The sequence below is a fragment of the Gigantopelta aegis genome, chromosome 8 (assembly GCF_016097555.1).
Source record: "Gigantopelta aegis isolate Gae_Host chromosome 8, Gae_host_genome, whole genome shotgun sequence".
NCBI classification, from domain to species: Eukaryota; Metazoa; Mollusca; class Gastropoda; order Neomphalida; family Peltospiridae; genus Gigantopelta; species Gigantopelta aegis.
The window spans coordinates 72,874,140-72,938,145 of record NC_054706.1 but is presented as its reverse complement, the minus strand read 5'-3'; the positions used below and the strand labels follow the sequence as shown (position 1 = coordinate 72,938,145).

The following is a 64,006-nucleotide window of genomic DNA, read 5'->3' as shown; positions in this document are numbered from 1 at the left end:
AATAAACTGTCCTGTACAGATAGAAAAGTGCATGCACATGTATATCATTTTAATGGACGCGTCGTTCAGACCGGTTCAGATATTTATAAAAAGGTGATTGACGTAGTGTATATAACCTTTGATGAAAAGGTTTGTATTGTTTAACGACACCACTAGAACACATTGATTTGACTGTGATGAAATCTGATTAAAATCGGCTCCACTGGTTCATACCTAGACCAGTAGAGCTAATTTCAGTCAGATTGACTGTGATGACATCTGATTAAAATCGGCTCCACTGGTTAATAACTAGACCAGTAGAGCTCATTTCAATCTGATTGGCTGTGATGACATCTGTTGGTTACATTCAACCTGTCAAAAGCAGGTAGCCTGTCAGGTTATGTTTTGACTTATTCACTGGGGAGTCTCTGGTAGTACAGATTACTCCAACAGTTTTCAAAATGGCTTTCATTGAGTGTGATAAATCTTTCACTGAAGCTTATTGTACTGACAAAAAAGATGAGAAACAACATTATTTTTTATTTTTATTTGAAGGAATTTCTTGGAAAACACTTAGCTATATTTAATGCTGTAAATTCATCAGTCTATAATATAACAAAACTAAAATGATAATGTAGTAATTACTTTAATTCTTTACTTTCACAATTTTCATTAAATTAGGCATGCTGACATATTTTTTTTTACGAAACAGAAAGTCAATGATTTTCCAATGAAGTCTGTTCTAATTATCGATTTTACATTATTTGTATTGTATCTACGATGATTTCAAAATTATTTATAACAGATATTTCTATGTACATGTATGTCTTAAATGGTTTAGACATGTGTAGTTGGGTATTGATGCCATACAGACTGTGTTGCCATTATTGCTGGACATCCATGAAAGCAGTTATATCTGGTCGTTTAAATAATTAATAGAAATAAATATTTAACGACACCCCAGCACAAAAAAAATACATCGGCTACCGGGTTACCTCGTAATTCTAAATGATTAAAAAGTCCGAAGAATATTTAGAAAAAATTAAATGGCGCGCACTTATATTGACACCATGACAACATTGATAATACCAGGAGATGTTTGAAAAGTTAATCTCTGTTAGAAAGTAAATCAAATGCTTTTGTATACTTTAAAATTAAAACTTTAAAAATCGAACCGTAGTAAATACTATAATATGCCAACAGTAAGTAGATCAGGTTAGATCTCTTTTGCTATGCTGGACTTGGTACTGCTTCTCATTGTAGAAATATTGAAGAAAACTATGTTTACCGACTAATATAAAAAAAAACCCGGCCCCATACAGAAACTGAGATTGGAATCCATTTTAGTAGTTTACGTAATAACAAGGCTCTCGGACCAGATAGCACACTGAATGAATTTCAGTAACATGTTATATAATGGTATATTTTATACAATGTTCAATTTTAAAATATCGAAATAGTTACAGAAGGATCTCATTGATTGATTCTTTGGTGCGTTGCAAATATAGCAATTGAAGAAAACCAAGCAGGTTTCTTTTTTTTTATCCAAAGATGTTGTTGTGGTTGTTGATAGCTGTGACAGTAGGGTGTAGATTGTTCGTGATGTTGCGTCTTCTGAAGCTTTTGGAGTACTGATCTGCCGTCGGTGAATATTACTGCATGTGATGGTGGGAAGAGTTCTTAGCCTCTAGTGCTTCATGGACTGCTTTTGCTTCAGCTTTAATGTTTGAAGAGAGTGATCCAGTTGGTATAGATCTGGAGATTGTTTTTCCATTTGTTAATTTTATATAGATTCCCCCTCCTCCGTTTGTGATGGCTTCTTCTGCTGATCCATCGGTGTATATATGTGTCCAGATTGTTTTATTGAAGGTTTTTTTTCTATGTATTCGAGAGTCAGGTTTTTCAGCATATCTAGTCATATCTTCTTTCCTAGTGATGCCTGGGATGTCAAGAGAGATGTTGAACTTGACTGGTGGGAGTTGCCATACGTTCACATTTGTCAGTGGTTCACAATGTTCCGGATATTTTGAGATGACGTCAGCATGTTTTCCGGCTAGGTCTTGTGTTATATCTTCTGTACTTTCCCGTTTCAGTCTGTTTTGTGCGCTGGGTGATCCTGGAGTCTTTTTAACTTCTCGTTGTGTATTAGAAGCTCGATTTCTCGTCGCTCTTTTAGGGACTGAAGACAACAGGTCTTTTCCATTCCATTTATTGGTATTGTTTTCATCCCGCCAGTTATGATTCGCAGGCCTGAATTCTGGATTTTATTTAATCTTGACGTGTTGCCCTTTGCTGCTGTTGCCCAGGATGTTAATCCGTATTCCATGATTGGCCCGACTGATTCAGTATAGACTTGTTTTAGAGTTTTGCTGTTACTTCTCCACTTGGTGCCTGCCACTTTTTTCATGATGGAAAGTCTCTGTATGGCTTTAGATTTCATCTTCTGGATTTGGTCTCTCCATGTTAGTCGCTTGTCAAGCTTGACTCCTAGATATGTTGGTGTGTCAGTCTGTGGAAGATCCTTGTCTTCAATATGCAGTCTGTATGTTTCTGTCTTGTTTAAGATTCCAGGTTTTGGACCACTCATTGATGAGGTTAAGGGCATCCTGTACTCGGCACATCGCAACGTTTAGTTTCTCAGCAGAGCTCCAGATGGCAAGAGCATCTGCATGGAGAGCGTGTGATACGTACTTGGAGAAATTTGTTGACACATCATTTATATAGATGTTGAACAGAGTTGGAGATATAATACCTCCTGTGGGACACCTTCGTGGATCTTGATTAGGTTGCTTTTTATCCCATCCATCAAGAATCAAAATGGAAACATATTTTGTTAACTAATTACCGTAAGCTGGAGAATTTAGCTGTTTTTGGTAATGACTCTCCTAAAACTGTAGTTAAGAATATTTCAAATTATTTCTGGAAAGATTGTTCAACTGCTTACAGTAGTTTTGTGGAAAATATTGCAGTCACTGATTTTAAAGACTACCTTTCTGAATCAATTTTCTTTAATAGCAATATAAAAATTGGCTTTAAATCTTTTGTAAAGTATAGTTGGCTAAGAAAAGGTATAGCGCAAATTTGTGATTTGTGTGATGAGAATGTGGAATTTCTCTCTCTGGCAGATTTTAAAGATGTACATGATATTAAGGTATCTTTTATGGACTATTTAGGAGTGGTTAATTCTTGTAAACAATATCTCAGGAAACTCAATCTTTTTTTTTACGTAAACTACTTTCTGCCAAGAAAGGCTCAAAACTGTATTATTTTGTTTTGGAATAATCTGGGATTAATAATAAAGCTAAATCAAAATGGGAACTTAAATTTGGATCAGAACTGAAGTGGTCTAGCATTTTTGTAAAACCATTTAAAACAACTTTGGAAAAAACCCTCAGATGGTTCCAATATAGAATATTAAATCGAATATTAACAACCAATACCTTTTTGTATAGAATAAACTTAAGAAGTGGCGATAAATGTACTTTTCGCTCTGAGCAAAAAGAAACCGTCACATCTATTCTGGGAGTGTAGACTTGTTTCCAAATTTTGGTCTGATTTCATCCATTGGATTACGGCAAGTTGTACCCATGTGAATAATATGAGTCTCTCTGAAGAACTGGTAATTCTTGGCATAAAAAAACAACATACAACAGATCGATGCTGCATTTGACTTTTTATTACTCTTTGCTAAATTTCACATTTACAAATGCAAAGTGCAAAAATCAAATCTCAACTTTAAACATTTCCAAAAGGAAGTTCAACATATATATAAAATTGAACATTCAATCTACCAGGGAAGGAATAATCTGCATCTGTTTAATAAAAAGTGGGTATTATATCAACCACTTTGATAAAATGTCCTCTTTTTTATCTTGTCTTTGTGGCTTTGCTCCCAACAGTTCATACTTGTTTTAGGACTCTTTTATATACATAGTAATTGAACAGGCTGTTTTTAATGGTATTACTTTTTTCTGTGAATGGGAGGCTGAGGGAATATACTAGTATTGTTGATGTATGTGTTGGTGTGTGGATGTGTATCAAGTAAATTAGGTGTGAATGAATGGGGTTTATATATATATATTCACCATTCTATATTCTGTTTTGCTGATATAACTTCCTGGGTCCTGTTGACCACCTGTCCTCTGTATCCACTCTGGATAGAGAGTAGGCTTTTTTGTCACAGGGAAAGTGAATAATAATAATAAGAAGAAGAAGAAGAAGAAGAAGAAGAAGAAGAAGAAGAAGAAGAAAACATTCACAAGTACCAACATTGACTGTTTTTGTCTAGTCGATGTCATCTTGATCTACTGTTATATAATTTATTAATGTTTCTATATCATGTGTCTATAACAACAAGCATGCACAGTGATGATGTCCTATGAAATACTATTCTATGCGACAAAATTATTTAGCGTAGTTTGGGTCAGTGATTGTAATAGTGAATAAAGCTTGTTTTGTAATGTATGCGACACAATCCCACACCGCTAATTTCAAAATGAACATTTAACCTTTAGTTGCTAAATGTGTTAAATTAAGTTGTTGTATCACTTTAGTCAATAACATTATCAGGGCTCATCATGTCCAATGCCAAATTAGCCAATTGCTAATTTTATACAAAGTGGCTACAACATTTAGTCTTTGGCTAATACAATATTCCTTAAATTAACCACATTTTAGTAATTTTCAAGGAAATACTCTATTTATCTGAAAATTGGCTTAAGCAAAATCACTCCTTGAATCCACACCTTTATGAACGTACTACTATCGCCATTTTGTTGTCAAAATCCAAACAAAGCACCCCACCCTTGCGCAAGTGCCGCGAAAGACTATTTCTAGGTGTGCATCTTTATTCACTATTCTTTATGACCAATCTTAGCAGTAGTAGGCAGGCCTGTATGGGGTCATGACCTACTTTCCCGTGATCACGTGACCTTGGTAGGAGACAATGGGCTTTTGTGTAGGAAACAATGGCCTTTGTATAGGGGGGGTGCAGGTGTCTGACCTTGGTAGGAGACAATGGGCTTGGTATAGACAATGGTCTTTTGTGTAGGAAACAATGGCCTTTGTATAGGGGGGTGCAGGTATCTGACCTTGGTAGGAGACAATGGGCTTGGTATAGACAATGGTATTTTGTGTAGGAAACAATGGCCTTTGTATAGGGGGGTGCAGGTGTCTGACCTTGGTAGGAAACAATGGCCTTTGTGTAGGAAACAATGGCCTTTGTATAGGGGGGTGCAGGTGTCTGGTCTCGGTAGAAAACAATGACTTTTGTGTAGGAGACAATGGCACAATGGCCTTTGTGTAGGAAACAATGGTCTTTGTGTATGAGACAATGGCCTGGGTACAGGTGTGCGTCCTTGGACTGAGCTGGGGGTGCCTCCCTCGGGTATAAAAAGGGTACTTTTGGTTTCATTGTCATTCGTTCGCCGAAAAGTCTACAGATCTACGTTCATGTTTGTTGAAAGAAAATAGGCTCGTATTTGGATATAAAAAGGGGTGTGTTGTTAGTAGCGTCATTTGCTTGCCGAAAGTTCTGTGAAGGAGATCTATTTTTGCTTTTGGAGTTTGAAGATATTCTAAAAGAAGACGATGGCATCGGGATATTCGAGCAGTGTTAGTAGCAGCAGCAGTAGCGACGAGGACGACGTCTTGGTCTGCAAATGTTCAGAAAGACATACAATCAAATGTAAAGGAGTGACTACCAAACAAGATGAGAAGAAGACGAGTATTCATTATACGGATCAAACGGATGCTACACGTGAAATTGGGGGTTGGAACTGAAGATGGCGAACTCGTGGATGAACCCACAGATCAGACGGATGCTACCTGTGAAACAAATGCTGCCTGTGAGGAAGACTGCTATTTGAGACGTTACTTGTTCTGTCATCGTCCCGAAATGAGACATTTCTATGCCCGGATGCTGACGTATGCTCGGTGGCCAATACAATTACGTCAAAAACCAAAAGAACTTGCCAAGGCCGGTTTCTACTACACGGGAGACCACGATGCCATCACCTGTTACTGTTGCGGACTTCGCATCTACCGATGGAAGAAGACAGACGACCCAGTGATGGAACATTACAGACACTCTCCAAGATGTCCCTATGTGAACAACATGTTCAGACATTAAATATTTCAGACACTTGTGTGCTATGTTTTCATGTTTTATGTTGTGAATAAAACCGTGAATAACATGTTTTGCTTTCTTAGTTATGTCCTGCGTCCATGAGTGTGTCTCTGGACGTGTCCCTATGGTAGTGACACTGGTAAAGGGTAATATGTTGGTAACGATGTTTTTTGGGGAGCTCGCACGACGAGATTCGTGTTTGGGAGAAGGGGCACTGGTCATACATATCACACACATTCAAACATTCCTGTACCATATCTTTATGCGTCATAAGGTATATAAGTAAAATAGTTTTGGAAAACTCGTCATTTGAGGTAAAACCTTCAGAGGAGCAACATGTCAGACCAGTACAAGTTATATGTACCTGACGTGGATAAGTGGACCCGTTTCTATAAACTGCAGGCAGAAGGTAAACTTCAACCTCATTTTCCAGTGCAACGTGGTGGGAAAAGTCAGATGATGTACAGTGTAGATCGATGTCTAGAACTGTATGACCCTACATGGAAAAAAGAAAAAGAGGAACAGAAGAAGCCCACGGCACCCAAAGTCGTCATGGTCTCCCCAACGCAGCAGGTGGTAGAGCAAGCCAAGGCCGAGCAGAAACGGAAACGTCAAGAGAGTGGCGTGGAACAGAAACGACGAGAGCAGACTGGGCAAAAACGGCACAAGCATTTTTGAGAAGACTATAAAAGGGGGCATGGCAGTTTCAACATCGTCAGTTCACGTCGAACACTTCAATAGTCAACATCATGAATCAGAATTGGTTTATTCCGGAACATGTCATGAACAAAAGATCGTGTCCCGTATGTCCAAAGACTTTTTCAAAACCATCAAATATGCTACGTCATTGGAAGACCTTCCATTCAGCTCAACTCCAGGCTCCTATGGCTCCTATAGCACCTGCTCCGGCTCCTATAGCTCCTGCTCCTCTGGCTCCTATAGCTCCGGCTTCTCTGACTCCTATAGCTCCTGCTCCTCTGGCTCCTATAGCTCCTGCTCCGGCTCCTCTAGCTCGTATAGCTCCTGCTCCGGCTCCTAGGGCTCATATAGCTCCTCTGGCTCCTATAGCTCCTGCTCCTAGGGCTCCTATAGCTCCGGCTCCCCTGGCTCCTATGACTTCTATAGCTCCTGCTCCGGCTCCTATAGCTCCTCTGGCTCATATAGCTCCTGCTCCGGCTCCTAGGGCTCCTATAGCTCCTGCTCCTAGGGCTCCTATAGCTCCTGCTCCTGCGGCTCCTATAGCTCCTGCTCCTAGGGCTCCTCTGGCCCTCTATCTCATATAGCTCCTGCTCCTCTGGCTCCTATAGCTCCTGCTCCTAGGGCTCCTATAGCTCCTGCTCCTGTGGCTCCTATAGCTCCTGCTCCTAGGGCTCCTCTAGCTCCTAGGGCTCCTGCCGCTCCTGCTCCTAGGGCTCCTGCTCCTGTGGCTCCTATAGCTCCTGCTCCTAAGGGCTCCTCTGGCTCCTCTAGCTCCTCTGGCTCCTATAGCTCCTGCTCATAGGGCTACTATAGCTCCTGCTCCGCTGCAGCAGCAGCCCCTAAGATTGTTACATCCGTTAACCATGATCGTGTCGGGACCCACGTCGTGTGGAAAAACATTTTTGTTGTACAAACTGCTAAGGGATGGTAAAATCCACCCGCCTCCTCAGCGCATCATCTGGCTCTACAAACGATGGCAACCTCTCTATGATACGATCAAAATGGTTGCTCGAGTAAAATTTGTTCAAGGTATACCTGCGAATTTGGAAAAGGATCGTTATTTGGATCCAGGAGTCAGAAATCTCATCGTGTTGGACGACCTGATGTCTACAGCTGGAAAAGACCCTCGCATCACCGATCTGTTCACGGAAGGAAGTCACCACAGAAACCTCTCTGTGATTGCCATCAACCAGAACCTCTATAACAGCAAGGACCCGACACAAAGAAGAAACTGTCATTACCTGGCACTGTTCAACAACCCCATCGACAAGCAGCAAGTCCTAACCTTGGCACAGCAGATGTATCCTGGAAATACTCGTCATTTCATGCAGCGGTTTGAGGAAGCTACCCACAGGCATCTCTTGGTGGACTTAAAACCGACCACGCCCGAACATTGGCGCCTTCGACCTAATGGTTTAGCGACGGGGCCATCCGGATGGTATATAAGCACGAGCGTAACGGCGAATGTCTCAGAAGAGTTTCAACTACCGTCGGAGAAGGAGCTCTACGAGCAAATCATGCAAAGAAACGCATTCAAGAGAAAACTACCAGGCATACCCGCCTACGAAAGTGACGACGAAGAAGAAGAAGATGAGGTAGAGCCCTATCTGAAAAAGGTCAAGAGGATGCAGTCTTGCGATACGTGTGGTCTGGTCTTTAAAGATGGGAGTGACTTGCAGCGACACGTGAAAACGTGCGAGGAGGGAAATGAAGAGCCGTCGTCCGATCTGGAAAACGAAGGCGTACGTCTGATGATCGAGCGTGAATTCGACATCAATCGTAACTATTTCGAAAGCAAGAGGAAACGCTACGAAGAAAAAAACATGTCCCAAGATGCCATCGAAAGAAACATGAAGACATTGCAATGGAAGTTATTTAAAGATACGTACTCTCGCTTTCTGACCTATATGCATTACTTTGACAAAGGTCCCAATACCAGGAAAATTCTTCAGTTTGTGAATCCAGACAGAGATCTCAGACCACAGATTCGTTCTAAATTAAATCAGTATCGTTCCTGGATCGGTGAATATTTGGACGAACAAGACGACGACGATACCGACGATGAGGATACTGATGATGAGCACGAAGATGACGAGAAATGAACACTCATATTATTCACATGTCGCCCTTAAGGCCTCTCGATGTAACCCAATGTGTGTCCATTGCATGTGTAGTTGTCTCTAGAGAGACCAGCGATTGTACTTTAGAAAAAAAAAAAAAAACCCCCCAAACCATTGCGGTTTTTTGTGGGTTTTTTTACTCCATGACTTGATTTGTGATTGGATATTTCTACCGCTACTTTATAGTAGCAAGAGTTGTGTGCACAGGACATCACATACCACGGCCTTTGATATACCAGACATAATGCACTGGTTGGCTATAGCCTATTTGGCCATCGATGGGGATCGATCCTAGATTGATCACTGTATTTACCCAGTTGGTAATTAAAAAGTCCTGTACGAAGGCTAGTACTCTAGAGAAATGTTCTGTTTAAAAATGCAGCTATTTCCCTTTGGTTAACACGTATTACTTGTTAAACCCATGGCGGCGCGCGTGTCGCCGACTTACACTAATGGATTAATCACGTGTGACATCTCTCCCTCCCTCCCTCCCTCCCTCCCTCTCCTCTCTCTCTCTCTCTCTCTCTCTCTCTCTCTCTCTCTCTCTTTCTAGCTCTCTTTCTCTGTCTATCTCTGTCTCTCTCTCTCTCTCTCTCTCTCTCTCTCTCTCTCTCTCTCTCTCTCTCTCTCTCTCTCTCTCTCTCTCTCTCTCAACCATTGCGTTTGTTTTTTGTGTATTCTACTCTATAACTAGATTTGTGATTGAATATTTCTGCCGCTACTTTATAGTAGCAAGAGTTGTGTGTACAGGACAGCACATACCACGGCCTTTGATATACCAGACATAATACACTGGTTGTCTATAAAGGCTTGTACTCTTGGGAAATACTCGTGTTTAAAATGTAGTTAAAAGAGCATAGGTTAGGTTGGAGCGTTGAGTTGCAGTCACGCGTTCTTTCTTCATAGGAATGGGCTGTAGTGTTTCACACACACACGCACACACGCACAAAACGTTTGTGTTTAATTATGAAATACTGGCCCCATAAGGGGTATGAGATTGTGTATATAAAAGATCCTTGCTACTCATGGAAAAAATGTAGCGGGTTTCCTCTCTAAAACTGTAAAAATTATGTTTTTCATCCAATAACCGATGATTCATAAATCAATGTCCTCTAGTGATGTCGCTAAACACAAACAAACTTTCACGGTCAGTGTGCATACCATAACAAATTTATTCTGCTACTTAAGACGGGCACGCGTCGGTATGTCTTTTGCAGTTCACCTGGTTTCATAACACTCGGAGAGGTGTAATAAAATGCCTTTGTATGAGGGCTGATGAAGAGGTCTGATAAAGTACTACTCTATTATAAAGCGAATGAATGAATGGCTGAATGAATGGCTGAATGACGGCAACAAAGAAAACGTCGACAATGTGCTAAAGAAATACAAATGAATAAAAATCATCACACACGCATTTTGTCTGGCGACATGAAAGCCTCACTTTAAACCAAACAGTCAGCAAACAGTTACAGTCTTTCCCCACGAGACATATTTTAACGGCTATTGTTTTGGGTTTCTAGAATAAAACACTGTGAAAAAACATTCACGTCTATGTCCACTGTGAATACAAAAATACAACAACACAATAGACGTTATACAATGCAGCCAAAACCAACATCAACGTCACTTACACCTGGCCTATACATATTGTTATTATTAATTGTTGTTGTTTCTTTGCTTTTATTTGTTTGCTGACACCAGTTTGTTTGGTAATATGCAATACATTGAATTGAATACACCATGATCGCACACCTGCACCAAGGTCATTGTCTCCTACACAAAGGCCATTGTTTCCTCCATGGCCATTGTCTCCTATACAAAGGCCATTGTGCCATTGTCTCCTACACAAAGGCCATTGTTTCCTACCGAGGTCAGACACCTGCACCCCCCCCCCCCCCTATACAAAGGCCATTGTTTCCTACACAAAAGACCATTGTCTATACCAAGCCCATTGTCTCCTACCAAGGTCAGACACCTGCACCCCCCTATACAAAGGCCATTGTTTCCTACACAAAAGCCCAGTCTCCTACCAAGGTCACGTGATCACGGGAAAGTAGGTCATGACCCCATACAGGCCTGCCTACTACTCTTAGCAGTTCTCATGACGGAATAGAATAGAATAGATGTTTAACGATACCCCAGCATGAAAAATACGTCGGCAATTGGGTGTCACCGGTGGGGAAGGAAATGCTCACCTTTCGCGAACACCTGCTATCACCACAGTGATTCATTAGTGTATGTCATCACAGTTATATTTACTCCAATGTCCTGTGCTCATTTTGATTTAGTAACCTAGTCTGGAGTGGCAGTCCTTTTTGGGGGGGGGGGGGGGGGGCGGTGCAATGATGTATTGTCGTAGAGAACACTAGACAGAGATTCATGAATCAATCCCTATTTTTCCAAATACCTATTCGATTCTGTATTGTGCAACGATACGGTGTTAATTGTGGATAACGGTTTGTCGTTTAGATTTACATGCCTTCTAAAGAAAACTGAAAGAGCTAAACGTATTAACATAAATAATTAAAGCAGTTATTACATTACCGGACCACTTTTATTACATTATTATCATGTGAATAAGATATGGCAAATTAAAATTCTGTGTAATTTTGTCAATTTTTTAAAGAACAAACACTCGCCGCATGAACTAATTTCTTCAAGTAGGAACAAGGTATGGTCAGAACACAAATTATTCGAGTTACCAAGCAGTCCTCTGTATTGTTCCAGTTGTGGTATCAAAACTCACGCTTGACTGATTACAACACAGTAGGTTCTTGAAGGCCTCTCTGTACAATCTGTTCATCCACGCGTACACGAGAAAGTTAGTACTAGAATTCAGTAAAATAAGCACATAACTGGCAATCAAGAACCACGGCTCCATTTCTCCAAAATAACTAATTACACTGTTTATTATTGTTGGCAGCCAGCAGACGAAGAAGATTCCAAAGACCACCAAGAAGTGTTTGATCAGCTTCCAAGTCTTCTGAGGACCCAAGATGGCGTTCCTCTCGATCGACGAGCTCGAGTGTATGTTGCGAATGTGTCGTCTGGCCACGATCAGAATTCGAGTATACAAAAATATTATAGAAATGGAAATCACCGCAAAGAAAATGATGCCCAAGACGACATAAAGCGTGTTTCTGGTGAGCATGTCGTTGGTGCAACCATTCCGGAAGTCCAGATGAACGCTGCTACAGCAGATTGTCGGAACGACCACCCAGATGGTTCCGATTGCAATTCCCGCCCTTTTTGGCGTCAGGAGATATTCGTACCTCAGAGGGTGCAGAATGAAGATGTATCTGTCGATGGCTATAAGGACCATGCAAAATCCCGAAATAGAAACAAGGATAGGCAGGAAGATCAATATGAATGCACAGAAAACCAGATGATCGTCAAGCACGTTTTGTGACCACAGAAAGACAAAATTCCGGATTGACTGGCCAATCCCGATCATCGTGTCGATCACGGCAAGGGAGACAATGTATATACTGGCGACTGTTCGGAGCTGTTTGGTTCTCCAAACCGCCACGAGAGTCAGGGCATTTCCGAAGCAAATGACTAGCAGCATCACAACGGAAATGACAATAAAAATGGTTTCAAAATGCGTAATCGCGGTGTCTAAAATAGTATCGTTGTCCATCATCATTGCACAGTAATTTGTTAAAATAAATTTATAGTCCACAACTTTGTTTCACTATTCCGTCTTGTATTTCGAATGTTCTTGAATAAACTGCTGATGAAACTGTTTTTTTTTTTTTTTTAAATGCTAACAATAATATCGATCTAATGTTGGTCAATTGAATTTTTTTTTCAATATTCGTTAATTTTTACGTTAGAACATGTACGAAACGTGACTGATCCGACATCTATGAGTTAATGAAATAAAAGTGTCAGATTAACAAAGCCGAGCTACTGCTTCCATGGTTGGAAGAGCACGTCGTATTAAACAGCACTAGAAACAAGAACATAGACTTGCACCAGATGTTTATTATCATTGGCACACGTGATAACTTTACTGAGATTGGGGGTAGGGAGGTCGAAAATAATTTGTTCACAAGGCCACATTTAGGATCTGACCTGGAAAAAATATATACTAAATCCCCTAGTCGTGGAAGGGTTGCAGCCCACTAGGCACTCCCCCATATATCTCATATGCTGACGGTTTTTAGTGTGTTATCAATATCAAAATAATTTCGTAAACTTCGAAATGCAGAAAGGTCACGACAGCTTTAAAGGAAAGTACATAATCTTACTAATTTTAGATGGGATTAAAAAATTTTTTTATTATATTACAAATATAACCTTAAATAAATTTTCAACACACCAGTCTAGTTAGTGCGAACAGAATAAACATGCTTTCGTTTACTTTTCACATTAGTAGATAATTAACGAGTGAATCCCACAAATAAACGACTAATGGACTTGCACACCTTTAGTCTCATTCAATGCTACATTTATCCATTAAATTTAATAGTTATACGATCATTCCTATACAGTGCCACATTTGTCTATTGATATTACTAAATTGTGGCTGTAAATAATATAATAAATAACACAGTTAATAGGCTCATTGTACTTATTTATTTGATCAAAGCATGAAGTTCACAGGCTATTCAGTGTACAGTGGTAAATACAATAATATCCGTGATCGATAAAGAACAGTTAAATGTGAATCCATTAAAGCGTGTTTTCATTTCACTATACACATATATACATATATATATACATAATATATACATAATATATATATATATATATATATATATATATATATATATATATATAATGTCTTTCTTTCAACATCACGATTTTTCTTTTACATATATTTTCATCCGATTTACCGGATTACATGATCTGTTATGCATCTAAATTAACCAGCGTTCGAACAATCCAATATTTTCCTACCAGTAGACAAACGCGCAATTCCATGGGCGGATCCAAGGGGACGCGTCCCCCCCAAAAATTGTTCAAGTGCCCTCAAAATGTCCCAAGTGCCCTTTTTGTTTGTAGATTTTTTTTTTTTTTAAGTAAACAATAATTATATTGTAGATAAATGAAATCAAGATTTTTGTGTACATGCGCAAGCTTGCAGATATGTGTCTGTGTTATTGAGTCTCAATGGGGCCCCATTGAGGTTCTAACGCGAGTGACGCCAATTTACTTCATTATTGCTAGTATATTATGACGTAGAACTATAGGAATTCATATTAATTGTAAATATCAAAACTTGTAGTAAGGTGCCCTTTTGACGAGTCAATGTGCCCTTCTTTTTTGGTCCCCCCCTAAAAATATTTCCTGGATCCGCCCATGAATTCCACACAATGCACTTATTTATACACTAATTAACAAACGCACACAAATTCGTTACTTCAATTCCTTACGGGGGCCTGACGTAGCACAGTGGTAAAGCGCTCGCTTGATGCGCGGTCGATCTGGGATCGATCTCCGTCTATGAACCCATTTGGGCTATTTCTCGTTCCAACCAGTGCATCACGACCGGTATATCAATGATCGTTGTATGTAGTATGATATCCTGTCTGTGCGATGTGCATATAAAAGATTTCTTGCTACTAATGAAAACATTCACCGAGTTTCGTCTCTAAGACCATATGTTAAAATTACCAACTATCTGACATCCAATAGCCGATGATTAATAAATCAATGTGCTCTAGTGGTGTCGTTGAACAAAACAAACTTTCATTGCTTACAGACTCGACCATTTGCAGTTAAATGTCACGAATAAACGTCAACATACAGCAAGGAAAACATAACGGATCCCTTCCACTTGTTGACATCTTTTTCTGGGCTCACACTGGAACAAATTTTGGTTTAGCCATTTTTTTCTTTCTTCTTTTTTTTCATACATATGTACAGTATTTCCTAAAAAAATTATTAAAATGTAGTTCATTTAAAGAATATTTTATTTGGCAAATACTAAATGTTGTAACCATTTTATTTTATAAAAATTATTTGGCAAATTTGGCAATTGACAGGGCGGGTCCTGCTTTTTGTACACATGAGGTGTGTGATTGTGGCACAAGTTAATTCTAAGATGGTTTGAAGCATATCCACGACAATTGCTCCTAGAAATCATGAACTTTAAATAGTCCGACACGTGATTCCTTGCCATCTAAGGCCAACAACGTTTTGCCCATTTTGCAGACATGCCGTATCCGGACCCTTTCTCCTACAATCTAAGCCCTGAACATTCTTACACAAAATCAGACTCCTTAAAGAACCGAAATCTCCCGTATCCTTTCTTCAGAATGTTAGAATCTTCAGCACAATGCTACTATAACGTTCAGCAAACAGTCAGAAGACCCATGTCAAGCCTGAAGGCACTGTGTTGAATGCCGACTTCAAATCTAACCAAAGCCAGTGTTAATGTGTGTACGTCCAGATGACATTTCATTTGATCAACGAGAAACGCTGGTAATGCCAAACAGGATTTACCTGACAGGTTACCTCAGATCGACTATTAGTGAATAAGCCTTAAAGACACGTCTATATATTTTAAACTACAGCTATCACTGGTGTTAAGACTATTTCCCAGAGAAGTGAGCGTCGGTATGCTTTCTACAGCCAAAGAAGACTGGTTATGGTGACAACACAGGAATCCTAAGTTGGGGTAAGGGGCACGAGCCCATTCCAAACTGTCAACATTATGTATCCCCCTCCTGTATGAAAGCTGACTTAATACAAAAACGGGCCACTCCAGTTGCTGCCATCTTCCGATGCCCATGAACAGTTTGTCTACAAAATGAGAAGAAACAAGTAGCATGTTCAGGCTGTGTGCTCGCGAACAGTTTGACTGCTGGTACTATTGTCTTGTATCACATCACATTTTTCTAACGTCAGGTGCAAACACCAGTCTAGCGAGCAACCGCGATCGCTCGCCCTCCTGAACAGACCTCTGTTGTCATGTATAAGGTGATCATATCATTCAACACGGAGGGATCTTTTGTATGTAATTTCCCCAACACAGACAGAACACATCTTTGTCTTGAATATACCAGTCGTGGGCCACTAGTTGAAATGAACCCCACCACCCTAAATGTTCACAAAAGAGTTACTCCAAAAACGTTCACATGGATAGTAAACATCCACATTGTGTTGTTTTAAGGACAGCAAGGATTTTACAAATCTCTCAAAAAGATGACCTGTACTTTCTTCTTCAGTTATTAATCTGAGTTATTATTAGGTAGGAACAAGGGGGAAAAATAACAATAGGCACAAATGTTGAAAAACACTGTAGGGTTTAAAGAGTAGGTTAGTGTGAGTATTTTATTCATTACATTATTGTTAAAATCCAGAATTCCAGAAATTTTATTTCTTTTTCATCTGTGTACTTGTGGTTTTCAGACTAAAACAAATAAGGCCCAACATACTGAATATGTGTATGGCATTGTCAAAACATAGCAGATTTTCTCTCATCTGCTGCAAGATCTGAAATATGTGTATGGCATTGTCAAAACATAGCAGATTTTCTGTCATCTGCTGCAAGATCTGAAATATGTGTATGGCATTGTCAAAACATAGCAGATTTTCTCTCATCTGCTGCAAGATCTGAAATATGTGTATGGCATTGTCAAAACATAGCAGATTTTCTCTCATCTGCTGCAAGATCTGAAATATGTGTATGGCATTGTCAAAACATAGCAGATTTTCTCTCATCTGCTGCAAGATCTGAAATATGTGTATGGCATTGTCAAAACATAGCAAATTTTCTCTCATCTGCTGCAAGATCGGAAATTTGTGTCAGCACACAGATGCATAAGCTAAGAGACAGAGAGGTGGGAGGGGGAGCAACTGCCCCCCTAATTAATGTTGGAGCAAAACCTCAAATTTGGGAAAATAGTTTATACTATATAAAAAGAAAAATGCTGAAAGTATCTAGACGTTAATTAATTTTGTTATTTATAACATTATGGGAAGTCTTGGGATGTAGATATTGCAGTTTTTAGTTATGACAGTACAATGGAAAGAAAGGAAAGAAATGTTTTATTTAACGACACACACTCAACACATTTTATTTACAGTTATATGGCGTCAGATATATGGTTAAGGACCACACAGATAGAGAGAGGAAACCTGCTGTCGCCACTTCATGGGCTACTCTTTTCGATTAGCAGCAAGGGATCTTTTATATACACCACCCCACAGCCAGGGTAGTACATACCATGGCCTTTGATATACCAGTCGTGGTGCACTGGCTGGAACGACCGCGCATCAAGCGAGCACTTTACCACTGGGCTACATCCCCCCCCCCCCGACAGTACAATGGTGTCTACACAGTTTAATCTCTGTGCATTTCTTTTTTTTCTATAAGACAAATTCAAACTACAGACTTATATCCAACTTATATTTCAAATTATAATCTGTCATTACAAAACAAAAAGTCTCAAGGAAATCTAAAAAATTTCAGCATTTGATGTGATCCTCCTCTCAATAAAAAGACTACCTAAGGATCTGTAATCGGATTACTGAAAAACAGCCACCTGTGATCAGTGGACACTTCATCTTAAGTGGCCATTTAATTTCCTCCCAACTGATATTGAGTATTATGTGACCTTATTTTCTTTCTAAAAAATTATGCTGGTTCATAATAACGTGAACAAATGACTAACAAATAAGAAACAAAAGTCATCAAAACACAAAACTATACAGATATTTTGTTTTAATCAGTTTGAAACTGAGTATTTACATATGTACATACATTTAAATAAATTTCATAATGGTGAAGTTCTTTAAGTTTTACAACCTTACTTAAAGAATTGTTATACTAGCTTTAAATTACTGTAATTAAGATTTGACTTCATTCCAAAAGATGAAAGATATATGCTCTGTATTAGAGATGCACCATGCCTGAAAAAATAAAAAATAAAAAATAACATTCAAACTGCCAAGTATGATATAATCAATGAGGAACAAAAGCAAATTACATTCAAATGTGGTGTACTGAATGTGAACAAAACTGTAATTCGGGCTGTTTTTCCAAGTGTGTGGTTTTTCATCTGGCATGGGTATGTTTACCAAACACCGCACCACACATAATGTTAACCACATGATTTTTTTTATGTGTCCGTTTTCCGTGTTCCATGCAGTGCTAAAAACAGTGCACATGAAAAAAGAAACCCAGTGCATAATCAAAGTTTGACAAAAGAAAGAGAATCCACTCGGCATAGGCATATACATAGTTTATGATACTCATCGAAAGGCAACATTTCTAATAAATGTGGTCCGAGAAATTATCACATGAAAATGGCGGGAGGTACTGTAATTATTGTTTTAGGCCTAATGGGTCTGCTGACATGTTTTCTCTGTAAGTTGCAGATTCTAGTTGGAGCCTGTGAAAATGAATATCAAGTTTGGTTAATCTACAAACCTGTACCACATTTGAATAAAATTAAGATACAGTGAACCAACCTACAGATTTTCGTAGTCATCTTAGCACTATGATATTGTAAAACCGTTGTAAGCTATGATATAACAATGGTGAATGCCACATCCTATGATGGTTTACTATATCGTAGTGCTAAGATAGCTTAGAAAACCTGGGCCGCCGAGTCTCTGACATTGAAACAAGGAAATATCACTAAAAATACACTAGAGCCCGTCTCCATAACTGTTACTTCTCAGGGTTACAAGCATTTTTAGAATAATGCAAAATGCATTTTACTTATTAATTGGGCAACTTCTAAATAATTTACATATTAAGGTTCACAGAATAAATTTGTACGGTAGGACGTTTTAAAAAACCTTTGTAACTGATGGATCCAGAGGCTCGTTGTATGCTTACCGGACTGATGTCTGGTGACTGCCCAGTCAGATGATGCCAGTCCAAGAGCTCATCCATCGACAAATTCTTCTACAGAAACAAACCAAACACAACATAATTATAAATATACTTTTCATTTGCTAACACAGGGCTAGCTCTGGCAGTCGCCAAATTCGCCAACTGCGAATTTCAAAATCAATTGGCGAATTTTATTTTAATTTGGCGAAATAATTTCATGAAATAATTAATATTTTGTTAGAAAATATCTGGACTTTCTGCAATTTTTGAATTTCAGTAGATCATTTGGCAAAAAGGTTTGCTGACCCAGAGCCAGCGCTGTAACATTTACACACACGGCACATACCAGGTGTATTTACACACACGGCACACACCAGGTGTATTTACACACACGGCACACACCAGGTGTATTTACACACACGGCACACACCAGGTGTATTTACACACACGGCACACACCAGGTGTATTTACACACACGGCACACACCAGGTGTATTTCTGTTATAGTTACTTCACCTCAGTTATTGGAACAACCATATTTGGTTAATATTAAGGGTGGTATTTAGCTTGGTCTGAGGTGGTTGGGTCATTGGATTAATCTTCATCAGTAGACACACTCCTTTTTTTTTAAGTACCACCCAATGTGCCACGACTGTTAAATCTAGCATTAAAAAAAAAAAAAAAAAAAAAAAACCCACAACAAAAACCCCACAAAAAACCCAACAACAAACAAACAAAAAATAAAACAACGGTCGTCAAACGAAATTGTTAGGACGATAGAAACGAATTTCGAAGCAATTAGTGCCGTTGAGCAGAATATAAAATCAAAGTCAGAAGTAGTGAACCAATTCTCTTTCTATCAAACACGCCATCTACCTGCATAAAAAATACTGACAAAATTAAAGAAGCATATCTGCAGTGTGCACAATGCTTTACACATGATCAATCAGGCATGGGGAAATGTAACGCTGAAAACAATTAAGAACTGTTTCCGACACGCATAGTTTGGTACAACTGATGACCAGCCAGAACCAGACAGTTTAGACAACTCAGACGACAACACCACATTAAGCAGACTGCATATACCAATTGCCACTTGGACGACCATTTGAACACACATGAGACCACGACTGATGACAACATTATTCACACAATAATCTGTGCAAGAACCGTAACACCTGACGACGAAGACAACAATGATGCTACTGATAATAATGACACCATTGACCAAGTGAAACGACCTACTACGGCGGAGACTTTATATGCTCTTGATGTTGTGAGAAACTGGATCTAAATGACAACAAAAACTGACCACCTACTAGCAGGTTTAGCCCAGATCACAAGTTATGTTATGACAGGACTTTAAAGCCACAGTTGCAAAGCAATCAAAGGCCACGTCGAGAAGTGATTGATTTGTATTAGTGTTCTCTTGTATGTTGGTACATTTTGGTAAACTTAATAACTATGTCAGCACGAAAACATTCAAAAAAAAAAAAAAAAGAGGGTTATTTTAAAATACAAAAACGACCATACTGTTTAGTGTTGTTAAGTTTGCAAACATAAATTTAAGTTGGGGATAATTTTCATCAGGAAATTGTTATGTTTATCTCGAGCTACCAATATCTCGAGCATGTTGGTCCAGTCCCTTCAACACTGAGATAACGACATTTGAGTGTATATGAGACGGAAAAATATACCTACTGGGTTTGATCCTATAACCCACTGCACCTCAGGCGATCACTCTTTCACTGAGCTACATTCTTCTGGTGTTTGCATGTGATTTTCTTTACTTTCCTGCACTACATTCTTCTGGTGTTTGCATGTGATTTTCTTTACTTTCCTGCGCTACATTCTTCTGGTGTTTGCATGTGATTTTCTTTACTTTCCTGCGCTACATTCTTCTGGTGTTTGCATGTGATTTTCTTTACTTTCCTGCACTACATTCTTCTGGTGTTTGCATGTGATTTTCTTTACTTTCCTGCACTACATTCTTCTGGTGTTTGCATGTGATTTTCTTTACTTTCCTGCACTACATTCTTCTGGTGTTTGCATGTGATTTTCTTTACTTTCCTGCACTACATTCTTCTGGTGTTTGAATGTGATTTTCTTTACTTTCACTGAGCTACATTCTTCTGGTGTTTGCATGTGATTTTCTTTACTTTCCTGCGCTACATTCTTCTGGTGTTTGCATGTGATTTTCTTCACTTTCACTGAGCTACATTCTTCTGGTGTTTGCATGTGATTTTCTTTACTTTCCTGCGCTACATTCTTCTGGTGTTTGCATGTGATTTTGTTTACTTTCCTGTGTTACATTCTTATAGTGTTTGCATATGATTTTCTTTACTTTCCTGCGCTAAATTCTTCTGGTGTTTGCATGTGATTTTGTTTACTTTCCTGCGCTACATTCTTCTGGTGTTTGCATGTGATTTTCTTTACTTTCACTGAGCTACACTCTTCTGGTGTTTGCATGTGATTTTCTTTACTTTCACTGAGCTACATTCTTCTGGTGTTTGCATGTGATTTTCTTTACTTTCACTGAGCTACATTCTTCTGGTGTTTGCATGTGATTTTCTTTACTTTCCTGCGCTACATTCTTCTGGTGTTTGCATGTGATTTTCTTTACTTTCACTGAGCTACATTCTTCTGGTGTTTGCATGTGATTTTCTTTACTTTCACTGAGCTACATTCTTCTGGTGTTTGCATGTGATTTTCTTTACTTTCCTGCGCTACATTCTTCTGGTGTTGGCATGTGATTTTCTTTACTTTCCTGCGGTACATTCTTCTGGTGTTTGCATGTGATTTTGTTTACTTTCCTGTGTTACATTCTTATAGTGTTTGCATGTGATTTTGTTTACTTTCCTGAGCTAAATTCTTCTGGTGTTTGCATGTGATTTTGTTTACTTTCCTGCGCTACATTCTTCTGGTGTTTGCATGTGATTTTCTTTACTTTCACTGAGCTACACTCTTCTGGTGTTTGCATGTGATTTTCTTTACTTTCACTGAGCTACATTCTTCTGGTGTTTGCATGTGATTTTCTTTACTTTCACTGAGCTACATTCTTCTGGTGTTTGCATGTGATTTTCTTTACTTTCCTGCGCTACATTCTTCTGGTGTTTGCATGTGATTTTCTTTACTTTCACTGAGCTACATTCTTCTGGTGTTTGCATGTGATTTTCTTTACTTTCACTGAGCTACATTCTTCTGGTGTTTGCATGTGATTTTCTTTACTTTCCTGCGCTACATTCTTCTGGTGTTTGCATGTGATTTTCTTTACTTTCACTGAGCTACATTCTTCTGGTGTTTGCATGTGATTTTCTTTACTTTCACTGAGCTACATTCTTCTGGTGTTTGCATGTGATTTTCTTTACTTTCCTGCGCTACATTCTTCTGGTGTTTGCATGTGATTTTTTTTACTTTCACTGAGCTACATTCTTCTGGTGTTTGCATGTGATTTTCTTTACTTTCACTGAGCTACATTCTTCTGGTGTTTGCATGTGATTTTCTTTACTTTCCTGCGCTACATTCTTCTGGTGTTTGCATGTGATTTTCTTTACTTTCACTGAGCTACATTCTTCTGGTGTTTGCATGTGATTTTCTTCACTTTCACTGAGCTACATTCTTCTGGTGTTTGCATGTGATTTTCTTTACTTTCACTGAGCTACATTCTTCTGGTGTTTGCATGTGATTTTCTTTACTTTCCTGTGTTACATTCTTCTGGTGTTTGCATGTGATTTTCTTTACTTTCCTGCGCTACATTCTTCTGGTGTTTGCATGTGATTTTTTTTACTTTCACTGAGCTACATTCTTCTGGTGTTTGCATGTGATTTTCTTTACTTTCACTGAGCTACATTCTTCTGGTGTTTGCATGTGATTTTCTTTACTTTCCTGCGCTACATTCTTCTGGTGTTTGCATGTGATTTTCTTTACTTTCACTGAGCTACATTCTTCTGGTGTTTGCATGTGATTTTCTTCACTTTCACTGAGCTACATTCTTCTGGTGTTTGCATGTGATTTTCTTTACTTTCACTGAGCTACATTCTTCTGGTGTTTGCATGTGATTTTCTTTACTTTCCTGTGTTACATTCTTATAGTGTTTGCATGTGATTTTCTTTACTTTCACTGAGCTACATTCTTCTGGTGTTTGCATGTGATTTTCTTTACTTTCCTGCACTACATTCTTCTGGTGTTTGCATGTGATTTTCTTTACTTTCACTGAGCTACATTCTTCTGGTCTTTGCATGTGATTTTCTTTACTTTCCTGCTTCTCTCCCCAATTGACTTATTAAAATCTCTAAACAAGAATTCCATACAATTAAATGTATTGTGTACCTAAACAATTTTGATGCACTGTGATGAACATTCAAAACTGTAAACCAAGTTTCATTGATCTAAGAACAATAGTTGGTGAGAAACTGATCTAAACATGAAACTTTACCGTTAAACTTTAATCCAAAAGTTGCCACCGTTGAAAAAGTAATACCTATACTTTGCATTTTTACTTTGTAAAGCCGAGACAAAACCACCTTGACAAAAAACAGCCGTGGCAAAAAGCTAATGTTATGAGTTTACCTGTGTGTCAGCCAACATTCCACCAAGCTGACACACTCTCGAAACTGTACGACTGGAGACTGAGGTGTCTCCATCCACATTGTTGCCATGGCAATTACAGTTCAGCAGGGAATGAGTATCACAGTCAGTCATTTCATTCAGGGTAAACAGGTCCTGTCAAAAAACAAACAGTTCAATGCAGATTTGTTTTTGCGGGATAGTCAAATATAACCACCAATAAGAAATGATTCTGATCACATAAATGTTTCTAGAAGTCGAGACTAGATTTTACCTCAAAATAATTTTGTATGTATGACAAACATCGATATCAGGGCCGTAGCTAGCAGTAAAAATAAGAGGAACTTAAAGAAAATCATCTTCTTAACCGTTTGAGGAGTTTTAGGTATACGTAGAATTCATCTGCCCCACCCCCCCACCAAACAAAATCCTAGCTACGGCCCTGTATATTAGGAAATAAAATGAAGTTTTATCTCCTTCAAACATTAGTATGACAAGAAGCACACTACATATAACTACATATACAGACTGTTGCGGTCTGGTCCACCTTTTAGTACTGGGTCATCTGCATTTTAGTTACGAATTTTAAGACATTGGGTAATTAGGAAGGAAAAGATATCTCGTGTGAAAAATGTTACACGCCATTTTAGTGAGACGTCATGTGTGAACTATTTGAAACGGAGACAAGATTTTTAACATGAGAGTGAGTTTTGTGCATACGTTGACCATACAAAATGTCAATGTATTGTAACGGCATTAAAGAACAATAATTAACAATTTGACAAAGTGTTGTTAGTCATCTATACAGACATTGATATCAGGGCTTTAAGAATTGTCATAAAAATCAGTGATCAGTGATTAAAAACAGTTACTAGCCATGATTAAAAATTCACTAGCCCTACTTTAATTAAATACAATTTTACTAATAGGAATAATTGGATATGTCACCTAAAGAAAGAAATAGAGCTTAAAATCCATTAGATTTGAGAGGAGGAAAAGGCAGAATATTAAAATTTACAAAACAGATTTAAATGCATTTGACACCAAAAAATCACTAGCCATTGGGCATAGCAATAGTAGTTATTTACTAGCCCAACATTGAATATCACTAGCCATGGGAGTGGGGCTACCATAATCTAGAAGCCCTGTTGATGTTCTAAACAAAAAATTGTATTTAACATGTCAGTTTGGTTCTTAAAAAAGCCGTATTAGTCGAAAACATTTTACAATGGCAGCAAACTCAGGACAGTCCCTTTAAGATATATTGACACACAATTCTGTTCACCTTGAGATCGTCATGTGAGAACTGGACGTCTTTCTTCTCCTTGACATCCATCACGGCTCCACTCAGGCCCTGCTTGCTGATCTGTCGCTGGTAAATCTTCTCCTCAATAGTGCCCTGTTGGAAAAATTACAGATTAAATTTGTTTTATCTACTTTAAAGTCACTGACTCCAGTTTACATAACAACTTTTGAGAGCTCTGAAATCTTCTCCTCAATAGTGCTCTGAAGAAAGCATTACACATTAAAATTTTAATCTACTTTAAAGTCACTGACTCTCATTTCCATGACAACTTTTCAGACCTTTCGAAATCTTCTCCTTAGTAGTGCCCAGCAGTAAGCATTACAGATTAAAATTTCCATCTAATTTAAAGTCATGACTCCAGTTTCCATGTCAAACCTCTGAAATGTTCTCCTCTGTAGTACTCTGCAGTAAGCATTATAAATTCAAATTTCTGTCCACTTTAAAGTCACCAACTCTAGTTTTCAAGGTAACATTTCTGACCTCTAAAAAATGTGAGAACACTAGTTTCATTCATACGATGCTCATGCAAGACTAGTTTTGAGTAATCCATTTTTTGTTTGCGCATTAGATTTAGAACACACTTTATATAGTCTTGACGGGTTATTCACAAAGAAGTACTTTATGCAAATTTTCAATTCTCAGAGGACTGATTTTCTGTTTCTGATAAAACACATTTCAAGGTACTATGAAGACCAGGATGACCAGAAACACAGTGGATTTGACAAACAGTGATCATTTAAGCAACAGATTCCATGTAATGTGTAATTTAACTATTAAAAATAACTTGTAATAATAAAATGAAAATTTTATACTGCTTAATAACTATGGTGAGTGTTTTAACTATTCCCACCCACCCCCCATTCTCGACCTGTCTTCATAAACACAGCTGTCAAAACTCACAGGAGTTATCTATCTTGATTCTGTGAATGCTAGGACATAGTAGAATGACAATCGAACACATCCAATGTATTTTGTTGACTGGTATTTGTATTTAAGTTGTTATTGCAATATCGAAAAGAACCAAAAAAAGAATAAATTTGTGTAAACGTTAATGGAAAGAAGGAAAGAAATGTTTTATTTAAAAACACACTCAACACATTTTATTTACCATTATATAATGTCAGACATATGGTTACGGACCACACAGATGTTGAGAGGAAACCCGCTGTCGCCACTTCATGAGCCACTCTTTTCGATTAGCAGCAAGGGATCTTTTATATGTACCACCCCACAGACAGGATAGCACATACCACATCCTTTGATATACCAGTCATGGTGCACTGGTTGGAACGAGAAATAGCCCAATGTGCCTACTAACGGGGATGACATAACACGAATATGGGTTCGATTTCTTGCTATTTATAAAATGTTTCCTTAAAAACATGTTGGACATTATTATTTAATGGAAATTCAAGATTTGTAAAGGATATATACTCCGAAAATAAAACAGACTTTTATTTGAAGTAGATGATGGATGGGATTACTCATTGTCGATTAAAAGTGAAAATAAACTGCGTGAAAGCTTCATAAACAATGAAATCATGGATCATGATGGTAGGGTTTTAACAACATATTTTTAAAATATTAATTAAGTTCTTCTGTAAAAAATGTTTGTGTAATTAGACTCACTAAGATGTCCCCTAAAATATTACACACATCAAGAGAGTGTTACTTAGTTATTTTCTGACAATTTGAGGCTGACAAATGCTTTTAATTCGACAAGTTTTAGTAAGGGACAATTGGAAATTAGTTTTTTGTATAAATTTAACCCAATTTAAGCAACTTGCGGTCATCAATTTATAATTTTATTAATAAGTTTAACAATCAGGGTCCTGTTTTATGAAGCAATCTTAGCACAGATGATATTAGAACTAAGATCACTTATTAGTTATACAGCTAAGGTGATATTGACACCACAATCACTTATTAGTTATACAGCTAAGGTGATATTGACACCACAATCACTTATTAGTTATACAGCTAAGGTGATATTGACACCACAATCACTTATTAGTTATACAGCTAAGGTAATATTGACACCACAATCACTTATTAGTTATACAGCTAAGGTGATATTGACACCACAATCACTTATTAGTTATACAGCTAAGGTGATATTGGCACTAAGATCACTTATTAGTTATACAGCTAAGGTGATATTGGCACTAAGATCACTTATTAGTTATACAGCTAAGGTGATACTGACACCACGATCACTTATTAGTTATACAGCTAAGGTGATACTGGCACTAAGATCACTTATTAGTTATACAGCTAAGGTGATATTGACACCACAATCACTTATTAGTTATACAGCTACAGTGATATTAGCATTAAGACCTCTTCATAAAACTAGGCCCTGGGTCCTGTTCCACAACGCGATCTTAGCTCTAAGATCACCTTAAATGCAATGCCACCGTATACACTTAAGGTGATCTTAGGGCTAAGATCGGTTCATGGAACGGGGCCCTAAATTGTAATGGATATTTGTTTATTGATAATGCTTACAGTGGTCAGTAGTCTGTATATATACACTTTCTTTTTCTGACCATCGCGCCACACTCTGGCCATCGCCTACAAAGGAAATAAAATCATCACAGTTAATACTTGATATGAAATCACAAGTAGAAAGTTGTACGTTTGTATAATTTAGCCATTCTTTATTTATAAAAAAAGACTACAGTGTTTGTAATATTTCTTTATAAAGCACATATCAAAGCATTATTATGTATCAGTCATAAATTTTTCTTGAGATCATATACAAAAGAAAACATATTAAATCTACCTGCAAGTCATTAGCTGGATTCCAATCAATATCGTAAAGGATGAGTCTTGATGCCCCAACTAAATTGAGTCCAACTCCACCAGCCTTGGTGCTCAACAGAAAAATACCTGTAACAGAATACTTGAATTAATATACTAGTCACAAGAAGTTATGGGCCACTTGCTACTTGTCTCATGAATACGTTATCATTCAGACATGGCAGGGCTCGACCAGTCCAGAATAGTCAGTTTACGTTTTGGTGGCATGGTTATCCAAAGCCAGATAGTAAAGAAATTTATACTGTTCCCAAACATACTCAGATAATAAAAGTGTTAACATGAAAAAGGAGTTTCACATGCACCATGCAGTTTTCAGACCGGTGTCCTGCTTAGTCAGAAAAAAAACATTTTAAAAAGTCAAACAGTCTTTGATTTTTTTATGCATTTACCATACGCTTTTTTACAGGCAACCAAACAAGCTGTGAGTAAAAGGCTCATGTACATGCAAGATGAAATGCTTTATTCAAATATGTAAACTACTTTTCACTACCTATCACTGTCTCTGATAAATTTGATACTGGCTCTTAACTTCTTGTGACTAGTATACAAGATTGGTTAGTACATCATTCATGAACTGTAGTATACTGACAATTGTGAAGTATCAGTTTTAATAGGACCAGTGGTGTGACTTAAATATTTTGGAGATTCAGTGACCTAAAAAGCAATCACAGGTACACAGAATAAAAACAAAATACATAAATTTCGTCTTAACCCTACAAGTAAAAAATTACTAAATGTTTCACATCTAACAGGCAATCATTAATAAGTCAATGTGCTCTAGTGGTGTCTTTAAACAAAACACACTTTTAACTTTTAAATTTTTTATATGGCATTTGAGTCCAGGGCCTTATAAAATATACTAAAAGGCAAAAGTTATTGTTACATGGATTGTTTGGAGTAATAAATTTGTGAATGGATTTATGGATGTGAAAATGTGCATGAAACAGCTTGAAGAAATGCAACCAAGCAGTTGGTGCAGCGATTGCATGCACTGTGCAAGAAACATGGAATATTCAGGAGAAATCCTGTCCAGTGTTCACCATAAAAGGCCAGACATTCAGTCGCAAATCATTGCCACTCTGTGCAGCCTTCAGAAGTCCAGAACTCAGAAAAACACCATTAGTGAACTGTTTGATGCAATTTCGTCATGCCACGCTTCTATGAAAATGACAGATGGCGAGTCATAGGGATGTGTGAATCTGGGACCTCGCAGTGTGACGTCTTATGTCAATTCAACGTCCACAGAAACACCATATGGCACTTATGGCAACGATATCAACAAAACAACCAGGTCAGGGACTGTCCCCGTAGCGGCCGACCACCCGTGACAACCCCTCGCCAAAACACATGGATCCTAACCACGCATCTGCGAAACAGGCATTCCCAGGAACTTTCTCCAGTGTTTAGTGGCCTCAATGAGACGACAATGCCAGGCCTGTATCAATGCTCAAGGTGGACACACTCGCTACTGACTGTGTGAACTTCGCTCTGGACCCCCTCTAATGATGTGGCTCATTTGCATATGGCAGGTGTGCCCGTTTCATGGACTATTGCTCGTTTCCATACCTTCGGACATTTCTCTTTTCATATTATAACGTTTCATACACGGCAGTAAAAACTTATCATCAATTATCTTTCTTCTTTGTGTGTCACAATAACTTTTGTCTTTTAGTATACTTAGTCAAGACACGAGTCTAACAATGTCTTGAAACCATAACATCATGGTAACACCATATGAATATCACATGCCTTTGATGTCACTGAAGATTTCAGTCTGGTCTGCGATGTTTATAATCAGGAGCCCAGATACCAAATCTGAACAAAGAATCAGACTGTAAGCAAGAAGACTGAAAATGAAAAATCACAAGCTTTTACCATTACATTTTACCATTAAATTCAACCACCTGTGTGTTGGAAGAAAAGGTTCCTCAGTACGTACTGTGGTCGGAATATTTGTTGTTGAATTTGTTGACGATGTCCTGTCTCTGGGTTGTAGGGGTCTGACCATCCAAACGAACAAACTGGTAGCCGTCTTTGATGCAGAATTTCTCCAATATGTCCAAGGTCTATAAAATAAAAACAAAATCTATGTTTAATTCAATATCTTCCTGAACTTGTTATAAGACTGATCCAGAAAGAAAAAAAATGATCATGGATAAAAGCAAGCTGAAAAGCATTGTAGAATGTTGGTAAGTAAGAGATTAAGTACTTTGACTATGAATTGTCATCAAAAGAACAAAGTTGAAGTTTGTTTTGTTTAAAGACTCCACAAGACCACATTCATTAATTAATCTAGAGCACCTCATTAATTAATCATCGGCCATTGGATGCCAAATGTGGTAATTCTGACATTTGGTCATCAGAAGAAACCCGCTAAATATTTCCATTAGCAGCATGGGATCGTTTATATGTACTTTCCCCACAGACAGGAAAGCACATATTACAGCCTTTGACCAGTTGCAGTGCACTGGTTTGAACGAGAAAAAATTCAATCAGTTGAATGGATCCCCCTGAGGTGGTTTGATCCTGTGACACAAGCACCTCAGGAGAGCAATGAACCGACTGAGCTAAATACCGCTCACTTCAGAAGAACCAGGATGCAAATGGTGTTGGGGCGACACATAAATCCAGAATCCTGGCACAAAATTGCAAACACAACACACTTTAAAATTCATGTAAGTTGTATTAATTGGAACTCTACACTTCTTGATATACTGACAAGGTAAGCCAACAGAATTCCCTGAGACAAGCTTAAACCAAATGACTTAAGAGTCAAATCATTAAATTTCATGTGCTGAGACACTAGTGCTCGAAACTCTAGTGGTATATGAGCATGTTAATACATTTTGGCTAAGACACACATGCACTGAAACACATTTGGCATCTTGGAACCAAACGATTTCAACTATATATATGTTAATAAATCTTAAATATTGTTTGGGGTTTCACTGCATACACTTAAATGAGTAAGCAAATGCACAAATGATTTATCTTAATTCTAACTGTTAACCTCCACCCCAATCCAAAGATCCTCATTAGACTATTTACCTTAGTGTGATTGGAGACGAGAACAGTTTTCTCTCCACTGGAATGGATATTTTTAAGAAGAATGGTCAGAACGGCCAGTTTGCCCGAATCTTCAACAGCTAACACATCAGAACAAAAATCAGCTGGGTAGAGTGCACGCAGTCCTGAATACACACTCTCCTACACATTAATTACAAAAAAGTTTCATAGTACAAAATACAACAATAGCAACAATATTAGGTTACCAAATAAATACACAAGGATGATGGCTTCTGTAATTGTACATTTTAAAGGACCCTAGTTATTTAGCAAAATAGTTTTGGCTACTATAGTATTTTTAGTTAAGTTAAACATTAAAAATACTTCTTGTTTAAATGATAAAATTTGGCAAGTTCAGTGTTTCTGGGTGTCCTTGTGTTTGTAGTAGCTCCAAAAACATTAGATGTGAAAAAAGGACTGTACCTCAGATACTACGTAATCAGTGACTGTAACAAAAATTATAAAGGTCCGTACTTTTGGTTTTTATTCTAGATACTTCTATACCCATGACACTATTTAAGAAATAGGTCTTAAGGATGTTTTTTTTTTAAAAGTTGCACTCTTTGCATATTGGGACAAGACGTAGCCCAATGGTAAAGCACTCGGCTGATGTGCGGTCGGTTTGGGATCGATCCCCGTCAGTGGTCCCATTGGGCTATTTTTCGCTCCAGCCAGTGCACCATGACTGGTACATCAAAGGCTGTGGTATTATGCATATAAAAGATCCCTTGCTGCTAATCGAAAAGTGTAGCCCATGAAGTGGCAACAGCAGGTTTCCTCCCTCAATATCTGTGTGGTCCTTAACCATATGTCCAACACCATATAACTGTAAATAAAATGTGTTGAGTGCATAGTTTAATAAACCATTTTATATACATGTATTATTACAAAGAATCCGTAACTATTTGTTATGCCTTGACTCTTTAATAACATGACAGATAAATCTATTAAAAAGTTACGCTCTAACCTCTATACCTTCAGAGGGTGTCCGTTATGGTTCACAGTAGGGGTTGTCTATTCAAAATAAAAAGCTCAACTAAGCACCTCTCTAGAGTCTGTTACCTTTCCATTTCCAGCAGCATCGACAGCTTTGTTCCAGACGAGGCCGGGATGGTTACAGAGTTGTTTGAGTGCCCCAATACACACGAGATGCGGGGAGCCATCCATGGTTCCACACAGACAGCTCCGGATCACCTGACTGTGCAGCGTTCTCCTGTACAGTTGGAGCTGGAGGTTGCTCGGCTTACAGAACAACACCAGTTCAACTACAACACAACACACAGGCAATTTCAGTCAACTAAGCTTCAATGCCAGTACATAATGTTTATGCATCAATATATAAATGTGTAACAGTACATGATAAAGCAATACATAATATATAGCTCAAAATTGTGAGGCATTTAAAAACAAAAAGACCAGAAAACTATGTGGGACAGATGGACATACAGACAGACAGAAGAACAGAGATGAAACCTATAATCCTCTTCTGTTAGGGGGGCTAATAAAGGAACGAAGCGCAAATACAGCTGACTCTAAACCGACATCTGTCTAAACTAGGTGGGGTGGGGTGGGTGGGTGGGTGGGATGGATGTAGTCCAGTGGTAAAGCGCTCGCTTGATGCATGGTCGGTTTGGGATTGATCCCAATAGGTGGATTCATTGGGATACTTCTTCAGAGTTACGGTTCTTGTGATATAGTGATCAGAAAATATCAACATAAATATCAGTACAGAAAATAACCCCTCTAAACCAAATACCCCTTAAAACCAGAATATTTACATGGTCCTGTGGGTGTCCGGGTTAGAGGGGCTTCACTGTATTATATATTTTATTGTGTAACCAGGATGAAGTGACAAATATTTTGAGGTCAACTGGCAGAAGAACAAACTGGTACAGACTAACTGGAGGTGACCTGGTCTGGGTATGAAATGTCTGGTACTCATGACGACCCACCTTTAGGAGGTAAGTATTTGTTGTTGATGTCACAAACTTATACAGACCGACTGGCAGTGAACTGGTCTGGGTATGAGATGTCTGGTACTCACCTTTAGGAGGTAGGTATTTGTTGTTGATGTCCTGTGTTCGTCTCAGAATGAACGCTTTTGTCAGCTTTGTTAGTTCTGCTCCACGTTCCTGGCCTAGGGTTACCACCTCTTGACTTGCCCCAGGTTGACGCGAGGCCACAATGGGGTCTTCAAACACACGACGAAATGAAGCACTTGAACCTTGGAAAGAAAAAACATTGAAAGTAACAAAAATTTGATGTTATGTTTACATTTTAAAAAAAAAAATTGAATTAATAGCTCCATATGGTCTTACCCAAAATTCATCTGGGATTGAAAAGAAATGTTTAAATAATACTCAAAAGGAGTTCACAATTACTCACTAATGATCGACACTTAAAATAAGTTATCTTTATTGCTGTTGTTATTGATGTTAATTAATTCTTATCTCGGTTTTCTGACAACAGAAGTCTAGTAATTTGTAATAAATTAACCTGAATTAAGTAAAGATACACATTTAGTCTCACTAGATTCACATTTAATCGAAACTGACAGGGGCAGGCAACTTGGATGTTTAGTAAGCATTCTGATAATCAATATCACAAGCAGCTTTTGCTTTCCATATTATTTGTTTCAGTATTTGAAGATATCTCAAGAATTCTTCATTTTCAGAAACAATAGTATAAATCTTATGTTTTTATTCTCGTTTGTCTTGCTGTTAAAAAAAGTTACACTTCAAGTATAAAATTAATTTTGAACTTTGCTAAAGCTGATCAAATATATACACTCAAGACTCACCCTGTGTATTGCCAAATTAGCCAACTGCTAACTTTTATTTAAAGTGGCTACAACATTTAGTCTTTGGTTAATAAAATATTCATTAAATTAACCACATTTTAATAACTTTGAAGAAAGAAAATTCTCTAATTGTGTTGAGTGTGTCGTTAAACAAAACATTTCTTTCTTTCTTTCTCTAAATACATAAAAATTGGCTCAACCAAAAATTTGTTCCAGTGTGAGCCATGACACTTTGATTTACTGAAGAGCTAAGCATACTCTCAGTTAAGATTTACACTTATCACACTATGGAGTTAATTTAGTCTCACTTCAGACTCACACTTGTGGGCTTGATTAAGTACAACAAGGGATCCACACTTATCTTGTACTTTGTACCGACATATTTACATTTAGTCTTACCAAGGATTCCTGGATTACAGAATTCGATGATGGAGAAGAATTCTTTCAAATCATTCTGTATTGGTGTGCCAGTCAGAACAACCCTCCTGCTGATGGCCAAGTTTCCAATTATCTACACAAACAAACATAAATAATGACTCAATATTTTCTTAAATTCAGAACAATGCACATGTTTTATTTTCTGAATCAGGAATAACCAATCATAAAAATGATGCTCAAAGTATATGGATTTTTGTGTTTGCTTTGATCATGTTACCATGAATACTAAATACTGCAAAATACTTTATTTTCATGGGATCAAAATGAATCCATTTGTAAGCATTTTTTTCGCGAATCTGCCATGCCTTCCCCCAATAAAAAACAACAATGAAGTACCAGTACTGAAGTCAATAATGTTGACGCTTATTGTTTACAAAATACTGTAAGCTTACGCAAGACGCTTAGGCTACCTTATGCGCTTTTTTATAATCCTCAAAAACCTAAAAACAAAACGAAATGTGAAGGTGCAATGCTAGCTCAGGTTTGATTTAAACAATATTTATTACTGTCAAAATACTTGTTCACTACGGTTTGTGATTGACCAACAGGCGAAACCTTTAATGTAAAGATCCAGTATGAACTATGAGTATAGTGTCACTGTACAAGCCCATCCTGGGTTATTTTCAATTCCACATTTTAACATACTGTGATGTTTACTTCCCTTTTTTAAACGCGTGTCTTGCTTTCATAGCCATCAGTTACAAAAGAAAACCATACAAAAACGTAGTATTCTTTATTATCTTATAATATATTTTTCTGTATTTACATAGTGTTTTTTTTTTATTTAAAGTTTTATGTATTGCATTGTTACTACTAGTCTCATGAAACGGAAACTAACGAGATCTCAGCCGGATTCAGGTCTGATTGAACGAGACTACCTTTTTTTCTTCTTTTTTTAAATGTCCAATTTTCGTCACTCTTTAATTTCGTGTGGAATCCCAGACCGACCGTGCATCAAGTGAAACCAACCGATGGGGATAAATCCCAGACTGATCGTGCATCAGGTGAGACCAACCGACGGGGATAAATCCCAGACCGACCATGCATCAGGTGAGACCAACCGACGGGGATAAATCCCAGACCGACCGTGCATCAGGTGAGACCAACCGACGGGGATAAATCCCAGACCGATCGTGCATCAGGTGAGACCAACCGACAGGGATAAATCCCAGACCGATCATGCATCAGGAGAGGGCTTTACAACTGGGCTACGCAATGAGTGACTAGAAATTGAAAATATGAGCTATTTTAATTTTAAACCTCCGTACTTACAGCTGTGGTTTTAATAGCCGAGTTTTTCAGTCGATGACCTTCATCACACACAACAATATCAAACTTCGTGGCTTTCAGGATCTCAGAGGCTCTGACAAACATTTCGTAGGAAATAACCAAAACGGGATAAATAGCAGTTTTAACATATTCCTGAAAAATATACATTTTAATGATTTATATTTAAACTTGAAAAAATAACATATAATTAATATTATGAAGTGCATACTAGTAACTCATCCATCCCAAGTCCTTGTAAACTGTTTTTAATACAAGGATGGGGGATGGCAAAAGACAAATATTTCACCTACCATAACCATTTTCAGTGCACTGCGATGAACATCCATAGATGCAACTACAAACCAAGTTTCACTGATCTAGGACTTTTTAGTTTGTGAGAAATTGATCTAAATGTGAAACTTTAACATTAAACTTCAAAAGTTGAACCTTTGCCATTGCCAGAAAATGAATACCTATTTCTGCCTTCCCTAGCTATGCAAGACAGACCTATTGCATGACGTCAGCCCATATAGAATAAATCTGTCTTGTATAGCCATGGGAAGTAATATGTTGTTGGTAATACTAATATATGACGTCATATTAATGCGAGTTAGTTAGTTTTAGATCCTTCATTATAAAAGCTATCTTGTTAATTTGTAGTATTAAATTATATTTGACACATGGAACAGATGCCGCAAATATGGTAGGGTAGTTTATTTATGATAAAATAGTGAAATAAAGAAATTATTTTTTCAGCCATTTTGTTTGTTTGTGTAAAATAATGGTTTATTTATCGAATGGATGTGAGAAAAAGACTCCATCATATGCAGTCATGTGGGATAGAAAAAGTACACCCACGGTGGTGGAAATTTTGTCCTGGGTCTCGATAAGTGTCGTCCTGGGTTGAAATTTCTACCAACTCGATGCAGTCTATTAAGTCTACCTCGATGGAGACTATTAATCTCACTTTTACTTCATAAAGACAAGACAATAAAATGTGAATAAGTAGCATGAATTAAACACAGTAATCATTTTATTTAACATATGTGAACTTTATGCATTGGAGTCTTTAACAAATGCATGTACACACATTGTGTCAAATACACAACATATTCAACAGAATATATACAGCAACTGTAAATTGTTTTGTTTACCACATATTCAACAGAATACTGTAAAACGGGTAATATTTGGGGGAGTAAATTTTCGCGACCAGTCAATTATAGCCATTTCGCGGTTGGTAATGTTCGTGTAGTTGGGGTTTTTTAATTATTGTTTTTTGTTTTTTTTAATTTGTTTTTTTTTATCAAGTCAGTAAAAAAAAAGGAAATAAAGAATGAAAAAGAACAAATGCAATACTACTGCATACTTTTTAATCCACAAAGATAAAAGAACTGTGACTGACTTAGCCTAATAGTATTTGACCGATAACCAAGTGGTACAATCACATGCGTTTTATCTCGAGATGGCTGCTTGGCTCATGCACAATGAATGACTGTAATCTCGAATGTGGATTAATCAACTCTCCCATAAGTGTTCTAATTAATAAATTTCAGTTGTTGAAAACGTCTCATCTATTTTGTTTGTGTACACACATTCTCAAAAGTACCAACGGATTATTGTTTTGTTTTGAGATATTTTATTGATAAAAAAAAGAATCAAAAGGATTGCACAACAGGCAGAGCCTATATAAGTACTCTCCTAAACAAGATGGACATCAGACAATATTCATAATCATATATATCTAAAGCATAATAACAATGTCTAATGCCATAAAATATTTAACATAATTAATATTTTTTAATATATAGCAATAAAAGGTACAGAGTAGATAGAATAGAAATGGGATAGTCGAGAAAAATATGATAGTAATGATCCTATTGTTGGAGCTAACCGTATATGGGGCAGTAAGATCAGAATAATAACTCGAATCTCTTACTTTCAGCTATATATTTATGTACTGTGTTAAAAATTAAATGGTTTTCTTCAATTGGTAGGTTTATTGACCCAGATAGTAGTAGATCAATGTCTAAGATATCAAGGTAATTCCGTAACGATGCAAATAAATCATATCTTTGTCTGATGAACAGAGGGCAGACATAAAAATAATCAAAATTATCTTCACAGTTATCTCCACATGCACAACTTGGGCTATCAGAAAGATAGCTTAAAAATAAATTGATAGTTTAAGTTACTAGCATAGTTACGAAGCTGACAATGGATAATGTTACATTTACGATTTCCATAAAGATAGAGAGTAGATGAAGGATTGGGATTTCCCTTTTTTATTAATTTTTTATAGGTACGCAGACATGGTTCATTTTGAATTAAACTGTCAAGATCATTCCATAACTCCAAAATATTAGGAGTAAAGCTGTTTTTATATGAATTAGTATGGCATGTTGGTGGAGTAAATGGACGTTGATTTCTGAGTGTAAAACGATTAGTAGGATTAACATATGGCAAGATTTCATCCAGTAGATGCTTCGCCTTTAAAATGTTCATGCATTAAAATTAATTTACCATTTTTGCGACGTTTATATAAAGGTTCCCAACCAAGTTCATAATAGTTTGTCTGGAGATGTTCCTTTCCTAAGTCCTATAGGTAGTACTAAACCAAATAAAAAAAATATGCAATTTTATTTCATTTAGTACCAATGTGTCAAGTAGCCATGTGCTTGAAACATGTATGGGGTACCTGTAAAAAAAAAGTACTCGAATTTTGTACGGAACTAGGGTAGTCATAGACACTACCCATTATCTCAGAAACGAGCAGCTTGACCCCCAATTTTTTCTTATTCACTTTAAGTGTGAGGGGTGGTAGTATTTATATACGTGGCGTTCCAGTATGATTGTTAAAGGTATTCTAAATGTTACTAGCTAAATAAATCTGATTACCACACCAATACTGTATTCACGGATTGAAAATAATGCAAGCCTATAATTTTCGGGTAATTTTGTCATTTAAAAAAAATAGTCAGGATATAGTCAGGAAATTGGTGGCTGCCAATGTATTTTTGATGGTTCATTATGAAAATCAGCATGGGCCGATGGATTGGAAACAGTAACTTGAAGACACCCACACCCAGCATACAGGATTTCCTCCAAACACTTGTTCAGGACATTTCATTACTTCATACAGGTAATTGTCCTTCCTCAACAGTGTATTGGTTTAATATTGTATTTCTTTGATGTGCCTGTTAAGGTCTTCATAATCTAGGGGTCAATCAAGTGCATGTGTTTTTAATGGAATTCTTTAAAGGGGTAGAGGTACTCTGATATCTTTGTTGTCTCTACATATATACCTGAGTACACACACCCAACTGAAAGATAGGTTGTCAGTTTTTATGTCAGAATAAACCAGACCGCTGCACATAGCTGGGTTTTGAAAAATGTATGTTATCAGTATAGCAAATAACTTCCGGCTGCACCGAACTTTTGATAGAGAAGTGAACACCACAAGTCCTGTGATTGGTTATAAATGTGAGTGTGTTGGTTGTAAAAAATATAGTTTTATCTGGGTAAAAAAAATATGCAAATTTTATTTCGTCTAGTACCATGTGTCAAGTAGCCTTGTGCTTGAAAAATGTTGGGGTACCTGTACAAAAAAGTATACGGAACTAGGGTAGTCTAGACACTACCCGTAATGATACGGGCAGCTTCAATTTTTTTGCACTTTAAGTGTGAGGGGTGGTAGTATTTGATCCGTGGCGTTTATGTCGATTGATACGCTGCAGGTTTTAGCCACATATGTTACTATTGTCGTCTATGGGATTTGGATTACACCCTGTAATGATCAGCTGTACAATTATCCCACAATTATTATATTACCATATTCTAAGATTGGTCTTATAAATGCAACATACAATTTAGTTAGGGAATATCTATTTAATTTATATTTTAACATACGTAGAATGTTAAGTCGTTTACAAGCTTTAGTATATATGTCATTAATATGATCTGTCCATCTACCATTGGAGTTTAAAGTAAGCCCTAGATGTTTGTGGGAGGTTACTTTATGAAGAGGAATTCCATTACGATATAGCTTAGGAATATCAATATGTAGTTTTCTTGTGAATAACATTGATTTGGTTTTAGTTATACTAAATTCAACTCCCCAGCTAGTTGACCACTCATGTATAGATTCTAAGTCTTCATTTAGCGTTTCGGCTGTAGAAGTGTGGTCATTGACAATGCAATAAAGAGAGGTGTCATCAGCAAATAATTTTATTTTATTTTATTAGATACATTGTCTACTAGATCATTTATGAATATTAAGAAAAGATATGGCCCAAGTATAGATCCCTGTGGTACTCCAGCATTGATATTCCTCCAATTTGAGAAGTAACCATCAAGTTTTACTCTTTTGTTTCCTTTCGGACAAATAACTGCTGAACCAATTAAGAAGATTATCACAGACACCATATTTCATTAGTTTAAAAATTAAACCTTTATGCCATACCCTATCAAAGGCTTTAGTAATATCACAGAATACAAATCTTATGTCCATTATCTGGGTTTTTCATTATAGGGTGTACACTACCAAATCAAATCCCATAAATGACAATAGTAACATATGTGGCTAAAACTCCTACCTGCAGCGTATCAATCGACATAAACACCACGGATATAAATACTACTACCCCTCACCCTTAAAGTGAATGAGAAAAAATTGGGGGTCAAGCTGCTTGTTTCTGAGATAACGGGTAGCATCTATGACTACCCTAATTCCGCACAAAATTCGAGTAGTTATTTTTACAGGTACTCCATACATGTTTCAAGCACAAGGCTACTTGACACATTGGTACTAGATGAAATAAAATTGCATATTTGTTTTACCCAGATGAAACTATTATTTTTTACAACCAACACACTCACATTTATAACCAATCACAGGACTTATGGTGTTCACTTCTCTATCAAAAGTTCGGTGCACCTCGAACTTTTACCCAGCTGGAAGTTATTTGGTTTAGTACTACCTATAGTATCATAAATAATTAGTAGCTGATTAGTTGTAGAATCTTTTGATCTGAAGCCTGATTGATTATTAGTAAGAATATTATGATCATTGATATATTTATAAAGGTTTTTAAATATAATTTTTTCAAAGATTTTGCCAAAGCAATTTGTTACAGAAATTGGTCTATAATTTGAGGGACCAACAGATTAGGCTTATGTCAAGACATCGGAATGAGTTGGTCATTTTGACTGGTCAGATAAAACTAATTTCTAAACGTTTACTTACAAATTAATATACCGAATTGACTTAGAAAATGTTTTAGGTTCAGTCTTCACAAAAGTTCCGTAACGTTAATATGGCAGGTTCAATTCTACACTGGTTAAAAAAAAAATGCTAGTAAGCCTAAAACTGTTGGTTTACCCGACCCCTTAATGTGTTCAACGATTGAAGATGTTCAGTGTACACAGGCCGCAAATAATGCAGTTGATAAGTTAAACTCTGTAAATTGCTAAACTAGCCATAGATATCGAACCAACAAAAGCTGCCAAAAGACTGTCGGCAACACTGGCAAAAAATATTAATGAAAGTACAGTCTGGTCAATCAAATCGGCTTACCTACGGAAGATGAAACAGGCTGATTATGACACGCCGATATCGACACTATCCAAAGGAAAACGTGGTCCACCGCCAATGTTGGGTAAAAAACTAGATGGAAAAGTACAGGACTGGATACGTAAAGTTTGTTTATCAGGTGGAATTGTAAATTCAAGAACTGTTATGGGTGGCATTGAAGGCATTGTGACAAAGTTCGACAGAAACCGGCTGCAGAAGTATGGAGGCCATGTTAATGTGAAAGTAACCCTGGCCAAATCAATTCTTGATAGAATGGCATTTGTCAAAAGAAAGGGAACAAAAGATTCGAAGAAACTTCCAGATGACTTTGATAGCATAAAGTCCACTTTTGTAACCAGAGTGAATGACTGCCGAAAGGAGCACAACATTCCCAATGAGATGATCATCAACTGGGACCAGACGGGTGTAAATTTGGTTCCAGGTGGAGAGTGGACCATGGAAGAGAAGGGCAGTAAACAAGTGACAATCACCGGCATTGACGACAAACGTCAAATCATGTCTCTACTGGCTGTGTCAATGATGGGTGACTTTCTCCCCCCACAGATACTATATGGTGGGAAAACACATCGCTGTCACCCTACAGTCGAGTTTCTTGACAAATGGGACATTCATCACATGGAAAGTCATTGGAGTAACGGGGAGTCAATGATTCGATATGTAGATACTATTGTTGTTCCATTTATGGAAAACAAGTGGAAGCAGCTAGGCTTGCCAAGTGACCAAAAAGGTTTGGCAATTTTTGATGTTTTTAGAGCGCACCAGGACAAAATGATGTTGAACAAACTACATTTGAACATCAAATGTATCTTTGTACCAGCATGTTGTACAGACAGACTACAACCACTTATCTGTCAGTGAATAAGGATTACAAAGACGAACTGAAACAATGTTTTCAAAACTGGTACGCAAATGAAGTGACTAACCAGATTTCTGAAGGCGAGGTTGACTTTTCAAAAATCTCTGTTGATTTGCAAACGAGCAACATGAAACCCATTCATGCCAGATGGTTAATTCATGTTCAGGAAGGGGTTGCTTTAAAGAGGGACATGCTTGTGAGTGGCTTTCGTAAAGCTGGTCTTCTAGAAAATAGTACGGAGTAAGAAACACGTGTATGCAGCTGCTACCGGAAGTAGTAGTAGTAGTACTGATTTGGACCATTTTTTTTTTTAAATTCTTGCAGCTATTGATTGGATACTTACCAGTGTTGATTTTAATTTTTGAAACAAATTTATGAGTAAATGAAATGTGTTAACCTTATTTTTGTTTGTGTTATGGGTTTTTTAAAAGATGATACCGTATTTGACCGGAAATTAGCCCATGTCTGTGAATAAGCCCCCCTCCGTTTTGATAGCATTCAAGAAATTAGGCCCTCATCCGGAAATAAGCCCACCCCCAACTACGTCACTTTATAAATAACACGAAAATGCAAGTTTGCTCAAAGTTCATTTAAAAGGTCATACCTCCTGCAGGTAATTAAACACAAATGTAACACAATATTTTACCACCAGTGAGATTAAGCAGTCTAACAGTAACAGTGTGTAACATTGTTTTCAATTTCATGCTTGCAGTATTTCTTTGAAGTACCCAAACCCAAGTCTGAACTAAAAACCAATGTCTATTTTTACCAACACACTGCTCTGCTGTTAATGCCAATTAGGCAAATACCTTATTCTGATTGGCTAAGAACAATGACCTAGATTGACAACTCTTTGTATAGTTAGCTGATCAGTGTAAGATTGCTGTCTGTGTCAGAAAGGTGTATAGCTATTGAGTTTGTTGTTAATTGCTGTTGTTTTAAGTCTTTTCAGCATTAAATTTTGGATGTAAATAAACAGCACTGGTAAGTATTTGTAACATAGAAGGTGTGTTTCTGATAATTAGATACTAGTAAAAAAAAAATATATATATTAATAAACAATTATTATTTAATAATAACAAATGGAACACTAATTAATAGATGTTTTTTGTTTTCTTTCTGGTTCATTTAATTATTATTATTATTTTATTTATTATTATTATTACTTTTTTTTTTCCCCAACTAAACTGGCCCCTTGTCTGGGAATAAGCCCACCCCATGCTAAGCTCACAATGAGTTGACTTGGCCCCCTGGGCTTATTTCCGGTCAAATACGGTACTAGTATTAATATTCGCGCGAGTTTAATTTTTGCTGTCAAATTAAAATTGCGAAAATTACACCCACGCGAATATTACCCGTTTTACAGTATATACAACAAATGTAAACTGGTTTGCTAACCACATATCCAACAAATGTAAATTGTTTGTTTACCGCATATTCATTTGTTCACATATCCAACAAATGTAACATGGAGAAAACTTGGTGTTTTTTCTTTTCTAGATACATCACCTGTCCTCAAACTAGTGCATATTTCCCTAAGGATAGTAGTCTGGTTCGAACATCCCAACAGCCAATGGGATGGCCTAAAATTCTTCTACTGTGTATCCCTTCATGTCCCGGTCAAGTGACTGTAACTTCCTTCCTTTTCCCTTGCTTTTATGGTTCAGACGTATGGGGAATATGCACTAGTTTGAGGACAGGCCATGTTGAAAAGAAATAATTTTTTACTTTACCTCCACTCTGTTATCAGAACAAACACCAAACACATTCAGTCTTTCACTACCCAGCCACTTTTGAAACTCGGCAAGCCAGTTCTAAAAAACATCAACCATAGTTTAATGATGGACAAATTAGTTTGTTATCATCACACAGGTAAATTATATAGATGTAACTACAAAACCAAGCTTCCTTGGTCTAAGATTTATACTTTCTAAGAAATGGAGCTAAAAGCAGATGTAATACTGGAGTTAACACTAAAGTTGAGTATTTACCTATATCTAGCTGTTTGACTTGGTCAAAGTATGACAAAAACCTTTTCACAGTGATAGAAATAAGCAGACATTTTCACTAGTCCACTGGACAAGTACATCTAGACATCTACTTGTCTGACAGTATTTTTACTTGTCCAAATAAATGCTTTGTTTCATTCAAGTGCAAGGACAAGGTTTTTTACTACTCAAAATGAAACTGTGTTGAAAATGTTTTACTTGTCCATAGGACAACAACTGAGTAAAAATTGTTTGTCCAAGCACATTTTCACTTGTCAGGACAAACGGACAAGTGATTATTTCGAATACTGCATTATTTTATGTATTATAAACATTTAAAGTGAAATTAGAGGAGCAAAATTTGTACACCTCAACACATTTTTTGTCAAAAATTAATCCACTAGTTGACAGTTAAAACTTGTTTTTAACATTGGTTTAACAATAATGAGAAAAAACAATTCCCCACCTTGACCAAACTGCCTGGAGTAATGACCAAAACTCGCTTTAACATCGGTTTTCCTCCATATGGTCCCTGCTTCAACAGTGTCCTTACAAAGTGATAAGAAAACAAATCACAGTCATGAACAGTCAGACCTCATTACACTATTTGTAATTACAATGACATTTACACCATTGGACAAACATGTTACAGAAACAAATACATACAACGTTCATTTCATGCGTTACAATGGAATTAAGAACAAACATACTTCTTTCTAATGGCAAAACAAAATTAAAGACAAAACAAAATCAAAGAGTGATCAACAGAAGCTTTTTAATTACTTAGTGACACAAGCTTACGATGGTCTACTATAAATATGTGGCCTTTAGATACTCTGGATCTCGCACAGAGCCGAGAAAGTGTCATGTCACATTCAAGTTGTCAGTGTTCAATGAGGGTATTGCTTTAGAAATGAATGACCAGACAAGCAATTCACAACATTTGTGTGTGACTTGACTGATACAGTGACTCATATTTTAATTACACCCTGTGTTAAAGATCGGTCAATACAGTGTACTTGCCTCCACATTTTAAGAAACAAAAAACAAACCCCTAAACGTTTTTGGACATATTTTTCTGTTATTTGTTTGGATATGTTACTGTAATACAGGCAGAACATTTGTCACATGATCAACACAGGGGTATCAACTTGTAACAATCACGATATAAAGCCACAGTGATCATGGTACCAAGGTGGCCATTATAACGGGGTCTGACTGTATATAGACATATTTTCTTTGGAAACCCAATAGCCGATGTGTGTTTTAGTGCTGGGCTGTTGTTAAACATGCATATAAAGAAATTATATATTTTCACAGAAATAGTTAATGAAATGCCTTGTCCATTCCTTATTACAAATATGCTACCAGAATATTCTTGTTTGCACTAAAAGATATCCCTGACCCAAAATTAACTAACATAACAAAATAAAACAATGCAATACAAGGTACATACATATTTTCTTTGGAAACTGAAATAACTAAAATTCTCTATATTTTTAACCAGTGATTAAAAATTAACATAAATCACACACTAGTATCTTACCATAGCACTGTAATACACTGCAATGTCTTCCCCAGTCCCATGTCATCACTATAAATATAAATATAACATTGATAAAATGTTTTCACAAACATTTTTACGTGCATAAACAGATATATTTAAACATGCTGTTTAGCAAATATTTATATATATATATAAAAGAAGACATGAAAAGGCAAGCAATACGTACGCTAATATAGCTCCAAGGCCACAGGTTTGCTGCATTCCCATGATGCACTCGTAGAGGAAAACCACTCCTTCCCGCTGGTGTGGTCGCAGGTGACAGGATAAATATGGATCAACCACGACATCAAGCACAGGCAGTTTCTGTTTGTTGTACAGCCACTGTTAAAAAACAAAACAAAAAACCCAACACATTTGGTCTCGAATAACATGATAAATACAAAGACTACAACATAATGGATAGACTAGACAGGATAGTACATACCACAGCCTTTGTTATCCCAGTTGTGGAGCACTGGTTGGAATCTGAGAGGCAAGGTGATGCCCGGTGGTGGAATACTTGCCCGAGGTACAAAATGAATATAGTATAAATCATCCACAATCCTTCAATCTAGACAGACTCAAGTCTTTTTCTGTTCTAACAAGCAGCTGACTATTGGTACATAAAAGACCATGGTATGCAGAGTTCTAAGGAAAAGTTCATATAAAATACCTCTTGTACCTTAACAGTAGGAGCCCTTGGTGGGCCAGTCTCTAATTAGGTTTTTCCCATTCCAACTAGTGCCCATAACCGGTATATCAAAGGCTATGGTATGTGCTGTCCTGTCTGTGGGTATTTACCCACAGACAGGACAGCACATGCTAAATTAAAAGATCCCATGCTGATAATGGAAAAAATGTAATAGGTTTCCTCTAAAACAATGTGTCCGAATTACCAAATGTTTGACATTCAATAGCTGATAATCCATTTCTACTCGAGACAGCGTAGAATGCGGTTGTGTTTATCAAACGTCGAGGTTTCTCTCCCCCCCCCCAACCCGTGGGGCTGTACTGCATGAGCTTGGCTGCTTGGCCAAGTATCGTGTTGAACACAATGGGAGCATGGCTATTGTCACCTTGTATTATGGTGACAATAAACAGAAGAGATTGGGAAGTAGGAGGAGACATTGTCCCACGGCAGCTCAGGGGGGACCAAACTGGGCGGCTCAACCACCAGGAGCAGTCCCTCCTGCTTCACAGAAGAAGACGAGACCGGCAGGGGCGGTTTGGGGGGGGGGGGGGCAAAACCAGCAGCTCAACTGCCGACGGCGGCCCCTTCTGCATCACTGCCCCCCACTACTCGGAAGCAGCAGACGCCAGGAGCGGTAAAGGGGGAGCCAAAGCTGTCGGCTAAACCAGCAATGGTGGCCTCTCCCCCTGTAGCACCAACGCCGATGGAAACAGGAAAAGTGTCGTCCGCACCAACCAATCCACTGGCATCTCCATGAGTTGTTGCGACAGCGGTTGCAGAGCATGAAGCCAAGATGAGTAAGGTGACGTTTCAAGACTTGTCCAACACACAGCCCACAATTTGGCAGATCGCATGCAACAAGCTTCCTGGACTATCCGCGACTGTGTGAAGGGGGAGTTCACTGCGACCTCTCAGCTGCCAGACCCCTTCGTCACCAAGAGCTGGAGACCAACACCAACTGGTCAAGGGCGGTACCAGTTTCAGTATGTCGAGGGACGTCGCACCTACTACCTGACGTCGGAGCGGAATGGGATGTTAGCAAGGCTTGCTGAAATCAGACATGGATAATCCAATTGTCCATCGGATTATTAAGCTGATACTTCCGGAAGACTACTCAGCAATACTTCGGGGAGAGTGCTACATCGACCTGCCTCACTTCTTCCTGAAGTTCCGAGCTGATCATCCCATCAACTCACACCCTCTCCTAGGACATGTACTTTCTTTTTTAGGGCTTAGTTGGACTTTAAACATTTTTGGCTGCAGTTCAAAATTTTATGGGGTTTTTTTGGGATTTTTTTTTTTTGTAATCAGTCCGACGTAGTTTATTTTGGCAGCCCGTCTAAATTGCTCAAATCACCATAAAACCTTTTCGGTTGAGCACTCTAATTTTATTGTTTGGCCTTAAATTTTTGTAGCACATTTTGGTCTTCCAAATTCTGACCACCTCAAACTTACCCTCCCCCATTGGCCCGGACGGTGCCAGACCATATAGATCGGACTTTAAACTTTTAGACCTTCGTTCAAAATTTTATGTCGAAATTACTTCTTTTTAAAAAAATATTATTAAATAGTCCGATCCTCTCTTCTTTCTCTTATTTATTTTTGGACTGTCCTACTAAAATGCTCCAAATTATATAAATATTTGGCCGAGCAGTCAATTCAATTATTTTTGGCTTGTAACACTTTTCTTTCTAATTTTAATCCTACTAATTTCTTTTACTAATTGTTATTTTCAAAATTCTGTCCATTTTCACCCCCCCCCCCCCATCCCAAATCAGGCGTGTTATCTATCTATATTAATTAGAGATGTGCATCAAAATTTTAAAGGTCCAATATTTAATTTTGGGATGTAAGTTTCAAAATTATCCCCTTAATTTTGTTCTGTCCCGGAGCAAGTCACTGGCTATCCAGAGACACGCCCTGGGACGGACATGCTCAAAACTCTAGTGGTATATGAGTATGTTAAAATTATTCGCACTCGCACTAGCTGATAATCAATTTGTTCTGGTTAACTTAACAGTAGGAGTGGGTCAATATTGAAGCAGCAGGTTTCATCTCTCACTCTAGAGCAAATGTCAGAATAACCTTATGCTATCCATAGCTTAAAATGTGCTGAGATATCGTTAACCACACATTGCCTTCATCTCATCTCACCTGGTGACTGGGACTTGGTTTGGGCATCACAAGAGCTCCGGGAGCCGAGGGATCGTGTCTTGGGCTCGAACGAAAATTCACCGACTCATGTTGGAAGGTTGAATTCAGCTTTTGAAAAAAAGAAAAAAAAGAAGAAAATTTATCACAGACCATCTTGTTCCTAAATTAATATAATCAACACTGTGAAACAAAGTCATATTCAACAATAGGTGTTACAAAGATATAAACAATTTTGCCAAAGTCACATTCAACAATAGGTATTCAGAAGATATAACCAATGTCACATTCAACAATAGGTGTTAAGAAGATATAAACAAAGTCACATTCAACAATAGGTGTTAAGAAGATATAAACAAAGTCACATTCAACAATAGGTGTTACAAAGATATAAACAAAGTCACATTTAACAATAGGTGTTAAGAAGATATAAACAAAGACACATTCAACAATAGGTGTTAAGAAGATATAAACAAAGTCACATTCAACAATAGGTGTTAAGAAGATATAAACAAAGTCACATTTAACAATAGGTGTTACAAAGATATAACAAAGTCACATTCAACAATAGGTGTTAAGAAGATATAAACAAAGTCACATTCAACAATAGGTGTTAGAAAGATATAAACAAAGTCACATTCAACAATAGGTGTTAAGAAGATATAAACAAAGTCACATTCAACAATAGGTGTTAAGAAGATATAAACAGTCACATTCAACAAAAGGTATTAAGAAGATATAAACAAAGTCACATTCAACAATAGGTGTTAAGAAGATATAAACAAAGTCACATTCAACAATAGGTGTTAAGAAGATATTAAAAAAGTCACATTCAACAAAGGTGTTACAAAGATATAAACAAAGTCACATTCAACAATAGGTGTTACAAAGATATAAACAAAGTAACATTCAACAATAGGTGTTAAGAAGATATAAACAAAGTCACATTCAACAATAGGTGTTAAGAAGATATAAACAAAGTCACATTCAACAATAGGTGTTAAGAAGATATTAAAAAAGTCACATTCAACAATAGGTGTTAAGAAGATATAAACAACATTAACTAAAAACAAACAGTCTTTAACAGTATGAAATATCATCAAGAATGGAAATACTGGTAATTTTGTATTTGGACACCATATATACAAGTACACATGTATATTTGTTTTGAACTTTTTCTTTTCAAAATACCACAAATAATTAATGGAAACCAGAGCTGCAACAAATACACCAAGTGGCGAATATGATACGTATCACAAATATGGGGTCTCAAATATGAATAAATATTCACAAATGCCAATAATTACAGTAGATCTACCATTACTGTACTACTGATTTGCTGAATGAAGCAAGCTACCAGTGAACAAAAGTCAAAAATAGCATTTAAATAGTAGGATGTGTCAACATTAAACTTTGGAATGTTAGACGTTGAAAATTAAAAAATTAAATGTCAGTTATAAGAACAAGATTAACAAGATGAAAAAACAAAACAGATTGCTTAAAATACAGTTCTAATGGAAACACTTTTTAGTACATCACACAGATATACAGATGCTGATAATTTATAAATGGGGATGCTATCATGGTCATGGTAAACACAGTTTTGTGCAAACCTTTTGGTATTCAAAAAGGTGTCTCACAAACTGACACTGAATGAAGTGTGTGTTGCAAAAAACTAAATATAATTTTAATTTTTTTTTTTAAAGTTGTTAAAATGTCAACCTACTGACCTTTTTTGCTATCAATATTCCATCACTGGGTTTTTTCTGTGGGTCAACATAAGCCTTTTTGACACCTGCAATAAAACATTTTGTATAATAATTATGTCGGACATAAACTCATCGTTAACTTCATTAAACATAATGAAAAGCTATTATTTCTGTTATTTCAGCTAGAAGTAAAATGAGTAATTTTGTAATGTAGCTATGTGTGTAACATCAAAAGTCATAATCTGCTAGTATACGTTTACAGGGCTAGCTCTGGGTAAGCAAAACAATGCGCCAAATTGCTAGTAAACTTCAAAAATTGCAGAAATTGTCAGTTATTTTCCAAAAAATTTAAATTATTACATGAAATTATTTCGCCAAATGAAAATAAAATTCGCCAACTGCTTTCAAAATTCACATTTGGCGAATTAGGGGAGTGCCATAGCTAGCCCTGCGTTTATGACTTTGCTTTAATCAGTCATCATAATCGGCCAATAGAAACAGTGGTTGGAGGATAAGAACTTTGATAATGATCTACAAATGGTGCTGTTATTTTTTAAATTCTTAACTTACTAGTGACCACTGATTGTTCTGGTCTGGTGGTTGGACTTCCTCCAGAGAAACACGTTCCAGACATGAACTGCTCCTCAGTTACTGAAGACATTACCTACAATGAACGAAGAAATAAATGATAAATAAAATATTAAGGACTATAAAACTTAGGAAAGTGTACTTCTTTAACAATAACAATGGTTCATGTATTACATAAACAGGAATTTTGCAGAATTAAATTTCTCTCATTGTCAAGTAGGACAGAGCTATCCCATGAAAGAAAGCTATCCCACATGACCACATATTATGGAGTCTTATAATCTTGCCTATCATAAATGTATTTATTGTTGCTCGTTGCAGCATCAGTAGATGTTCCTCTTAATACATGTTTAAAAAATAAAAATGTAATAAATAAATAAATAAAATTAAACATTCAACAAATATTTAATTACATATAAAACAAAATTTTATTTTCAATATAATAAATTTTATGTTTTAAACATTCAGTGGGACAAACATTTAAAGATGCAACTTTAAACCAAGTTTCATTGATCTAGGACTTACGGACCTAAACAGGAAAACTTAACACTGAAGCTAAATGCAAAAGTTGATACAGCTATTGCTGTCGAAAAATAATAATTTTATCTTATCTTTTGACTTTATCAATGCAGAGGTGGGACGTAGCCCAGTGGTAAAGCACTCGTCTGATGCATGATTGGTCCGGGATCGATCCCCTTTGGGCTATTTGTTGTTGCAATACAACCAACAATAAATTACTTTATGAATGGCCGCAACAGTCAACAGATTTTATGAAATTATAATAATTTATTACTTATATTGTTCTTTTTAAAAAGTATTAAAACACATAAATAAAAATTAAAAAAACATACAGGAAAAGTGAACATACTGTTATTACCTGGTAAATGCACAAAACAAAATATTTTTCATGTTTAATATTAAGTTTTCAATGTAAAAAAAACCCAAAGATTTTTCTAAAAAAAAATTATTAGTACCTATCAGAATATTATATGCCTAATGCTAACCAAACTATGTTACCTGAATTTCCTTACCACCAACAATAACAATGTATTAGTACCCATCAGAATATTATATGCCTAATGCTAACCAAACTATGTTACCTGAATTTCCTTACCACCAACAATAACAATGTATTAGTACCCATCAGAATATTATATGCCTAATGCTAACCAAACTATGTTACCTGAATTTCCTTACCACCAACAATAACAATGTATTAGTACCCATCAGAATATTATATGCCTAATGCTAACCAAACTATGTTACCTGAATTTCTTTACCACCAACAATAAGTGTCTCATCTTCTTTCAAATTTTCTAAGTCGGCCATCTTATAACCTGCTCCTTTTCCTATTCTATAAAAAACAAAACAAAAAAACTATTTATTTAATTAAATTTAATAACATATTGTTTAAACATTATTTATTAACCATCAAATATGTGATATTGAGATTGTTCAACAGACACAAGTCTATGAAACATTCAGTATGATTTATGCATACACAAAATTAATTGAGGACCAGGGCACCGATTTTTGAAGCGATCTTAGTGCAAAGATCACCTGAATTACATAAGATAGCTATGCATGTAAGGTGATCTTAGCACTAAGATCACCTCAAGTACATAAGATAGCTATGCATGTAAGGTGATCTTAGCACTAAGGTTACCCCAAGTACATAAGATAGCTATGCATGTAAGGTGATCTTAGCACTAAGATCGCTTCGTAAAATAAGGCACAGAAAACATTCTGGTAATTATTTCCTTGTGTCATATTGTTTTAGAAAGATTGGATCACAGATCTAATTAGTTTCAGTAAAATTTGATCTGTCATACAAAAAAAGAGAAAAAGTTTGTTTTGTTTAACAACACCACTAGAGCACATTGATTTATTAATCATCGGCTATTGGATGTCAAATATTTGGTAATTTCGACAGATAGTCTTAGAGGAGAAACCTGCTGAATTTTTTCATCAGTAGCAAGGGATCTTTTATATGCATCATCCCACAGCCTTTGATATACCAGTTTTAAAAAATAATTGCCCAATGGGCCCATAGATTGGAATCGATCCTAAACCGACCACACATCAAGCGGACGCTTTAACACTGGGCTACACCCCGCCCTTATTTTAGAAAGATTGGATCACACTGTTTCAGTAAAATGTGATTTGTCACACATGCAAAGATCCTGCAAACAGTGGGGTTTTCGAGCATTTATAAAAACTACTTCTAGGATTTGTTACACGTTGGTTATTAACAATACTTGTCATTTTGATCGCTCTAAATTATTTAAATCATTAAGTTTCAATACATGCCACAACACTTTTACCATATTTTAAAAAAAAAATCTAAATTTCTACTAGTCCTTACTTAATTTTGTTGAGTATATTCACTCACTCTGCTCCCAGTATGCAAATATCCACTCACTCTTTGCTCTCACTATGTAATTACCTACTCTCTCTGTACTCATGTAAATATTTACTCTCCTAATAGGCAAATACCCACTCACACATTGTTCAGTTATATAATAATCTACTCACTCCTTGCTCTCCATGTCAAAGAGTGTGACACTGCGTCCACAGATTACAAGTACTGCTGTAAAAGTCAAACAAATTCAATAAAATATGGCTAAGGTCATTCAAATATTATGTAACGCTCAAGGGAGTGTAGGTCCAAACGTGTAGGTCCATAACACACTTTTTAATTTTTGTTATTACTAAATAATAAAAAAACCCTTCATAATTGCTGTTGCAGCAACAATGTTTAACATAGGTAGTTATAGCTAGACATATACACACTATAAGGGTTACAAATGACTTGTTGGTGAATGAGGGGGGGCTCCAAGTGTTACATTATATTTTGGAGGGTGTATGGTCCAGCGTTACAGGGGGGAGGTAGGGTGTCTAATTTTGACAAAAATAGCATTATGTAATAGCTGACCGGCCCCTAACTGTAAATATTCAATTTACAATACATTAAGTAAAGAAAAAGTTAAAAAGTGTGCCCATAAAAATATCAACATTCATATAAATATATGTTAGATCTCATGCATTAATCACAATTCAGAATTACAATTTTGTAATGGTTTTAAATCTAATAATATTAACTGAAGCTGAAGATATTGATTGTTCTTAAAAATGTACAAAACAATAGAATACTTACCATCTCCTTCCCATTTCTTATGCTGAAATAATGAAGTAAAATATATTAACAATAAAAAAACATTAAAAATTGCTAAAAAAGCCAACATTGCTGCAAAATTATGAATAATGGGTTAAAACATTAAAACTTCACAAGAAATAAGTGGAAATGTTATCTAATTTGAATTTGAATTAAACTTTAACATAATTTTTAAGTAAATGGAGATTTTCATCAGACAGAAAAATCAACCAGATTCACCAGTCCACAACTATATGTGCCGTATACCACTGTGTGGATAGGCCCACTCCTTAGTTTGCCATTCAATATTTGGTACAAAAAGGTTGGTATGATATATTGGCTAACTCAATTTTAACAGTGATATTCTGTAAGTCACTTAGAAAAAAAATGTCACAAGTTTAGTTATGTATCCTGACCTTTTTTTTTGAAAGCTTGCCCCAAACAACACTGAAATATTTCTTGGTTGAACATGTGCTTTTTGCACTTGCGCCTGAAAAGAAACAATGATTTAGAGTCGAACTTATAAAAGTTGATCACTGTGCATTTATTTCAAATAATTGCTGGTCTTAAAAATTGACAAAATATTACTTGGAATGATTGTGGCTAAACACCTGCATCTATTGTTAATTATTAAATATGGCCTGGTGCAAATAAGAGGAATAATACTTACTTACTTACTGGGGCACTGATAAAAATATATTATTTTTCTTGATATTATCTACATCCCAAACATACAGACTAAACATGTTTCAAATTTTAGAAGAATTGGTCAACAACTAGCAGAATTATCAACATGAACATCTTCATAAACTGCATAAAATATCACTATTCTTGCATGACACACTTACAATTCATAAAAGATTATTACTAATATTAGTGTTTTCCTTTATAAAGCAATAGAATACAAATATGCTTGATATAAATCACATACCTAACTTGAACAAATGTTTCGTTACCATGACAACAGCTATAAAGGAATATTTTGACAGTATTTTCAGTTAAAATGGTCAAATGAAGCCAAAATTCACTAAATTGCTTATTTCTAACATTTATGGATCAGTACTTGAGAACTGATGCCCCCCAGTAGAAATGTTGGCTAGGACATTTGCCCCCCAGTAGAAATGTTGGCTAGGACATTTGCCCCCCAGTATAAAAATTGGTTACCCTAACCCTAACCCTAACCCATGTGCTTTCTAATGTGCTTTTTCAACATGTGCTCAAAATGAAAATAAAGTTATACACAATATTTAGTGTTTTTGTTTCATTTTATCAATATAGTAGATATCAACTGGGGGGCAAATGTCCTAGCCAACATTTCTACTGGGGGGCAAATGTCCTAGCCAACATTTCTACTGGGGGGTAAATGTCCTAGCCATCATTTCGACTGGGGGGCAAATGTCCACCTATCCATTTTTGGACTGGGGGGGCAAATGTCCGTATTCCATACATAACACTTGCACTTGTATCCTAAATTGCACCTGCTAAATGTGTCCCAACCATAACGGTACAGTTTCCAATCTGCATTATGCCTCCTGCATGCAATATTATGTGGCTATATGTGTTCATTTTAATTTCTCAGCTTTCCTTAATGCATGTTACCATCTTTTTATTTCAGAGACTCCGCTTTCTCAAGATATTACTCGTAGAGCATAGCGAAATCTACATGTCTAACCATAACAAAATATGTCCCAACCATAACGGCTATATATTACTAATAAACATCAAGCTTTATGGCATGCAAACAACATTTGTTTGCTAAAATAAAATGTGTACCCCATCCAAATATAGGTGATTTGTGCATGTTTAAAGAAGTATTTTTTTTTGTATCAAATGTTACACCTTATTTGCACCAGGCCATATATATCATTATGTTTAGGGATAAATAAATTGAGTAGGGCACTGGTTAAAATGGGAAAAAACCTCAATGAACAGCTGCACCACGCAGGTTCGATCCTACAACAAAAGCATCTCAGACGAGCATTCTACTAACTGAGCTAGATCCAGCTCTGTGATGGACGAAAACAAACAACACCTCCGCACATGATAAATGTATCATTACATAGTTTATCATCCATCTACTAACTGAGCTAGATCCTGCTCTGTGATGGAAGGAAACAAACAACACCTCCGCACATGATAAATGTATCATTACATAGTTTATCATCCATCTACGAACTGAGCTAGATCCAGCTCTGTGATGGACGAAAACAAACAACACCTCCGCACATGATAAATGTATCATTACATAGTTTATCATCCATCTTTATCAGATCCATCTACGAAAACAAACAACACCTCCGCACATGATAAATGTATCAACTGAGCTAGATCCAGCTCTGTGATGGACGAAAACAAACAACACCTCCGCACATGATAAATGTATCATTACATAGTTTATCATCCATCTACTAACTGAGCTAGATCCAGCTCTGTGATGGACGAAAACAAACAACACCTCCGCACATGATAAATGTATCATTACATAGTTTAACATCCATCTACTGACTGAGCTAGATCCAGCTCTGTGATGGAAGGAAACACACCAACACCTCCGCACATGATAAATGTTTAATATGCAAACAGCACATACCATGGCTTTTAACATTCATGTTCACCTCATAAAGTTTGATTTCTGTGGGCACATTATCTTTGACGTACCTTGATCACCACTGGAACTGTTAGTGTTATGTACAGGTGTGTTAGAACGGTTAATGTTTGTCAAAATGTCTTGACGTACCTTGATCACCACTGGAACTGTTAGTGTTATGTACAGGTGGGTTAGAACGGTTAATGTTTGTCAAAATGTCTTGACGTACCTTGATCACCACTGGAACTGTTAGTGTTATGTATAGGTGTGTTAGAACGGTTAATGTTTGTCAAAATATCTTGACATACCTTGATCACCACTGGAACTGTTAGTGTTATGTATAGGTGTGTTAGAACAGTTAATGTTTGTCAAAATGTCTTGACGTACCTTGATCACAACTGGAACTGTTAGTGTTATGTACAGGTGTGTCAGCACAGATAATGTTAGTTAAAATGTCTTGACATACCTTGATCAACACTGGAACTGTTAGTGTTATGTACAGGTGTGTCAGCACTGATAATGTTAGTTAAAATGTCTTAACGTACCTTCATCACCACTGGAACTGTTAGTGTTATGTACAGGTGTGTTAGAACGGTTAATGTTTGTCATTGGCCGACGGAATTTTGAGATGTTTCCTCTAGGTGTACATGGTGACTCTTCCTTGATGTCAGGAACTGGGATAATTGATTTGCTAAAACAAAGAAAAAAGAACTGGATATTGTAAGATACTCATAGTACATGTGTCATTTTCATTTTTTTTAAATACATGTCCTTAGCCAGCCAGTTACTAAACAGTAAAAATGTCTTAACTTTTGTAAATAGAATTAATATTTCGACACTGATAACACAAGATATTTAACATTCTGAGAGAACTGCCAAAGCAACACATCTTCCCTACCAGGCCCAACAAATTTTTGCATCTCCTAAATTTAAGGGCCATAACTCTGTAAAAGAACATGATAAAGCTATACACAAAATTTCAGTTCATTGTCATTCTCATTCGGGAGCTCTCCGCGTTAAGACGTGTTTGTTTTGCCTGTGCACACCGCACGTGCTTTCGCTTGCTCGACTTGGGAATCCTCCATTTGTGTTATTTTTGTCAACAAAATAGTTTTCTCTACCAGAATGAATGTGGCCATTGGAACTGATTGAAAGCTAGGATGCTTCTCGTTTCGACAGCCTGCACCACCAGGTTGGATTCTTTTTTAGCGAGATTCCTTGTCTCCACGGTTGTTCGCATTTAGACTCTACCTGTCCCAGCATGTCCTAGCAGCACTGGAAGATTGACTGCCCCACTCTAAGAAGAAATAAGAAGTGGGGTCGACCCTTATTACTCTTTTCTGGACTTTACTTTGTTTCATATCAGTACCATCTCGTATCCTCCGGAGCCGGCCCGTCTGCACCAATATACCAACCATGACAACTGGACTACACCCTAGTCTGATATTCTCTTGTTCAGATGGACCGGCTTATCAATGAATGAAATGTTTTATTTATGATTATATAGCATCAGACATATGCTTAAGGACCACATAGATATAGAGGGAGGAAACCTGCTGTTGCCACTTCATGGGCTACTCTTTTCGATTAGCAGTAAGGGATCTTTTATATGCACCATCCCATAGACTTAATAGCAGATACCACAGCATTTGATGTACCAGTTGTGGGGCACTGGCTGGAGTGAGAAATAGCACAATGAGTCCACTGACGGGGATCAATCCCAAACCATCTGCGGATCAAGCGAGCGCTTTACCATTGGGCTATATGTCGCCCCATCAGGCTTCTCAAGAACTGTATTTATGCACAGCAGTACACCTTCCACATCTAATGACTGTCTCTCTCTAGGGGTTTTCTTGGTGGGATGCAACCCATCTCATCCCTACAAGCTGTGCACCTCGAGGCTACACACGTGGACATATAGATCAGATGTCAAACTTTTAGACCTTTGTTAAACATTTTATGACAAAATTACCTTTTTTTCTATATTATTAAATAGTCTGATCTCTTCTTTCTCTCATTTATTTTTGGACTGTCCTTCTAAAATGCTCCAAATTATATAAATATTCGGCCAAGCAGTCAATTGTTTTTCAGGGCTTCTAGATTATGGTAGCCTCACTCCCATGACTAATGATATTCATTGTTGAGCTAGTAAATAACTAATATTGCCATGACTGATGGTTAGTGCAAAAAAAAGTCAAATGTTGCACTGAATTTTTAATCGTGGCTAGTAAATATATGGAATCAGTGATTCCATGACTTCTGATTTTATAAAAAAAATTTTTTGGGCTAGTAAACTTTTTAATAAAAAAATTAAATATTTTTCACTAATTGCTAATCCAAAATTCTGACCATTTCCAATTCACCACCCACCCCCGTCCCATACCCAGTCGCTGGTGAAGTTGGAGATTGTGCTCGGGAGAAATTTGCGTGAACCTTAACTGGATATAGGTATATTAATATGTTATCCAATACTACATGTATATGTTGAGGCATTGCCAAAATATAAATCCGGAAAACACATTTCCATATCTCTTTAGTTCAAGGGCCATAACTGTCAAAAATGGGTAAATTGCCATAAAACTCAAATTTGATATGTAATAGAACATGATAAAGCTATAAACAACATTTTAGCTCAATATCTTGATGCATTCCATCACCCCCCCCCCCCCCCACCCCCACCCCCAAAGTCCACAAAACACATTTTTGCATCTCCTAAGTTCAAGGGCCATAACTCTTGTCAAAAATGGTTAAATCGTCATGGAAGTCAAACTTGATGTGTAACAGGACACGATAAAGCTATACACAAAATTTTGCTCAATATCTCAAGACACTGGCAAACATATCCAGACAGATGGACGAACAGACATGAAACCTATAGCCCCCTCCGGTTAGACCTAATTGTCATATTAGTATACAATCAAAAGTGGATCTTATTGTCATATTAGTATAATCAAAAGTCAAAAAAAAAATGTCAGATAACATGTTAGTATTGTTACAAATATTTCTCGATGCTCAATATTTGTAGACTGACAAAGAGATCGTTACAAAAACAATCATATCCCAAATTGGGAATCTTCAGTGCCACTAGCTTTAGGAAAGGGACCTATATTTGGTACTGCAATGAAACATTAATTATCAGTAACTTAATACTAAATTGCATTTTTAATAAAACTATTCAATTGTTTTGATTAAATTTTATTACCGTAAATAGTAGTATTTGATAATGCAGTTTTCTAATAAATGTGGAACATGACGAAATGTATCAATAAATGTTAATGTTGTCCATTTTGACCACACTTCTCACCCTTCTCCTGGGAAAGAATAAGTCAGAAGTCACTTCTTCCACCATTTCAATTCTAGATTAGGACCTAACATTATGTATTTGATTGAATAAACTTACACATCTTGTGGTTCACACTTGTCGAGACTATTATTTTCTTCTTCACGTACTTGTAGATTCTGAAAAATACAAGTTAACTGATTCTTCTGACATGCAATATATACATGTACCACAAAGGTTTCAAGGGCTAGCTCTGGCACTCGCAAAATTCGCCAATTGCGAATTTTAAAAACAATTGGGGTATTTTATTTTAATTTGGCAAATACATTTCATGTAATAAATGTTATTTTATTAGAAAATAACTGGGTTTTTGCCATTTTTAAAGTTTAAAATGTTGATTTGACAAAATTTTGTGATCACCCAGAGCTAGCCCTGATTTCAAAGAGCATTTATTTCCTAGTTGTTATTTTTTAAACTCTATAAATTCAGAATGTTTTACATATAATTATAAACAATGTTGTTGCAGTAAACAAATTTTAAGCTTTTCCAATATATGTAATATTCATTTAATTGATTATCAATTCCTGTTTAGCTAGTACAATTTTTTTTTTTTTTTAAGGAATCATTTGGAGGGGAATATATGGAAACAATAAATTAAAGTATACAGGACTTTCCAGGCTCAATCTAATTAAAATTAGCTCCACTGGTTAATTACTATCACCTGTGGATCTAACAACACCCCCGTTGGAGCTCATGTCCAGTTGACCTTTCATTCAACCAATCAAAACATTACTTGCAAAATCATGCCAGTGATTTGAAAAGAATTTGAAAACATTCGGGATTATGCCGAGGGTGTACGAAATGATTCGGGTGAATTACGAAGTATGCCAGAAACTAATTTCAATATAAAATTTTATATAAAATTCGTTTCAAGACGGAAAAAAAACCATGATGGTATAGCAATAAAATCTGTTTATTCTAGTATACAATCCAGAGTTTATTACTGGACTTTTCCCCCTGTTTTTAATGTTGAAATAGACCAAAAGGTTTGCCTATTGCATAAATAGTCTCGCCCAATATTTTTAGAATTTGTATGCTCCCAAATAATGCTAAAAAAAGGCGAAGTGTAATTGGTCGATATTTAAATTGTTATTTATAGATGAAATGTCACCTGGACATGGCAGTCCACGCAATGCTGTTAGATCTTTTGGTATACCAGTAAAGCTAATTTAAAATCAGATTGTTCCAGGCTAATAAAATACTTTTCCTAGGAGTTTAAGGACTTTCCAGGGTTCTCCAGGATTCTGTCCAATTACTAGTATACTGAAATCCAATTTGATTTGTGAAAATCAGGACCCATATTTTTGAAGAAATCTTATAGCTAAGACATTGTAAAACCACTGTAAACTATGTCGTCACTATAGCCAGTGCGGGACGTAGCCCAATGGTAAAGCGCTCGCTCGATGCGCGGTCGGTCTGAGATCGATTTCCGTCAGTGGGCCCATTGGGCTATTTCTTGTTCCAACCAGTGCACCACGACTGGTATATCAAAGGCCATGATATGTACTACCCTATCTGTTGGATGGTGCATAAAAAGATCCTTTGCTGCTACTCGAAAAGAGTAGCCCATGAAGTGGCGACAGCAGGTTTCCCCTTTCAATATCTGTGTGGTCCTTAACCACATGTCCGACGCCATATAACCGTAAATAAAATGTGTTGAGTGCGTCGTTAAATAAAACATTTCTTTCTTTCTTTCACTATAGCACACATAGCTTATGATAGCTTACAATTTCGTAGCGCTAAAATAACTCCGAAAATGTGGGCTCCCAATTTAATAAGCAGACTGTAAAACTTATTGATGCTGAATAAATAGCACAGATGTTCATGTATATTATATACCTCATGTTTCACAAACTACAGATGAGATGAAGTTTGTCAATACCTGTGTAGTAAGCTTGCTGGTAGTTGAAAGTGTTTCGCAGTTCGTCTTGTACGGAACACAGAATCGTTTCGCTGGATTGAGACGACTGGGGGCACCCGACCGCCTCATTATTTAACAACTATGGTAATGTACAACACATCATTGTCTAACCCTGCACAAAAACATTTTAAAAAAATAAAAAATAATCAAATTAAAAAAGACATAATACACCATGAACATCAGCTACTATATATCAGGGCTAGCCTTGGTACTCACCAAATTCCTTATTTTTAAATTTTACAAACTAGCAAATTTTATTTTTATTTGGTAAAATAATTTTATGTAATAATTGATTTTGTTCTTACATAATAACTGAGTTTGTGCCATTTCTGACATGTAATAATTTGTGAAATGTTCTGCCTACCCAAAGTTAGCCCTGTATATAATTATATATCAGCACACATGCTGCAATTTCTTGGATTCTACAAGTAAAATTCATCATGACAAAATTTAATGTGCTACAATTACAAATATCATGTAATGTTTATTCTGGAATGTATTATTTCCAAGTGACTACAAGGGACTTTGTATTAAAAAATCTAGCTGGATTAAGTAGAGTTAAACCCATCTAAACTGGACACCCACAGGGTGTAGTAAAAAGCTTAGTCTAGAGAGGTTCTGCTCTGTACTGATATTTAAGAAGGGACTGTGAAAATATCCAGTTTTGATGGAGTTCTGGTTTAGTGAGGCTCTGTTTTTGAGGGTTTTCACTTTATTATTTATACATAAAATTCAGTGCCTTGAATGATAAATGGGACTATCCATAAGTAGTACGAATACAAAAGTCATTCATTCATTAGAGTTTTTAACATGCTCCTATACCACGAAGGTTTCAAGCATGACCTCCCCGGGCTCGAACACTGGAAGCCAGTAGCCCAGTCCGGGGAGAACAAAAGTCAGAGATTTTTTATTTTTTTTACAACACCCATCCCTTCCCCCCCCCCCCCCCCCCCCGTAGCCTAAACCTTTTTTGCTCATTACCCCCCTTTCCTCCCATACCCCCATGTATCCCACTATTTACCCCAAGACACCACCAAGATATCCCAAGACTCCATAAATATTTTTAAAAATGAATTAAAATGTATTATTTTATAAAATATTTAGTGGAAAATGACTTGAAGAATTAATTTTAAGCCTTAAAGGTAGACTAAACTCCAACAAGAGCCTTATGCGTTGGAAAGATCACCAACACATACTGACACTTTAACAAATGAAAAAGGCGTAATTTTAGAATTAATAAAAAAAACCATGATTATTCCTGCTAACTGGGGGCAGCCATTTTGTTTTGTTTTTGTGACGTCCGGTGGTACAGCTTGGGGCGAAGTGACGTCAGCTCCGTCCAACTTCTCTGTTATGCACAGTGTAAACAAACGCTCTAATTTACGAAAAGGCGCTTCGCTTTCATCAACCTGACTTGTAAAACAACATAAATGACTTGATAGTATAATAAACTATTTAACTAAATATATTTCAATTTGCATCAATATAACGAAATGGAGTTATAATATTTATTTGAATTTGTCGAATTTAACACGTAAAATTAAGAAGTGAAAACGTTCATTGTCTACTTTAGTATATTTTATTTTAAAAATATATACATGATTATGTGTTACTAGTATACAAACTAAACTTTGAAAGTTCTACTAACACTTTATAAAATATCAATACATTGTCAAGATCAAACCGGTTTTAACTAAAGAACCTAGTACCGTATCCTCAACTGAACGTTCTTCGTACAGCGCAAGATTTCTCTTTTAATTTTTTGAGACGAACCCTACAATTTGAAATTGGCAAACGTACGTGTTAACTGAAACTGACAACAGGTTGTTGTTTGTGCTTTGCCGAGCTATGGCGGCACAGGCGATGAATCAAGTGTATACGTTTGACGATATCCGTTCATAGCAAACACACACAACTTTTTTAAAAGTGCATTTGAGCTTGTATTTCGCATTTGTACATGATGTTATAATATGGTAACCAGAGAATGTAACTTTAAGCAATAATGTGCATTATGTATCACTGAATATGCATACCACTGATTACCAGTTCAAAAGCCTTGCTTTAGCATTCCTTTAAAGTTAATGATAGCCGATTGCTGTGTGTGTGTGTGTGTGTGTCTGTCTGTGTGTATATATACAGTAAATATATATATATATATATATATATATATATATATATATATATATATATATATATATATATATATATATATATATATTTATAAACCAACAACAGCAAGAAAAGGTTTACCTCTTTTAAAAATAAAAATTATATACATTTTAAAGCTTTGGGGGTATATGGGGTATTGTGTATGTCTTGGGGTAAATAGTCGATCATCTCCCTTAGCAATCGTCAGACCGATCATTGTATGGTGTTTAGGAATTTTTAATGCAGCGTGAATGCTGAAAACCATATTGGATACAATTAAGAGATTGAATTGCATACATTTAAAATAATAATTTTGAGACATTCAAGAAACTTGTCGAGAAGGTGGGGGAGACACCCAAAACGAGCACATCATGATAAAGTTTAAGCTTTAAATTCAACAGTTCAAGTTCAACTTGAAGTTGCAGGAAAGTGAAAGTACCAAATCATTGTTTTGAGCGACTCACAGCGATTCCCTACTCAAATTACAATTCTAAATACAAGCATGATAATTCAAACATGGAAGCCTGACTTAGTAAAGATCTGAGAAAATAACGTCAAGAATGTTAACAAATACAAGATTATTTACGATGAAGTCTTACCTAACAAACATTTAATTCCCCCGCCATATTTTCTTTTTTGGTAATTGTCCGCCCAATTCTGTAGAGCACCGATGTTGAAACTGTTTTGTATTTTATGGGGATGGACATGGGAACTTTTTGGCGTGCTTCCATCAATAAACTGTCGTT

At 36.7% G+C, this 64,006-nt stretch overlaps 2 protein-coding genes across 2 annotated transcripts; both read right to left on the bottom strand.

The window, feature by feature from the left end:
• Positions 1-11,515: 11,515 nt before the first annotated feature.
• LOC121378302 (histamine H2 receptor-like) lies at positions 11,516-12,579 on the bottom strand. The gene has a single exon (XM_041506411.1). The coding sequence runs from the start codon at positions 12,569-12,571 to the stop codon at positions 11,624-11,626; it is 948 nt and encodes a 315-aa protein (XP_041362345.1). The 5' UTR covers positions 12,572-12,579; the 3' UTR covers positions 11,516-11,623.
• Positions 12,580-17,592: 5,013 nt separating this feature from the next.
• Positions 17,593-61,234, bottom strand: LOC121378963 (DNA repair and recombination protein RAD54B-like). Its single transcript, XM_041507373.1, has 26 exons — positions 61,074-61,234; positions 59,252-59,310; positions 56,397-56,542; positions 53,681-53,754; positions 53,268-53,289; positions 52,646-52,700; positions 51,377-51,464; positions 50,093-50,186; positions 49,544-49,608; positions 47,817-47,924; positions 45,159-45,313; positions 44,972-45,019; positions 43,892-43,973; positions 43,171-43,251; positions 34,992-35,141; positions 33,681-33,792; positions 32,526-32,705; positions 31,544-31,746; positions 30,464-30,622; positions 29,355-29,481; positions 27,378-27,484; positions 27,101-27,166; positions 24,572-24,685; positions 23,290-23,442; positions 18,725-18,793; positions 17,593-17,790 (listed from the first exon to the last, which is right to left on the bottom strand). The coding sequence occupies exons 1-26, from the start codon at positions 61,179-61,181 to the stop codon at positions 17,728-17,730; spliced, it is 2,688 nt and encodes an 895-aa protein (XP_041363307.1). The 5' UTR covers positions 61,182-61,234; the 3' UTR covers positions 17,593-17,727.
• Positions 61,235-64,006: the final 2,772 nt, after the last annotated feature.

Excerpts from the sequence above, each read along its gene's own strand:
- LOC121378963 (XM_041507373.1), bottom strand. The coding sequence starts at position 61,181 with ATGAGGCGGTCGGGTGCCCCCAGTCGTCTCAATCCAGCGAAACGATTC. Across the intron at positions 56,543-59,251 it reads AAGTGTGAACCACAAGATGT|CAAATCAATTATCCCAGTTC; the intron begins GTAAGTTTATTC and ends TCTTTGTTTTAG. Across the intron at positions 27,167-27,377 it reads ATCCAGCTAATGACTTGCAG|GCGATGGCCAGAGTGTGGCG; the intron begins GTAGATTTAATA and ends TTTCCTTTGTAG.
- LOC121378302 (XM_041506411.1), bottom strand. The coding sequence starts at position 12,571 with ATGATGATGGACAACGATACTATTTTAGACACCGCGATTACGCATTTT.